Source organism: Triticum aestivum, chromosome 1B (genome assembly GCF_018294505.1).
Source record: "Triticum aestivum cultivar Chinese Spring chromosome 1B, IWGSC CS RefSeq v2.1, whole genome shotgun sequence".
Lineage (NCBI taxonomy): Eukaryota > Viridiplantae > Streptophyta > Magnoliopsida > Poales > Poaceae > Triticum > Triticum aestivum.
Window position 1 is genome coordinate 633,134,535 of NC_057795.1, and position 70,642 is coordinate 633,205,176.

General features: G+C 45.2%; 5 protein-coding genes and 1 long non-coding RNA gene across 16 annotated transcripts in view; 3 read left to right on the forward strand and 3 right to left on the reverse strand.

Moving 5' to 3' along the window:
* LOC123143731 (uncharacterized) overlaps positions 1-405 on the reverse strand; it is a 5,532-nt gene extending 5,127 nt beyond the window's left edge. The window contains exon 1 of one of the 2 annotated variants that reach the window (XR_006471007.1): positions 70-405. This is a non-coding gene — a long non-coding RNA (uncharacterized lncRNA). The remainder of the gene's footprint in view (positions 1-69) is intronic. The other variant, XR_006471008.1, reaches the window with a different exon arrangement.
* Positions 406-6,932: 6,527 nt separating this feature from the next.
* On the forward strand, positions 6,933-10,634 carry LOC123143746 (ankyrin repeat-containing protein NPR4). Of its 8 annotated transcripts, none has more exons than XM_044562744.1 (5): positions 6,933-7,139; positions 7,971-8,194; positions 8,363-8,998; positions 9,216-9,754; positions 9,870-10,634. In XM_044562744.1, the coding sequence occupies exons 3-5, from the start codon at positions 8,437-8,439 to the stop codon at positions 10,467-10,469; spliced, it is 1,701 nt and encodes a 566-aa protein (XP_044418679.1). In that variant the 5' UTR covers positions 6,933-7,139; positions 7,971-8,194; positions 8,363-8,436; the 3' UTR covers positions 10,470-10,634. The 8 variants fall into 8 exon arrangements, with proteins under 8 accessions (XP_044418679.1, XP_044418663.1, XP_044418699.1 ...); XM_044562728.1 differs by having other exon boundaries at positions 6,939-7,139; positions 7,998-8,194; XM_044562764.1 differs by having other exon boundaries at positions 6,977-7,139; positions 8,116-8,194; positions 8,360-8,998.
* A 2,483-nt stretch (positions 10,635-13,117) lies between these two features.
* On the forward strand, positions 13,118-18,337 carry LOC123143740 (putative disease resistance RPP13-like protein 1). The gene is made up of 2 exons (XM_044562708.1): positions 13,118-17,934; positions 18,037-18,337. Exon 1 carries the CDS (start codon positions 15,318-15,320, stop codon positions 17,304-17,306), a length of 1,989 nt encoding a protein of 662 aa, XP_044418643.1. The 5' UTR covers positions 13,118-15,317; the 3' UTR covers positions 17,307-17,934; positions 18,037-18,337.
* A 3,530-nt stretch (positions 18,338-21,867) lies between these two features.
* On the forward strand, positions 21,868-23,540 carry LOC123097617 (homeobox-leucine zipper protein HOX7). Its single transcript, XM_044519410.1, has 4 exons — positions 21,868-22,140; positions 22,281-22,525; positions 22,655-22,734; positions 22,836-23,540. Exons 1-4 carry the CDS (start codon positions 21,888-21,890, stop codon positions 23,176-23,178), a joined length of 921 nt encoding a protein of 306 aa, XP_044375345.1. The 5' UTR covers positions 21,868-21,887; the 3' UTR covers positions 23,179-23,540.
* A 4,333-nt stretch (positions 23,541-27,873) lies between these two features.
* On the reverse strand, positions 27,874-30,606 carry LOC123143788 (lipid phosphate phosphatase 2). 3 transcript variants are annotated; one of them, XM_044562790.1, is made up of 8 exons: positions 30,018-30,606; positions 29,581-29,885; positions 29,377-29,464; positions 29,146-29,255; positions 28,971-29,064; positions 28,622-28,810; positions 28,461-28,520; positions 27,874-28,239 (listed from the first exon to the last, which is right to left on the reverse strand). In XM_044562790.1, the coding sequence occupies exons 2-8, from the start codon at positions 29,818-29,820 to the stop codon at positions 28,061-28,063; spliced, it is 960 nt and encodes a 319-aa protein (XP_044418725.1). In that variant the 5' UTR covers positions 29,821-29,885; positions 30,018-30,606; the 3' UTR covers positions 27,874-28,060. The 3 variants fall into 3 exon arrangements, with proteins under 3 accessions (XP_044418725.1, XP_044418715.1, XP_044418712.1); XM_044562780.1 differs by having other exon boundaries at positions 29,983-30,606; XM_044562777.1 differs by lacking the exon at positions 30,018-30,606 and having other exon boundaries at positions 29,581-29,963.
* A 2,195-nt stretch (positions 30,607-32,801) lies between these two features.
* LOC123097627 (uncharacterized) lies at positions 32,802-35,263 on the reverse strand. The gene is made up of 2 exons (XM_044519420.1): positions 34,607-35,263; positions 32,802-34,386 (listed from the first exon to the last, which is right to left on the reverse strand). Exons 1-2 carry the CDS (start codon positions 35,001-35,003, stop codon positions 34,346-34,348), a joined length of 438 nt encoding a protein of 145 aa, XP_044375355.1. The 5' UTR covers positions 35,004-35,263; the 3' UTR covers positions 32,802-34,345.
* Positions 35,264-70,642: the final 35,379 nt, after the last annotated feature.

Below are 70,642 nucleotides of genomic sequence, written 5' to 3' on the forward strand. Positions count from 1 at the left end.
GACGGGCAGTCCACACGGCGGCGAGAGCGAACAACCAAAGGAAAAGGGGAAAGTGGAGAGGGCGCTCACCGCTGCCTTGTCGGCGTCCTCGTCGATGTCTTCCGCTACGGGGATTTGGCGGCGTCAAGGGGTGGAGCACTGGCCGCCCCCATCCGGTGGTGTCAGGCGCTAGTGGTTAGAAATCCTAGACGCTCGCGCCAAGCACGATGCAGACGGGGCTCAGTGAAGAAGAAGCGGCTGCCTACCTAGAGAACGACGGAGGCGGCGACCGGCTGGGCTAAGGAGATGGCGAAGGGGCTTGGCCGCCGGCGGCAAGAGAGCTCGGCGGATAGTGGCGGCTAGGGTTTTCATGGAAGGGAGGCGGGGAAGAGAGGAGAGTGGGCGGGAGGGGGAGGGGAACGGGCGGATCCTGCCCTCTCGCCCCTGTCGCTATTGGGCATTTTTTCAGCCATGTGAAATTTCCAAAATGCCCTCGGCGGGGCACTGGAATCACACGCGGTGGCACGGGATTTTGACACTGTTTCGATCTATAGTCCCTTGTTCTGATCCGACATCCCAGATCCCTCCATCTCGTGATCGAACGGCCAGAAACACATCAAGAAACGAATCCGACAGCCAAGAAGCGCTAATCTATGAGGGCGCTGGGTTCCTCCCACTGTGTATCTTACGCGATATGCACTAAAGGACGAAAAGTTGATGTCATCCTAAATTTCTTTTTTTTAAAATTTTAAGATGTTTTATAGCTCAAATAGTGGCCCCGATTGAAAAACCGTCTTCACAAAAATAATCGTTTCGATGAGATCTTCAAAACTAGATCTCATGTCGATATGTGCTAGTGGCTTTTTTTGGACCAAAAGTTATCACATCTAGGATATGTAAGTTATCATGTCTGTCATACATAATTTATCGTGTCATTTACACAAAAGTGTCTGGGGTATGTTTTGAACAAACTTTTATCCCAGGGTAAAAAAAGTGATTATGATGTTTGTAGTGAGTTATTAGCTTTGTGTATATTACCATGTTGCACAAAAATTATCGGGGTATGTTTTTTTTAACAATTTTCATTTCCTCGATCAAAAAATTACCGCGATAATTGTATATGAGTTATCAGCTCTCATGTGCATGTATTATCATGTTGTTTACACATGAGTTATTGGGAGGTATTTTTTAACAAAAAAAAACCTGGTCAAAATGTTACCACATATGGATCAAGTAAGTTATCAGCTCTGTTGCATGTGTATTACCATGTTATTTACACACAAGTTATCAGGGTATGTTTCCGAGAAACTTTTATCCCGGGTCAAAAGTTATCATGGGGTTTGTAGTGAGTTATCAACATAATTGTGTGTATAATATTGTGTTATTTGCACATAAAGTACCGGGAATATGTTTTTGGACAAATCCCCCCCCCCCCTCGGCGGTTCACGTAAGTGTCAGGTATGCAGTGCTTCTAGTACCATGATATTCACACAAACGTTATCAAGGTTAAATATTTTCAACAATTTTCCTCGGGTTTCAAGTTATCATGGTGTTTGTACCTAAGTTATCATGTATATTATGTGTTATTACCATGATGTTTATACAAAAGTTACCGGGGTACATTTTTGACAAGTTTTTTCCTTCAGGTCAAAGTTGATGTGGTGTTTGTGCCTAAGTTATCAGTGTTGCCATGCATAAATTACCGTGTTGTTTACACATAAATTATCAGGGAGATGTTTTAATAATTTTTTTCACCCCCGGTCGAAGTTACCATGACATTTATACATAAGTTATCGGGTCCCGGTGCACAAATTACCATGCCATTAGCACAGAAGATACCGGGGGTGAAAAAAACTATTGTCATCAGGTCAAAAGTTACTATGGACTTTAATTAAAGGATATTAATGCATAACTTTCATTCAAGAATTAATTCGAAGACACAATATAAGATTAAAATAGAGTGCTCCAGCATGCATGCATGCCTAGGAAAAGGTTAATGTCTAAATTAGTGGAACCAATTAATAGTGTCTTTAAAATGTGCGTTTTGGTCAGGAGACCTGTTAAGCTAGAGTAGAAAAAGAATTTAGCTTGCTTCTATGCATAGAAAAGAGCTACCTCAGCTGGTGGGCATTTGACATATTGAGTTGGAAGTTACTTATCTCGTTTTTTTTTTGCTGAAATCTCAATGAAAGCAATGTGTAGGTACTTTAATATAAGAAGAGTTCTCTGTCCTAATCGCTGATCCTGTTGATATTCTGGACAAAGAGGGTAAAAATGCTGGTGCGATAGAAGCATGGACGTCAGGTTCCTTGAATCGGAACTTCTTTATGGTGAGAAAACTTATCTAAGTGTCTTGTTTGAAAACTTGACCAATGTCTCCAAACCAAAATTGGTCGAGAGGGGGAGAGTAGTACGTAGCACATAAATGCAGATTATGCATCAGTCACCTTTAGGAACAGGCGGCTCAATAGTAACTTGTGTGGTTCCTGTGATAGAAGCATCGACTTCCATCGGTGATGTGCAGATTGGCACATCGACACTGGCTCAGATTGGTAGTCTGCCGACATGGAAAGTTGAGCAAGAGGAGCAAGGGATGATTTTGCTCGATGCTTGTATGATTTACAAACCCATTTGATGACAATTGGTTATTGTTCGGTGACTTTAATTTCATAAGGTATCTCGACAACAGAAATATTCCAGGTGGCTGTATTAATGATATTCTTTTGCTTAATGAAGTTATTGGCTATCTAGGCCTTGTTGAGCTCCCAATCAAAGGTCGACAGTTTACTTGGTCCAATATGAAAGATCAGCCCCTGTTGACACAGATTGATTGGTTTTTCACCACACCTTCTTGACTATCAATATCCCAACACCATGCTTTTTCTTGTCACGTACAGCTTCTGATCATGTACTGTGTGTAGTAACAATTGGCACATCCATTCCAAAAGCTAAAATATTCAGATTTGAGACTTATTGGGCTAATCTTCCTGGTTTTTGGAGTGTGTTTCTTCTGCTTGGAATAAGCCATCTAAGAGAAAATTATATGATGCTATAATCTCTGAGAAGCTCAAGAGTCTAAGGCATACTCTTAAAGTTTGGCACACTAGTTTATCAAAGGTCAAAGCTATCATTGTTGAGTGCAAATAGACTTATTCTGCATTTTGATACTTTGGAGGAGAAAATATCTCTTTATAGGCCTGAATCAAAGTTTCGATCAATCCTCAAACAACACTTCGAGGAGGCGCTGAGATTGTATTTATTGGAAACAAAGATGCACCATAAGGAATATTAAAATTGGTGAAGAAAATACTGTTTTTTCATGCAATGACAACACAAAAGAAATGCAATCGCTAATATTAAGCTGCATAATGGGGATATTAAACTGGTCATAGTCAAATTGCTGGCAAGTTTTGGCAAGACTTTAAGAATATGATGGGTTGCTCTGAGGGCCTATCCATGGGCTTTAACTTGCAGCAGCTTCTGAATAAAGTGGATGGCCTTCAGGTCCTTTCAAAGCCATTTACAGATGAGGAGATTGAAGCTGTCATTAAGCAGATGGCACCTGATAGGGCCCCTAGGCCTGATGGCTTCACTAGGCTTTTTCTAAAGAAGTGTTGGAGTATTTTAAAGGCTGACTTCTGGGCTCTGGTCAAAGATTTTTATGAGGGTAAAATATATCTGGAATATATAAACTCTTCTCTCATAACTTTGATACCTAAGAAGCTCAGCCCATAAATGATTGGAGATTATAGGCCAATTTCTTTGACTAATACTTTGCTTGAATTTCCTTACTAAACTTCTGGAAACATGCTTTAGGGTGTTATTTTAAATGTATTCATGCCAATCAGTATGGCTTTCTTAAAAGCATATCTATTCAAGACTGGCGGGCATGGTCTTTTGAATACATCCATCAGTGCCATGCCTCTAAGTTTCTCATCAGGAATGGAATTCGGTTTCCAATCTGGTCACACATGACTCTTGCCCTAAAGCAATTTCTTGATTAGGAGCAGTGTGTGGCCCATAGAAAGGAATGCCTGCCTATCCATAGTCGGGCAAATTGCTGCATATTCAAGTCACCCAATTCTCTTCTCTTGCACTATGTCTATTGGAATGGACCCTTGATTCTCCAGCAGATCCTCCTGGTATGGAAGGATATCATCCACAAAACAGATTGCGGAAAATGCCATCCAAGTTCGCAAAGGAGCGGTCTTGAGAATTGTAATTCTGCTAAAATTGGACTTCTCAAAGGCTTTTGATACTATCGCACATGAAGCTATCCTCAATATTCTTGAGCATAAAGGATTTGATGGAAGATGGATAAATTGGATTAAGATGTTATTGTTTTCTGGTTCCTCTTTCATTCGCTTAAATGGTGTTCTTGGTATTCCTTTTAAGTATAAACGTAGAGTCAGACAAGGGCCGCGGACCTGCTACAATCTGTCATGACGAATGATATGCTTGCTAGATGCATTCTTTCATAGCCTCTGTCATCAACAAACCCCAATTTTCCTGTTGTTCAGTATGTAGATGACACTCTCATGGTGCTACCTACTAAGGTATTGTCCTTACTTGAATAAATAATAACTACTTATGATTATACCCTCCATGCAAACATCGACAAATACATGAGAAGTAATGAAGATAAATCGGACCATAACATTAAACATTAGGATCTAAAATAGCCCCTCACAGAACATTCATAAACTGGAGTTTATGTTTCTATCACTCCCGCAACCCATCATCTACAAACTAATTCCACAATGTCTTTCCCTAGGTACAAAGATGGTGAAGTGTCATGTAGTCGACATTCACATACCACCACTAAAGAAAGAACAACACAACATATCATCAAAACATCAAACAGTAATCAACTTCACATGATTACTAGCAACAAGACTTCTCCCATGTCCTAAATATCCTAATGGATCTATTCACGAGACATCATATGGATCATGATCAGTGGGTATAAATATTTGATAAACAATGTGAACATAACAATTTTTCACCAATAAATCTCCTATCATCAACTACAAGGTGATATCAACACATAAAAGTACTCCCAACAACCAATTTGAGGTTTGACACAAAGATTGAGAAGATGAATGAACTAGGATTTGGAGATGAGATGGTGTTGGTGAAGATGTTGATGATAATCAAAATAAAACATTTGGTTCAGGTGCTATTATCATGGTAAGAAGATATTTATTTTACAGACCAGAGGGGCTATCTAAATCTAAAGTAAAGGCCAGTGATCAAAGAAGTAGAAGTACCAACGGCTCGGTGTCATGAACCTTCTCCATCTGATTCAATAAGGGGCATGAGCCTCTTAGATGATGATCGTGCCGAATGAACAGAGTGTTGGTGATGACGATGGCTTCGATTCCCCCCTCCAGGAAGGAAGTTTCCCCGGCACAATCGCTCTGTCGAAGAGCAAAAGTGCTCCGACTAGGTTCTGCAGTAGTCATCGCATCCGTCATGTGACCAAGTCTGCCGCAATCCTGTTGTCTGGAAAGCTGGAGGTGTTGCAAGGGTACAAGAACTTGAATGATACAACCAAACTTTTTGAGGATTGAAATTTGAACTCGCCAGCGTGGAACAACAGAAGATAGAAGTGGGACCATTATTTTGCAATTTTAGAGCTTCCTACCATGCTTCCCGGTGGAGCAGCTGCTATCATGGGTGTTGCTGGATGAGTGTGCGGGCTCCTCTTCATACATCTGTACATGCTATAGCTCGTGTATTCCTGGCCATGCATGCGATGTGCTCTGAGCTGAGAGGCTGCTCCCATGTCCTATTGAGGCATTGCCTATTTGTACTTTTGTGCAGACCCCTGTAGGAGGGACAAATGATGGCTGCAGAGAGGTCTTCGAGGGTGTCCTTCTCCCATGGCTTCATGTTGCTGCTGGCAATCCTGTAATGCGTTTGTATGTCGACGAGGGATGACAAATACAAGCCGGAGTTCATGAGTTCCTCGAAGTCAGAGGAGGTATCTACAGTAGCGAAAGTATAGCGCCGGTTCCCGGGGAACTCGGGTAGCTTGGTGTAATGCTTGTTCGCTCTGCAGAAGTGGTAGAGCGGGACGTGATCGCGCACACATAGCTGTGCGATGGCGACCTGTCGATTACCGTGACAGGCTATAGTGTACTCGAGGTCGAGCCCCAAGACCTTGTACCGCTCCTCTTGTAACCACCGCTCAAAATTGGTGATGCTCGGTCGGCCGCGCTGGGTTTGTTGGTGTATCTGATGTTCAGCTTCTTGCTCAGGCGGGCGAGGATGTACTCACGGTCGAACTCGGTGTGCTGGGCTTCCTTGGCGGCCAGAGGAAAGGTTGCCCGTACCTTTTTTTGCATGTCTATGTGTGTTTCTCCGTGGGTTTGTTCTTGGTGGGTTGGGGGAGGGGGAAAGACGACCGGTGAGAGCGGAGTTTTGGAGAGGGAGGGGTATTTACTGGGGTGCGTGTAGCTTTCATCTAAGACAAGAGTAAGCTATGTCTCATCCAAGTAATATTAGCATGGAAAAAGGGAGAGAGAGAGAGAGAGAGAGAGAGAGAGGAAAAGAAAAAAATTGACACAAATTTCCCCCGCAAAGTCAAATGTCAAAGAAGTTAGATAAGATTTTGTTAGATATACTCCCCTGTTCCTAAATAAGCGTCTTAGAGTGGCTGAGAGTAGCAAATTTGTATTTACAATTAGTGAAGGATTCCTTATGTCGGTTGGTCCCCTCCTCGGTACCGACACTTCCTGGTAGTTTCATGACATATAGTTAAATATGTAGTCAAACTTTATCTCAAAATAAATGGAGGCCTGAAGGGGTACTTAGTCAGTTTTAGAGAGGATACCACTCATTTGGCTTGTTGGTGAAGATGGCTTAGGGATAATCCCCAAAATTCTCATGAGGGCCAAAATAGAATAAAAGATATAGAAACCTACAAGGAATATTCCTTCAAAAGCTGCTCGAGGGGAGCCGTGAAATTTTAGCGGATGGTACTGACGCGTCGGTGACCTCCCGTCGCCTTCCTTTCTTTTCTCGCCCCTCCCGAACAGAGCACTCTATCCACACTTTCCTTCTCTCCTCACGGTCACGGACAAGGCAGCAGTAGCGGCGGCTACAGTTTGGATCGGCGGCGGCGCGTTTGAGCAAGCGGCGGCGACGCGGTCGAGGTGCAGCCGCTTTCTCCCCTCCTTTTCCCTTTCCTCCCTCGGTCCGAAGCTCTGCCCACGTGAGCAAGGGCGGCTAGGAGATGGCGAGCTTCGGCGGCGGGGAACGGCGGCGCGTGCTTTGCTTACAGACTGGAGATAACATTCTTCAGAGTAGTATGTTTGCATCTGGCTGTGACATACTATGAGATAGCAACATCGGCTTCGGTCTGGAGCTCATCTTTTAATCTGCTATAATGTGTGGCTTGTATGATGTAGTTTCAGACACTTCTTTTTGTCAGACTAGAGTGTAGGCATTTGGTTGTACGCATGGATATGTTTACAATCCAATGCATTTTTCGTATGGTGTTGTTGTCATATTCCATGATATAAATATTTTGTGTAATTAGTTGATTAAAAAAACAGAACTCAAATTACAAGTATAGGGGGAAATCTTACCATTTCATGGCAAAGATGTCATCACAAGAAAGATATTCGTCTCTAACCAAACATAAATTGGGCTATCCTTAAGGCCTTAACCACCTCTCAATTTAGAACCAAACACGAGGATGGGGATATCCCCAACCACACATGGCTAGGGATATCCTCAGCCAAACCAAACCAAACCAAATGCCCCCTGACCCTGAGTGCTAGGATGACGACTGTGTTTCATGGAGTCATGATCAGATTAAAGGTGTAGTCGAATGGCTAATCAAATGTCATGCGCCATGGAACATTAGTTTAGTGGGATGTTCTCTTCATCTTCCGACTACTTAATTACTGTTATGGCATTAGTTCAGCGGGCATCCAAATTTTGTCTAATTTTGCAGAACCTGTCTTGTATTAATTTTTTAGGGTAACTGTACTACCTCCTACTGGCAGATTCTCCATGTCGGTTGATCTTCACATGTGCGCGCATTTATGGTCAACGAATATAAAGAGGTTTATTGGTTGTTTTTCATCAACTGGTTGGTTGCTTGTCTGTCCACTATATGTATAGATATCCCACTGAAGAGAATTAAACAGCAGCATTTCTCTTTCTCCCGTGGAGTACTCCAGTGCCTTTCCTTTGAGATCAGGTGAGTTACTTACAGTTCCATCGAGTTAATTTAGGCTTACATTTGCTACAGTTACTTGTTTCCTCTAGTTATACTTTTGAATAATTTTGCGGAACTTTCTGAGTAGAATTCATGGAGCTCGGTTAATTTAGCAGATTTTCTAGTTGCTCAGTTTTTTCTCCTCAGCAGTTAAAATCAAGATATCAATGGCAGACAATACATCAGCAGCTAGTTCATCGTAAGGCGGACACAAAGAGCCACAGATGGACCGACGACTCCTGAAAGCAGCCGCATCTGGTGATTCCACATCAATGGAGGAGATGGCTTCGCAAGATCAAAGCATTCTTCATGGGAAAACTCCGCAAGGGAACACCTGCCTCCACATATCCTCCATCCATGGCCACCAGGTATTTTGCACGGATGCGGTGGCACTGGAGGAATCACTCCTTGCCACTGTAAATTTGGATGGGGAGACGCCTCTTCTCACTGCCATTACACGTGGCTGGGTCTCATTGGCTTCTGTCTTGCTCCGATGCTGCCGTTCACGGCGGTTGAGTGAGGCAATCCTGCAACAAGACACGCATGGATGCAATGCACTGCACTATGCCATTCGCAGCGGTCACAGGGAGCTTGCGCTGGAGTTGATAGCAGCAGAGCCTGATCTGTCGAAGCACGTGACCAAGTTCAATGACTCACCCATGTACATCGCGGCAAAGAGAAATTTTGCAGATGTTTTCGAGGAACTCTTGAATATTCCAGATTGTAGTCATGCGGGACGGTGTGACAACAATGCTTTGCATGCCGCAGCTACAAATGGGAATGGAGGTGAGACCTAGGTGCACAGCATAAGTTACAGTAATATAGTGTAGTATTTGTATCAAAGTAGCCATGGGATTGAAAATTTAGGATCATCTACAGCATAGTTGATGTTATGATTCCTCAGCTTTTGCATCTACAGTATCTATTATGCGCCAAAGGCAATCATCATCGCTTGGTCCATCAACCATCATTAACTAATTCATGCATCTTGACTATTTTTCAGACATCGCTACAAAAATCATGAGGATGCGACCTGAAATGGCCAGAGCAGCTAACAAGTACGGCAATACACCAGCAAGATTGGTTGTACTTTATAACAAGGTTGACATGCTACGAGTATTGCTAGAACATGATTGTTCTTTAGGGTATGAAGTGAGCACAAAAGGTTTTTCCCTGCTTCATGCTGCCGCATATCGAGGTCATATTGATGTTGCTAGAGAGATTCTTAAACATTGTCCTGATGCTCCTTATTGTCAAGTAGATAACCAAGATGGTTTGACACTCCTACATACAACTATAACCAACAATCATGCAGAGTTTGCTGACTTTATCCTGAGGACACCGCAACTTCGCAAAGTCATTAACATGCAAGACAACCAAGGAAAACCCCCTCTACATTATGCAGTCCAAAGTTGCAATCCTAAAATAGTCGCTGCCTTACTGTCTCATGAGGATATAGATGTAACAATGATCGACAACAATGGTGATCCAGCAACTTGGGAACTGTGGAAAGTCATACAGAATGCCAAGACATTAAACTGGGTACGTATGTTATTTTTTAATTCATGCAGAATGAAGTGTGCATGCTTATATGCTATAAGGTCATTTGTACCCAGAATGAGGTCATTTGTACCTTCCCTTTTATTACTTAATGCAGAATGAAGTGTGCATGCTTATGCTAAAAGCAAATCCTCAACATACTGGATCTATTTATAATCTTCATCGGAAAGCCAAGCAAGAGGCGACTAATGCATCAAGGAAGGATGCAAAATCACTAACTCAAATATACACAACCAACACTTCGTTAGTAGCAATCCTCATTACAACAATAGCCTTTGCTGCCGCTTTCACCCTACCTGGAGGATACAGCAATGGCGCTGGAAGCGAGGGACTTCCCGTCATGTCTCGCAAGGTTGCATTTCAGGCATTCTTGATCTCTGACACCTTAGCGATGTGCTCTTCATTTGCTGTCGCCTTCATATGCATCATGGCAAGGTGGGAGGATTATGAGTTCTTGGTTTACTATAGATCCTTTACTAAGAAGCTCATGTGGTTTGCATATGTGGCAACTACCACAGCCTTTTCAACTGGTTTATATACGGTGTTGCCCCCACATCTCCACTGGTTGGCCATTGCAATTTGCATTACAGTAGCTTTGTTGCCCATTCTCACGAAGCTGCTGGGCGAATGGCCTGTCTTGAGGCTTAGATTTCGGCTCGGAAAAACTTTCAACTCTGATCTCCTTGACATTGTGTGACCTCAGATATTTGTCTTCTGGTCCGTGTAACATTTTGCAATCTATCTGCAGTTGACACTGTTTGGCTACTCATAGAATTGTTCACTCATCATGAAAAAATATTGTACTATTATTCTTGTATTCAGCTCAATTTTTGGGACAGAATGTGGTCATGTTATTCTTGTATTCCACTTAAACTAAATGCGGTGATTCGGTCTCCAGAGATAATTCATGCCATCTGCAATGGCAGTCGCCATGGGTTATCAGCATCTGAAAGACGAGAGTTGTCATGAAACCATACAAAAAGATGCTGAAAGCACCACAGAAAAGTATATTATGAAGAAATTCAGGTACTGTTGAGCACTAGTAAGATTGAACGTGCAATGAATGTATCGACTGATGCACAAAAAAGCAGTCTGTTTAATACCGATGTGCACAAATAATTGGTATAAGCCAAATAATCACTTATTTGCAAATTTCTTGCAAGCAGAATCACAGTATTAGCTTGTAAAAATGCAATCCTTATAGATATATCACGGCAAAATATAACCTGTAGTACATTTTAAAGCACAATATGTAATCATTACACCATGGATAGCATGTAAGGACCACAAAATCACTAAATTATATACTTTTATTACAACAAATCAGGAGCCATGAATATTAATGATAGCAGATGACATAGTGTAATAAGTTGAAGCAACTTGTGCCACCAGTTCACCCGGATCAAGGACTTAGTGTTGGCTCTCATCTCCTTGGATACAACATATGGGACGGCGGGCAGATCACCCGGCAGTGCTGTCTGATGGCGATCCGAGGTATCTGTTGCTCCTTGGTTCTCAGTTTCTGGGTTTGAGATTGTGATGATGGAACGCATGAGGCCACAGCCCTGAAACAGAACAGGTAACATTTCACTTCAGTTATACTACTGCCTCTGTTCGGAAATAAGTGACGTGGTTTTAATCTGAACTAAAACCACTCCACTTATTTCCGAACAGAATTTGCTAAAAGGACTTCATTTGTAACGCCTGACACTGGCAGAACAAAGAGCAATGGTATTATGTACTCCTGAATTACATTATGTATCACCTGAATTGCTAGTAACACCTGACACCGTTGATCCTGAATTACATTATGTATCATTGTATCATATATGTATGCACTAGCAATTCAGGACCAACTACCATGTTGGCTAGCAGGATGTGTGAAGAACTGCAGGTAGCAGAACGAAGCAGCCATCAGCCCTGTACGGATAGACCCACACGATCGACAGCCTGTCAGCGCAATCTTCAGGAGATACAACTACTGTACTTGTCTTTTCGAGAAAAACAACAACTACTGTACTTGTAACAGCTAGTAGTTCTGATGGCATTGGAAACTTGCCTAAGATCCCACTGGTGAACACGCCCTGCCAGTGGTGCCAGTAGCGCGACACGCCCCATCGCAGCAAGGAGCGGGGATCAAAATGCTGAGCTTGCTGCTATGTCCTTGATCGATGATCTACAAGTTTTATCAGTCCCACGTCTTTGCATTTTCAGCACCACCGAGAAATAGCTGGGGAAAAAAGAGGAAATCTGGATTTTATGCACTGCAGAGATGGAGCTCAATCATGATGGTTTCATCTTTCTTCTGCCATTTTCAGATTCGCGCGATACGATGGGAGATGGAAGCTTTGTTGGGCATGAAGAAATGAGGAAAGCGAGGGATGCATATATCCATGTCTTTTTCACTTTTGCAATGCACGAGAAACCGCAATGCATGGTGTATTTCTTGTCTTATTTTTTCCTTGTCTTATAAACTGCACTAGGGTACTGAGTAGCGGTGTTATCAGTTAGTTATCTTGGCGCTTAATAGCAAGACAATGTTGGAAGTGTCGAGTGCGGACTACGTTGTAGATTTAGTTGAATGAATGAATATCTGTATGTGATGACCTCAAATAATACAATGGCTCTGAGGTGTGTCCTGGACGTGTGAAGAATTCTTGTAGCCAAACAAATACTGGTGTCTAGGCTTTTGCAGCATGTGCATCTCGCCGCGTGGATTGGTCATATGTGTCCTTGGGTGCAGCCAAATCGGTGGCGTTCGTTATACCTTGCTAAGCATTCGATCCCCTTGGCCTCGATCATCGAAAGGAATTGAGCGTGGCATTTTTGCTCATTTCTGTTGCTACTGGAGTGGCATCCTCTGATTCTTTTGCCACCCTTACCTGTGTTCTATACATGAACCACTCTTGTAGCACTGGCGAGGTTTCAGTAACTAAAGAAAACAGTTTGTTGGTATTCGGCTCGCTCTGTATTCAATTCATTTGTCTTCGTGACCGTGTCCAGCTTGGAAAAAATGAATAGGATATGCAACAAGGAGCAGCTAGCATGACAAACTTAAGATACGATGATATCTAGTATATGCATGGCATCTCACCTCATGGTTGTCGCAGGCGGACAAAGCTGTGAGGCCGGCCGTGACCATGGTTGGTTTCTCCGCCTAGAATTGGCTTTTTCAAGACATTGTTACTGTTAGGCTCACTCTTCCTCACACCCATCCAAGATTTCTCTCCTCTTTCTCCTCCTGCTGCTGCGCATCTGACAGTGAGTTGCTCGTTGACGGCAAGCAGCACGGGTCCAGGTGAGCCTTGAATCTTGCTTTCTTCTACGGCTTCATTTCTCCTTCTGCGTTCCATGTTTTGTTCAAAATAGTACCCAGCGGCATGTTTCAAAAGCTTGGCGCAAAAGACGTGGTTCGCGTAACGAAAGACTCGCTCCTCGGTCGCTCCCGCGGGCGGCCAGGGGCGAACCCTAGCCACCGCCGCCACCGCCGCAACCCGTCGCCCCCTCCCCTCTCGCCGCCGCCGGTGTGTGTCGCCGGGCAAAGCTCGTGCGGCTCAGCAGCGGCGAGCTCTCTCCTCCTCTCGCTTGGAGCAGCGCGGCGTGGGCCGGCCGCTTCGAAGGAGCTCGGCGCCATGGCGTTCGGGAAGGCGCAGCGAGGATGGGCTGATGGTAGGCACGCGCGGCGAGGCTCCACAGGTGGCTGGGCGGCGCGCCGGGGTGGCGTCGCGCGCGTGGAGTGGCGCGGATCTGACGCGAGGGGGCTCGGGCGAGGCTGCGTGGGCAGAGGGTCCCGGTGGCTGCAGGGGGAAGTGAGGCGCGGGCGCGCACAGGCTTGGCGCGGCCGCGATGGGCGCGGTGGCTGCGGGTGCCGCCCAGATCGGGCGTAGTGGTGCTCCTGTGGATCTAGTCTGGTGCTCGGGGGGCGTGGGCGCGGAGGGCGTGGAGGGCGTGGGCGGCGTAGTCGACGCGGCTCAGGGCCTATGGCGGCACAGGGGAGCTGCTTCAAGGTGCAGGTGTGGTAGATCTGGTCTCTGGCGGCCGCAGTGGCACGCATGGTGCGCGTGGCGCGCGTCTGTTGCTTGGCTGCGGCCGGCAGTCATGGTGGCTGACAGTCTCGGGCAGTGCACCTCTTTTCCTTGCCGACATGGTGCTCGGTAGGGTGCGGCGGTCTGTTGCGTCCGGTGGCTTTGCTCTCGATGGCCGTCCTTGGCTCTACCCGCTAGCTCTTGAGTTTTGGTCGTCGGTAGCTGCTGCGAGGTGCGGTTGGCTACGGCGGCGACCCCTTTGTCGGTGGGTTGGTGCGGTGGTGATTGCTTGGTGGGCTTGTCGGTGCCGATGCGGGTGGATGTGCGGCCGAGGTGGTCTGAGAGCTTGGGTGAAGACCCTGTCTCGGCCCTGTGCCATGACGAACGATGGCGGCAGCTGTGGCCGTTGTGACCTTCTTGGAGGCATCGCTGATTTGCTGTTGCACCCTTTTGCACGGATCCGACCATCTTGGGGGCTTCGTCTCGGAGCTCGGCATCGGCAAGCGGGGCCGGTGGTTGGCGGCAGTTGAGGCGTCCAGACTTTTGCGCACGGTGCTTCTGTGGCAATGATGACGACGGTGAGCAATGTCGGAGACGTGGCCTTTGGTTGTGGTAGTCGTCTCTTCTTCTCCGGCGTGTCCGTGGGAGTGCCTCGACTGTTCGTTGCTGTGAAGTCGAAGCCGCGGTGGGGGGCCGATGGTATATGATGATGCGTACCAGGTTGTTCGTTCGGTGATCCTCCGCGATGCCACCCCAGCCTAGTCTCCTTAGTAGTTTCACCGTTTGGAGTCGGAGTTGCGCTGCCTAGTATGGATTGTGTTGGAGTGTTGTGCTGCAGCTTCTAGGGCTGTTGTTTTCTTTTTTTCTTTGATCTTCGGATCCTCTGGTCCTAGAACCTTCACCACCTGTTTTCCGTTGCTTCCTACTATTATCAATGAATGCCAGTGATGCTGGATCTTTCAAAAAAAATAGTACCTGGCACTCTATTTTAGCTCTGAAATCGAAGAGAAGACATCACTTGCATAAATCATAATTAAAATGAGTTTCATGTGTGAATAAATCTCACTAGAACATCCTAGTGTATATTTTACTCAAGTGATTTCTGGTCAGGGTGTTAAAACTTAACAGTTGCAAAGAAGTATTTAAAATTTATCAACTAATTCTCATTTCATGACATTTCTATGACTTACCGTTGAAACTAACTTCATGGGAGTTCTTTATGGAAACATGTTTGAGAAAATAATCACTACAATAGTTGGCTTGTTGTATACCAATCAGCGTTTTAAATAGCGGGATATGCCAAATAGCGGCAGCCTCCAAATCAGCTATAGCGAGACTATAGCGGGCTATAGCCAGCTAATAGCAGACTATTGTACATGAGTACCATTTAGTGGCACCATGCTCAAACACTATAGCATTTAAAACTATGATACAGATAGTTATCTTGTTATATAATCTGACTAGAAAAATTACTTCCTTAATGCTAATTGCATCGCTGCTTGCTCGCAGGACGGATATAGATGTCTATTCCAGTCAGCATGAGCTTATCCGCTGTTGGGGTCGTTGGTGCCGTCAACGAATGTGTCACTTTGTTTCAATGGGCCAAATCTGCCGTTCCCTCTCTTTACTCCCGATGGAGTGGCTCACAGGAGCAAATTCTCCAGGACCATGTGTTGCAGTTGGAGAGTGGCCTACAACTCCTCAGGGACACCCTTCCTGCAATGTACGACCTCGTTAATAAAGCAGAGTGGAGAAGCCATGAACATGTTGTGGCCAAGCTCCTTCCTAATCTCAAGGATGCAGTAGCTGAGGCCGAGGACCTTCTTGATGAGTTTGGATGGTACGAGAAGAAGGTACAAGTGGAGGGCAATGCAAGCCAATCTTCTTTCATTGACTTCTTTCATACCGCCGTACAAGGCAGCTTCAACAAACTGAATGATGTCCAATTGAGGTTGAACCATCTTTCAAGTCAACTGGAGAATATGGGGCTCCGTGGAGTTACACGATGCTTTGATAAAATAGTCAGGCCGGAGACCACATCTTTTCCAAATGAAACAAAAATATTTGGTCGTGACAAGGAACTAAAGCGCTTATTGGGATTTCTCAATGTACCTACAATTTCAAAACGCAAGAGAGCAACTAGTTCGGCAAGCACATCAGCAAGCAATCATGTTGGTAATGAATCGAGAATATTGGGTGTCCATGTTTTGCCAATTGTTGGAATTGGTGGTGTTGGAAAGACAACTTTGGCCCAACATATTTGTAACCATCGACGAGTGAAATCTCACTTTGAGATGATAATTTGGATTTGTGTCTCAGATGACTTTGATGTGAAGAGGTTAACTAAAGAGGTGATACAATCATGTACTAGAAATGAGGCAACAACTGATAATTTGGATTCTCTTCAGCGTGATCTCTCTAACCATGTGAACAAGAAAAGGTTATTGATAGTCCTCGATGACATGTGGGATGATGCCTTAAAGGAAAATGGGCAGTGCTGGAAGAGGTTTTGTGCACCTTTTAGAAGTGCCCAAGATGGAAGTGTGATGTTGGTCACGACTAGATGTCCAAATGTTACTGAGGGGGTGCGGACAATGGAACCCATTATAGTTGAAGGTCTGAAGGACAACGTCTTTTGGAATTTCTTCAAATTGTGTGCGTTTGGATCTGAGGATTCTAATAATGATCCTGAGTTAGAGAGCATTGGTAGAAGCATACTTGCTAAACTAAAGGGTTCACCTCTGGCAGCCAAAACTCTAGGACGCATGTTAAGCATGGACCTTCAAGCATCGCATTGGAATTCTATACTCGAGAGTGAACTGTGGGAGTTGAAACAAGAGGAGACTGACATTTTGCCTGCACTTCGGTTGAGCTACATGTATTTACCATTCCACCTGAAGCAATGCTTTGCATTTTGTGCTGTGTACCCTAAAGATTACAGATTTCATAAGGCACGCTTAGCTGAAATTTGGGCGGCAGAAGGTTTTGTGGATCCTCAGTGTGGTGTTCCAATTCAAGATATTGGTTGTCAGTATTTTGAAGACCTTGTAACACGATCCTTCTTTCAAATAATTAGTAGTAGATATGTAATCCATGACTTGCTACACGACATGGCACAAATGGTTTCAGAGCAGGACTGCTGCATTTTAAGAAATAGAAGTGACTTGGATAAAGTTCCCCAGAATGTTCGTCATCTCTACATACTCCCTAGCAGTGAGTTTGATGATTCCAGCTTGTTAAAGCTATGCAAGTACACAAAGTTGCGTACCCTAATTTGCAAGAAGGATTTAAAGAGAAAAACATGCTTTGTTATGGGCGAATGGTGTACTAAACTTCTGCGTATGCGCGTGATTTCTTGTGACTCCACAAATGAGTTACCAGATAATATTGGCAATTGGAAGCATCTTCGGTACCTTGAAATCAACAAAGCTCGCCCTCTGAAGAAAATTCCTTCAACTTTTTGTTGGCTTTATCATCTTCAAATTTATATGCCAAGAATTGCAGGCTAGAAAGCTTGCCCGATGACTTTGGTAAACTGATTAGTTTGCAGAAGTTTGAATCAGTTGGATTAACATATTATGATGGGCGTCGCATGTATCTTGGTCCAAATAACAAGTGGAGAGATATTACGTTAATGAAGAATCTGAACCAATTCCGCGGGCACTTGGAGCTTATTGATGTTCACTTGCTAAGTAAGGATCATGCCGCAGAACTAAACCTGAAGAATAAGAAATATCTTGATGAGTTGAAACTGAATATGCGGGAGGATCGTCCCACAGGTTTCCCTGAGTCTGATATCCAGTTTGATATCGACAACAATGACATCGAAGTGCTTGAAGTTCTACAGCCTCCTATCAGTCTCAAGTCTTTGTTCCTCAAAAACTATGACGATATCTGGCTCCCAAGTTGGTTTCAACCACATAACCTACCAAGATTAAAATCACTTACTTTTGTACATTGTTTTCAACTCGAGAGCATATCACCTCCTGCATCACTTGACAAATTGGTGATCAAGGATTGTCCAAACCTAGTTTCAATTGGTGGAGCAAAGGCACTTGCAAAAATAAAGACCGTCGAGATATCCATGTGTCCAAAGTTAAAGGAAGCGGAGTAGATCAATACAATATCCCACCTAAGGTATTTGCCTAACACTCAGTTCATGTCCAGCTTTACTACCCTTTTGTTTGAAATTCCCAATAGTCCCAATTTGCTTTACTGATCATTTTTTTGTTCTTCAAGGGACTGGAGGCACGGGAGATAAAAGGCTGCATTACTTGGAAAATGAGGACAACAAGACTTTGTGCCTGCCTCGTCGTCTATATGGCTGTCCGTGGCTGATTACTGATTTCTACCCTTGCAGTTTCATACCATCAACAATTTCTCATATTTGTACTGATAACTATCAGTTCCCAGTTAGTAAACTCGTTGTAATCTATGAAACGACAGAGAATCACCGACTCACCGTAGTGTTTTGGTTCATCTTAACTCTGGAATATGTTCACCTTCCATTGATGAGCACCGCATTTGCCTGTTTGTGATATTTCCCTTCCTTCTGTAGTTTTCGTTCTTAGCTCTGCGGTTTGTGCTTGTGATGTCTTTCTTCTTTGGCTTCTCCGTTCTCTCTCGTTCTTGGGTTGTAAGAGGACACGTTTCGTGTTTCAGAAGTAAAAAAAGCATTGGCTAGTTTGCTATAGCAGTTTGTAGGGGCCAGAATTGGACTCCTCTGATGATTATTCCCAACCGCCTCAAAGTTAAACTAAATGCCCTTTCATAGCTCGTATGGCTGGCAGAAGGCTGCACTTTCAGATGGGGCGTATACATTGTGGATTTTGGGAGTAATTCAGGATCAGTTTGGAAAATGAGCAGGCAGCTCGGCCTCTTTCAAAAGGAATTTATTGCGGTGTGCAGCAGAGTAAAAGGTAGTGTACTTCAGCTCACCAATATACGCATGTGATGCTGATTGTTGGTGCTGATGATGATGCTTGGGTGACTTGAGAGCCTGAACTAGCTAGAGAAGCCTGCTTATTTTACGAGACATTGTCCGGGGTTTCTGAAGGGAAATAGATATGACACTTTTCAAGGCTAGGTACAGAATTTCCATTAAGGGCCTTGTTTCATTTTTCAAGTATCCCGGGCTAGTCGTCAGTAGAGCTTTCTTCTTGTTTTTCTGTTGTTTACCTCTTTGGGACTAGCCCGCCCTCTGTTTTAGGTTTTATTCTACTTCTTTGTTTTCCTTGTACATTTATGTTTGAAAAATAATATAAATATATGCATTAGAGTAGTGTCTTTCCGGTAAAGAAAACTTATGGAGATTTATTGTCTTCATTCGTTCACTCTACCTCTTGATTTATGAATAATGTTTCATGCTTTTGCTGTAGCTGTTCTTCGCTCCAATACATAATAAAATATCACAGGGTAGATGTCACCAACTTTGTCCTAATGATTCGTTGAATGACCCTTTTCTTACCGATAAATTGCTGTAATATGGAGCTTGTTTCATAATATGAACACGGAAGGTTTCTAGCACACAACGATGTGCCATCAAATCATTTATATTCTGATCCGTAGCTGTTTTCAAACCCCAAATGCAGTTTTATACACTTTGCTATCAGAGATTTACTTAACAGCAGCAAAATATCATCAGGAACTTCTCAACAAAAATTTAAAACCTAAAGATCCATTGACGTGCCCGGATTTTGAAAAGTAAGTTCTATTCCAGGGTTTAGTGTTGTTGCTTCAGTCCACGATTCCTTAAAAAGCAAGCTATTGGTTAGCGAGTTACAGATGATATATTAGTTGACTTCTGTTGCCAGAGAATATTTTAAATTAGTTAACCATAACAAGGATTTATTAAAGCTTATGTTCCACAAAGACATTATTTTGCATAAAACTCGTCCGCCCTTTCAACTGAGTCAAAGTGTTCCCCAAAATCAAACAGTCGTATCGTGTCTATCTGCAAAGAAATCTAATCAGTTTTGTAATTAAATATTTGGTGAGAACAAAAGGGTGACCTCAGCTCATTCACTTTTCCTGTACATTATTAGTTTCAAATCTACAGGTTGTCAAGAGGCAGTTTGCCCTTTGTATATATGTACCTTTGGCCATGCCGAACAGCCTTCCCTGTACTTTATCCGTCCAAATATATTTTCAAACAATATTTTACACATATTAGATATTACTGGTCTAGTTGTCAAAGTAGATTATGGCTGAAATTTTAGTGAAAGCAATGTTTAGGTGTATGTTAAGGTCTGCAAGAGAAAGTCCTCAACTTTTCTGTTGCAACTACGGCAAAGAACCGTTCTTTGTTTCTATAATAGCTGATCCTTGTCACTGGAGACGGGCACGCCCATGGATAAGAAATGAGAGTTCATGTGCATATGGGCAGCTTGATCATCATGATCACAGAGTCTTGTCCGACTGGAGTCAAAACTGGAAGATTCAGGCCCACGCTCAATATAATAATACTTATGCACGGGGCCAAATTCAAAGTATTGTAGCCGTTTTGATTAGACACTTCAGATGGAAATGGTTGCACTTGCACACAAAACCCTGGCAAGGTCTCCCTTTGCAGATTAATGAGATTGAAACGGATGCAGCTTCTGATCTTCACCTTGGAAGCAGTTGTAATCTTGCACGTGTGCCTCCGCAGCTCCCCATCTGCTACAATATGTACCTGTCAAGTTCAGAGGAATTCAACAAAGGGCGGATTTTATTAGCTCAAGATGGAGCATCAAGAGGATACAAACACAAGAAGCACACACACGGCCTCTGCATAGTAGGATGCACACAGCCAATAAGGATGGTCGCAGAATTCTTGGTAATTAAACGATTCACCCGATGACCGCCTTGCAAGGTGTAATCTGCCACACAATATAAAAATCAATGATGACTGCAAACACAACTTCTTGTTTCATCGCCCTCAGGTTGTAGGCGGCTGGAGTTTGCTTGTATCCTGTGTACTAACTTGTGTGTTCTCCTGCATGTCCTCAAAAAAAAAAAAATCCCAGTCTCTCATCCAAGCCACTCTAGAACATCTGCTACACAATTGGACTTGGTACCTAGTGTAATGGTTCTTACAACTTCTGAAAAAGTGCTTTGTTACGTGTTGTCCACACATTAGACTCCAGATTGTCACATCATGGGCTACTTATTTGTGGAGTATCTAGACCACCTCATCTTGAAGATGATCGCAGCTCAGATTTTGACATATGGACATCACCATACCAACTACTCCTATTTCCATAGGCAGCCGTAGCAGTCAGTGTGATAAATTCAGTGAGCATTCTGCCTTGCTGTACGGGTTTTGTTACAGTAAGAATTGTCTTACCGATAAGCTTATCATTTCTTAAGGAGAGATAACTTTCCAAGCAATCTTTTGACAAAGTATATTCTATATTATTTATGCAAAGCACAATTATCGATCAAATTAATGATAATCCTCTATTAGTTGGATAAATTATTTGGCTTTCAACCATGCCTTTTCTTGGAAGGGCAAAACTGGTAACTTTGTTAAGAAAAGACAAAGTGTTTTAGATTTCTATTGCACCAGTTGCAAAAATTATTTGGTTTTCAATCATGCCTTCTTTTTTTTGAAAATGCCTTTTCTTGGAATGACAAGAATGGTTGTTGCCTTAAGAAAAGAAAACGTGTTAAAGCTTCCTAATGCGTGCGTGGAGAAATGCAAATGTCATAATAGCTCATAATCATGCTCCTCTGAGAAACTCCTATTTTTTAATGAATGTCAAAGTGATAGTTTTGTGGACCTCGGTTGAAATATGAATCTCCAGTTAACCCTATCCATAAAAGTACTTTCAAAGTTCAAATAGATTGCACACTTAGCCTAGCATTATAAAAAATATTTTTCAAATTATTGGAATAGCAGGAGACATGATATAATATTGGAGGTTGATGGGACAAGCATTAGATAACAATCCAATCCAAACGTGTTCTCTGATACTTAATCATGTTTGAGTTTATTTTGTCAAAACCGATGATTACTTACTTGATTGGCCGACCACTACTATATATGTGGTACTTGCTATTTGTTTCCTCTTTGCCTCATCACTCCAAGACCCCTCCCTTTCCTTGACATGGAGCTTGAGCTTAGTCTAGGCGATCTTCCAGCTCCAGTGAAGGCCAACAACACCATGCCCGCGCCGGCAACATGCCAAGGAGAAGACCACGACGACCTTGCGCTAGGGCTACGAGTAATGGCTACCGAAAGAGCTGACCAAGATAACCAGAGGACAAGCATAGAAACTGCGGAGGGAGAAGATAGTGACGAAGCATGCCGGGAACTGCCTGTCAGAGCAAGCCCTCTTCGCCAAGCCTCTGCACAAACAGGTAACTTGAAGACAGTCCTGCAGAACAAGCTGTTGAATTGATCGGTTCCCATCCCAATAGGTCCATCCATATGTTGCTATGTGCTCGTAGCTTCTGTCTGTAAAATTCTTTGTATGCTGATGAGTCTTTTTTCTGTACAGCGGGTGCGAATTCACGGGGGTTTGATGTGAACGCTCCTGTTCCGGTGGATGACAGAGCGTTGATAGCGAGGTCCTTGTCACCGCCGTCCATGCATATGGAGGTTCCTGTGGCACAGGGAGTTGACGAGGAAGCTTCAGAGGAAGAAGACAATAGAGGTGGAAGGGTGAGGAAGAAACTGAGGCTGTCCAAGGAACAATCTGCGTTTCTAGAGGGTAGCTTCAAAGAGCACAGCACGCTAACCCTGGTATGCACCTTCTGCCTGCATATTTTCCTAATCCATCAAATGGAAACTTGCTTGCCTTGCCCTATCTTGTTCTAGTGCACCTAAAATAAGTATAGATGATATAGATGGATTCATTCGGCATATATACAGGAGCAAAAGAGCCGTTTAGCCAACCAGCTGAGCCTTCGACCACGCCAGGTTGAGGTCTGGTTCCAAAACAGAAGAGCCAGGTATGTAACAAAATTTATACACCAGTAGTTTTCCCTTTTGATGTCACCATTTTCCAAAACAGAAGAGCCAGGTAACAAATCTAACATCATGTCGTTCACAGGACGAAGCTGAAGCAGACGGAGGCGGACTGCGAGCAACTGAAGCGCTGCTGCGACGCGCTGGCACGGGAGAACCGTAAGCTCCAGCGGGAGGTGGCGGAGCTGCGCGCCTCCCGTGCCCCGTACCCGCTCTACAATCTGAATCACCACCTGTCTGGGTTCAGCACGGCGCTCCCAGCGTGCTCATCATGTGACGCCACCACCCGTTCCACCGTCTCTTCCGTGTCGTCATCTCCGGGACCGTCGCCGATGTCCACCTTGTTTCCCGGCAGGCCTCACTTTGGCCCCTTCACCGTCACCCACCCGGTGCTCCGCCTCCGCCGCCAGCCCTCGGCGACATTGTGACGTGGCTGGCTAGCCCTGCCGGCCCGTTCATGTTGCCTAAGTTATGTAAATAGTCTCTTGTTTTTTGTCACCAGTGATGTACACATGTATGCATCATACTTTGTAAACTCTATATAGTTTAGCTAGTTTTATAACGGTAGATGAGCTCGCTTATAGTAGGTGTGGAATTTGCTATTACGTGGCTGACTTTTAGAAGTCGATTTGGCTTTATGTAAAATATGATCGATCGATGATGTGGTTTGCAGAGTGTCATCCTGGCAATTGTCAGGAGACCTCTAATTTCCATTTGTGTACCAGTCACAGTGTAACACATGCCATTTTGTGGTTAAACATTAACTGTGACCCAATGACTTGGCTGAAAAGGACAATGAAATTGGTGATGTGGACCTCTGCAAACTACAATCATTGAGGCTGTATCACTGTCAGTAGTATGCGTATGTGTAGGGGAATTTGCCAATTATGAAACTTCTCTTGGTGGTTGCGTGATTGCCGGCAAAAAGAAACGAGAGGGAGCATGCAACGTGTACCAACACTGGCCAAATAATCAAACTGCTGTATGGAATTCTGGGTTCCGGACGGACGCCGTCAGCATCAAGTTGGAAATGCGCCGCACACCTGTCACCTAAGTGTGCACTACTACGTTAAAATTACGTCGATTATCTATATAGGGATATGGTTTGGACTTGGAATATGAAGAGGGTTAGGTGTTTAGGTCGAACATATGAAACTCAGAACTATTGTATAAATGCGCCGTCGCATGGCCAAAAGAGACTAAACCAAGCTGTTGGCTAGACAGGATATCATGAAGGGGATGGTCCGGGCGACTGTGCCAAGGGTGTCCGGACAGGCCATGGGGCTTTGAGATGTGCCGGATGGCCATGGCGAACTTGTCATCGATCCGTATTATGTGATTTAGTTCATGGGAAGGAGCATCCGTAGTCATGCTCCAGGGGTATAGCCATGTTGACATATTTGGTTAACATATACTTCCTCCGTCCCATAATGAAAGACGCTTTTTGACACTACACTAGTGTGAAAAAACGTCTTACATTATGGGACGGAGGAAGTACATATCATCTCTCGGTTCTTAGAACAAACATATCATCTCTCTCATCTATTTTTAGTAATGATCTATTTGCATATTTTGTAACACACTTTTCCATGTCAAGCATTGTAAGATAAGCTTGGCGATTACGCACGTCGAGACAAGGGAAGAGACACAAGAAGTTGACAGGGCCTGTTGAAGTGGACGACCAGCTACAACACTAGAGTAGCATATATTCGCACTCGAAGCTTTGATTGGGTGCTCACATATCCACAACGACGGCGACACGTGTGCGCGCTCACTGTCGCAAACAATTCATCCAACGTCGACGCAAACACTTACGTGATCTGAAATCTGAACATCCAATCAATGAGTAGTACTCCCTCCGTTCCTAAATATAAGTCTTTTTAGAGATTCTACTATAAATACTACATTCGGATGTATATAGACGCCTTTTAGAGTATAGGTTCACTCATTTTGCTCCGTATGTGGTCTATAGTGGAAACCTCTAAAAAGACTTATATTTAGGAACGGAGGCAGTAGATGTTCTCCAGAAAATTATTGAAGACTTTGCTTCCAGAGGTTTGCCACAACACCTTATTCTGAATAGCATGCCTTGTCCGGTGCTCCAGTATGCAGACCACACCCTGATTGTATTGAAAGGAGAATATCTTTTTGAAGCGTATTGAAATGAGAATTTAGCGAAGCCAGGCTTTTGATAGAGGTTTTGGATGCTTTTGCAAACACCAGAGGGCGGCTGCCCATCATTGATGATAATGATATACAGGTGTCAAGTGTCAACAGATCAAGTAAACAATTCTGAGTTTTAAGAGATCAAGTAAAAAACAATTCTACCCATAAGCAACGATGGTGCTGTGGTTAGCTTTACCAAATCACCATTGTGTTCATCTTCCAAAAAATATGGCCCACATCCTTCACTTGCAGTTTGTTCATATGGATCTTTGGAAATGATATTTGTTGCATCATATTGTAGCTTTCAGAAAACATCAAAGCAATCCAAAACCTCCTTGGAACTGAGTCAGATATGGGGGATCAGGTAATACATAACCAGATGGAGTCTCAAGGAGCCTATGGAACATTCTCCGTGGCGGGCCTAAACCAGAAATATTTTCTTGATTTTGCCACTAACACTAAGCAAGGCTTAACCATATAAAGTTGTCCTTTCTCTAGCTCGAGGTCGGACCTTCCTTTGATTGGACCTTCCATGGAAACCTACAGCCATTCATGCCTGGTATGTCTCCATATCGAGCAATTCATGTCTGGGTTATGCTTTGGTTTCCAGTTTGTTGTTGCTCTGAGCTGATAGTACTTACGCCCTCTATTCCAATTTGATTTAAACTGCCAAAACGTCTTATATTTAGGAACGGAGGTAGTACTACTTGAGAAAAAAAAAATCTGTACTGTAATACTTAGAGGGATTATTTCAGTCTTATAGCTCTGAACTAATGGTACTCTAGCAATTATTGCTCTCCTGCTACCTCAGTACTCCCTCTGTCCCACAATGTAAGACGTTTGTCAAAAAATGTCTTACATTATGCGACAGAGGGAGTACCTTAGTACTTCACACATTTTCTAATATACGCACTGTTTGTACTCACATGTAAGATTCATTGGCCTGAATTAGTGAATTGGTTATTGTTTATTGTTCATAAAATTGATTGCTCTGAATTGTTATTGTTTTATGACCTTCTGAAGGTGCCGTTCCAAGCTCCATTCATGCTGAATGTTCACCAATAAACCAACAGTTACAGTTTTATTTTGCTTCGAAAGTGGGCTAGCCTATTTGCAGTGGTCCAAAACAAATCTGCCTGACATATGGAGAATGATGTTCTCTGATTTGCAAAGTTAAATTCTATAGAAGGAGTCACATTCATACTCCCTCTGTTCCTAAATATAAGTCTTTGTAGAGATTTCATTAGGTGGACTACATACGGAGCAAAATAAATGAATCTAAACTTAAAATACATCTATATACATCCGTGTGCGCGGTTTATAGTGGAATCTCTACAAAGACTTACATTTAGGAACGGAGGGAGTATTATAGAATATTAGTTTAGCTTTAGCACATGGATGTCATTCTTTTTCTACCACATGTGTATATCAAATTTGAATGCGATTTGTTTACTAGTATAAGTAGCTGTCGCCCGCATTTCACATTTCCTTCAGAAAAAAAGAGGAGGAAATGACCAGCTGAGAATCACAAACCTGGGACCTCAGACACTGCAGTGTTTCATATATCAGGCAGTATATTTAGAATGGTGAAAAACTTTGAGTTGTTCATGAGATGAATCAGATAGGTTTTCATTTATGGTTTTCCAATTTCTGGTTGCACACTCCTTCCATTGATCTATTTGTAAACTTGATAGAGGTAATAACATGTACTTTCGAGTCCTTTTAGTTCTTCTAAACAGATTGCTGCCATATCTTTTTTTCCGAAAAGGGGGGACTCCCCGGCCTCTGCATCAGAACGATTGCTGCCATATCTGCAAGTTCTACCGGATTAGTGGTGCAAATTAGATGTCGGTGATCTGAACTGTCTTCACGGGTTAGAACTTCTACAAGAGTATTTGATTTTACTTCAGATGGGAAACAATTGAGTCTGAAAAGGCATAAGTACATGTAAACAAGGATGAGGCGTTTAGTTTTTTTTTTTTGAGTGCCCAGTTGTAACTGGTCAGCAGATCGAATTGTCAGGTGATGATCGTGTTTTTCCTTTTTTTTTCGTAAAACGATGGCTTTCTTCAACTTCATTGTTTCATCATCCACTCTGATGGTGTAATTTTCCGTTACCAGGGCCATTTGTGATAGGTCACAATTACTCAAGGTAGACCAAAGCCTCTGTGCGATCTGAACTTCTCCGAAGGCCCGATTCTTTTTGCTCCGCAACCGCTTTATAAACCCATTTTGATCCGTGACTTGCCACTGTCTGAGAAAAGAGTTGCCATTACTCAACTTCCAAGTCTGTAAATAACTACTGCCCTATATTTGCATTTCGTATGCTAATGTGCATATCAGTCCTTTGTTCTGTCTGCATCAGGTTAATGCCAATTATGAAGATACCCAGGAGAAAAACCACTCAAAGAGGGCTTTATTTAATCTTTTCGCCTAGATTCGAGGATTTTTACAGTAATGCCTTTAGACCATATATAAATATCCCTGCCGCTGTTTTTCTTTTTCATTGGCCAAATGCTCAAATATGTGTACATGTATTGTTTGTCAAACTTTGTCCACCTTAGCTCAAACATGTGGACCCCACCAGTCATAAAAGGCCGTCAAAACGCGGCAGTGATCAGAAAATGCCCTTAAATCAGACGTGTCTTTTTTTAGATATCCACAATAGCAGTGGCTATGTGATGTTTTTTAGGGTGGCTATGTGTTGTATTTTCCACAAAAATGCTTTTTTTATTTACTCATTGTATCCCCTCAATTGGTTCCATAAGCTGTTTCGAAAAGATACGAGCACTAGTTGACTCCCTCTTCGTTCCCTTTCGCCTTTCGGGTAGCTAGTCAATTCTAACATGTTAGGTTATGTACAAAATACTTATTTTATTTTGATGCAAGTGATAGCAAAAGTATATACTGCATTTGCATGAACAGAAAATGCACTTGTTTAGGACTAGATCAACGGATTGATTCTGAAAACTCAAGGACTAGATCTACTTCGGTCCAACAACGAACCAAATCGCGCAATTTCATTTGTCTTTACAAGAAACATATACTACAAAACAAGAGTTCTACTAGTACCTACCTACCTACAAGGTGATGTCTCTCATGGTGGTGCGTGCCTGGCCCCATCCCCATGGTGGTCGTATTCAGTTACCAGGCTCTGCCGCTGCCAGCCTCCATGTTATCCAACGCTCGGCCATTGGTTCTCATCTCCATGGAGGCAACATGTTGTACCATGGACGGCAGCACCGACTGATGGGGATCTGTTGTTCCTTGGTTCTCAGTTTCCGGGTTAGGATCCTGATGCCGGAATGCATGAGGCCACAGCCCTGAAACACAAGAGGTAACATTTCACTTCAGTTTATACTACTATAGTTGCGGAAAAAGGCCTTCATTTCTGTACATCTGACAATGGCGGAACAAAGAGCAGTGGCATTATGTATGCACTAACAATCCAGAACAAATGTACTCATGTGGATGTGGTGGTTGCTTTATATATAAAGCGGGGCGAAAACCTATTTCGTTAATCCAGAACAGATTATAAATGTACCGTGTTTGCTAGCCGGATGCGGGAAGAACTGCAGATAGCAGAACGAAGCAACAACCAGCCCTGCAGAGATACACCCACATGATCAGCAGTCTGTCAGTGCGATCTTCAAGAGATGGAGACACTACTGAACTTATAACGGCTCTGACGGAGTTGGAACGTACCGAGGATCCCACCGGCAAACACGTCCTGCCAGTGGTGCCAGTAGTCTGCGACCCGCGACACGCCGACCATCGCAGCGAAGAGCAGTGGCAGGATCACGACACAGAGCTTGGCAATGTGTCCGCCCCGGTCAAACACCCTGATCTTGCCGGCAAGGTACCACGACAGGAAGCCCAGCCCGGCAAAGGACCCTGCATTCCATACCAGATGAACACGAGAAAACTATCAGACTGAACTGTTTTTTTTCTTTCCCAAGGGAGAAGTGATCTAGAAAGATAACCAGTTCATGCTACAGTGCAACTCAAACAAGTTCAGATGGCCTTCAGAATTGCAGATGGTGGCCAAGCTTACATGAAGTGTGGCCACTGGGGAAGCTCTTGTGCCCTTCTTTGATGACTTTTGCGTCTCCGTGGCATATGACTTGTCGAGTGACCGCCTCATAGTTCTGAAAAGGCAACTGGATTCAGCATGGCGAATGTTGAAGAAATGGAAAGCTCTGAAGAAGCAATCGCGGAAGAGAGCTCACCGGCACTCCGTCAGGAAAGCATCGATAGTAGAAGTTGGGGCGAGGCCGGCCGACGCCGTCCTTGATCGCATCGGTGAGGACGCCGGTGATGAGCACGGAGAACAGCAGGCCTGTCAAATTTTTTCATGTTTCAGAACCGAGAATTGAGCAGAGCAGTGTTCTGAATAAACTGACGCAGTTGCAGTCTGCTGCAGCAGAACAATTAACAGCAGCACCGCAAGGGTAACCTGCCTAGTATGGCGTGATGCAGGTCGTAGGCATTCTTCTTCTTGACATAGATGGCGGCGAAGATGAGCATCGGCAGGATGACGGCGTATATCTGCATCCGTTCGTCCACAGTCAGACAACGAGCAAGGTTCGGTCAATCGAGGAAAAAGAAGAAATTTTGCAGAGACAAGGTCAGGAGGGCAGGTGGGGGTGGATGGGGTACCCTACCGGGACGGCCCAGACGGGGATGGTGTTGGGCTTCATGGGGTAGCGGAGGTCCTCCATCATGAACTCGGCGACGAAGCGGTGGAAGGGCGTGATGAGGTTGAGCGCGACCTCGATGGCGGCGAGGAGGAGCAGCACGATCCAGTCGTACATGTGCCGGCGCGCCATCTTGGCCCCGTGGGTCCTGAGGCACGGGGGCGGCGGCGGCGCCCCGAGCCGGACGGCCGGCACCGGTGGCGGCATCTTGGTCTCCGGCGCGGGCAGGAGCGGGGATTCGATGGATTCGCCGGGCGGATCCCCTGCCGGGCCTGCGTTTTCCATGCGGCGGGGTTAGCGGGGAGGGGAGGGGAATTCGTGGACAGGGCATGTGCGGGGAGGAGAGAGACGGAGACCGCAAGTACGTACTCTAGATGACAGGTGCAGTGACGACAGGTACTCACGGGAAGGGCGAAGAGCAGAGATTCCTCCTGCCGGAGCCGGCGGTCGGAAGTCAACGGCGGCTTCAGGGACGAGCACCACCACCTCCTACTCCTCCTCCTCCTTCGCTGCAGGGAAAGCGGCCGCGAGCTGAACGGGGCGAGCCGCGCGGTGTGTGTGGCGGCTCAATGTCCTGCCGGCCTCGGTGCCTCTGTTTCTTGGATTCCTGCGTTTCTCCGCCCTCCGGGGCTCCGGTGTCGTCCGCCGCGCCGCCGATTGGGAAGTTGGAGCCGGTCCGTTTCTCGGATTGATTTCGACGATGCTCCCTGGCGTCTCTGCGTGTGCTTTTCTGGCCTGAGAGAGAGGATGGGCAACTGGGAGCGGCTGACACGGGGGAGGTGTGCTAGGCGAGGCCAGGCGGCGGCTATAGCCCGCCCGCCCGTGGAGAATGGTTCAGGTGGTTGTTGGAATCGAGCGTGCCGTTGGGGACCGGCCAATCTTGCTGCCTTGACTTGCGCCCATGGTGAGCTGTGACGACGGCTGTTTCGCCGGTGGTTCGCCGGCCAGGCGCGACCCGTCAACGTAAAGAAAACAATATCTTCCGCCGGAGATCAATGCTCCCGTTGTCTAGGATTTATTATGCGTCGACAGACGCTTCAAAGCCAAGTACTGTAATAGCAAGCATGACAGGTTTGGCCGGTGAATGATCAACACAAGCAAGAGGGTCGACACGCCGCCTAGAAAATTCCAAGAGAGTATAAAATGCCATATTTAAATCTATATATAATCCAAAGTGTTGAAAATACGTCAACCTAATTGTTTTGACAGATTTATACAACACGCTTTGCTTTTCAACAACACGGTAGTTGCATTTGAAGACTACTAGGAAAAGAGCCCGTGCGTTGCAACGGAGAAAAAAATAACACACGCTCTTAACCCAATAATCATGATTCAAGACTTTAATAGGTCCATGTCCTTTATTTTCACATGGCATCACATTTGGGTTGGCGACGTGCTGACACAACAAAAACGTGTTTGAATGTGGTCAGTCCTAAGGCGTCTCTTTCTCGCGCGCAAGCACACTCGCTCAGAATAAGATGAGAAATACGTTGTTTTACCCGCGAGATTTTTCATAGGTGTCAAGGTGTGCATGCATGGTTATCAATGTTTTCTTTTCTCTTAATCTGGTTTTAATGGGTGTTTACTTGCAAGTCGGGTCATCGTTGGTACGAAAGAAAAACGGATCGTGCACTATATATTAAATTTACACTAAAAAATAATATTTTAAAAATATTTAACAGCTAAAATAATATCATATTTAGATTCTATGCATTTTTCTAGCAAAAAGGCACGTGCGTTGCAACGGGAGAAAATAAATGACATCCCAATCCAATATGCAAAGCGATGGGAATGTGTGTTCAGGAATAACATGAAGGAGAATTGTGATTTCAGCTAGCCAATCTTTGGAAAACGGCTTAGAAATGAATGTGTTCTTTGATTTGTCGATTAAGTTAAGATATAAGCATTTCTGATCAGATGTTCTTTTTAAATCAAGCATAAGAATAAAAATACATATAGAACATTAAAAAATAAAATCAAAACTGAAACATAATTTCTTCTGCCAAAGAAAGATGACATTCCTCACCTTCATTTCATTATCAGAAGAGTCAAATTTAGGATTTAATATAGCTTTCAATAGTAATAATGTGTGTTATAAACTTATAATCAAGCATGGGCTAGGTTTAGTACCTATAGTTAGGTTTATAGTGTACTTATATTTCAACAATCAAATGAAACCAAATATAAGAGCACAAAATATGGATTGTCAACCATTAGCCTTCTATGAAAATATGGCACGCGTTTCACGTGCTCTAAAAGAACATTACAGAACCCTGAAGATTGTAATTTTATTATACATTGAGGTTGAAGATATATAATTTTATTATACAATGAGAGTTACCCCGCAAAATAATTATACAGTGAGAGTTGAAGATTTATAATATATTATATACAATGAGGGTTGAAGATTTTTTGGATGTCTGTAAGACAGAAATCGTTTAGCTTGGAAGGCAGTTCCTTCTCCAAGTAATGTACGCATTATGAGTAGAAATGAGTTTAAATGTGTAAGTAACTAATAGCAGTTTTGTGGCCATGACAATACAAAGGAAAAATAGGAAACCTTAATCCATGAACCCATCCGTGTGAAAATAGCAAAGCTCGTAATAATTTTGTTCAAATCACGTTATTCGCTACATAACTGAGACATTCGTCGGAGCATGTGGCAGGCAATGTAGTAAGTGGCAACATTGCACATCAAAAAACATGTATAAAGTAGAGAAGCACAGCTTCCAGCAAGATATGAATGTTTTTGTATGTTAAGTATAACTGTAGCACCAATCATGATGTATGAAAGTAACACTCTCAATAATTTAAGTCTTGGAAAAGCTAGTCTCAATGGGTTTGAATTTGCTTTACAGTAAGATTCAGTCTTTGTTTGAATGGAGGCATGCACATCCACTTTTCTCACATACCAATAAAAAGGAAACAATGGACTTATATTCACTGAGAGTTATGACGCTAACAAAACCAGGATAACCCTACAGGGATGGAAAGAGAGAAACTTAGACTACAGAATCCTAGAGAATCGTCAATTGGAAGATTTACATTACTTGCCAAACCATCAACAAATTGTACAGATCCTTACATTCATGTGTACAGATAAAGCAAGATCTACTGAAATTAACTATGAAAAGAAGCCTACTTAAGGAAATTCATCAAAACCATTTGGGGGCAATTTCATCAAACAACTGAATCCCATATGCTTAAGGAAATTCAGCAAACACATAATTGACATGGATGTTTCCTGGTGATCAAGCCTTCATAATTACTCGCATAGCTTTAACCACATGAGACATGAGGTACTCAGGAAGCGAGCCAAATCTACAGCCTGAAGCACTCACCTACTATGCATTAATCTGCTACCAAGGATTGGAGAAGGCAGCGATGGCTACAGCGGTGCCGTTACAGCCTACATACCTATGTGAATTTGGAATTGCAAGGACTAATAAGTTGAACAGCTCGAGGAAATTGGTCGCGCTAGCCTCCCTCTTGCTGGTCGCCTCCACCTCGGTCACATCGGCGCCGGTGGCCTCAGACAGAGCAGAGATAGAATCAAGCACTAACAGATAAAGAAATAAGAAATGTTCCAAGCAAAAATTCATTTCAAAGGAGAGGGTAATGAATCTGTTTATCAAGTTGGTTGCCGGTTATAATGTATTTGGCCCAAAATCTACCACTCCCCGATCCATACACACATACTCGTGGTCTCCATATCATCTCTCTTTCTCTCCAATAATCATCCAAACAGAGGAGCACAGTTCAGTAAAAAAAACAGAGGAACACAGCTAGCAAAGAAGGCTAAACAGAAACATATTTCTCACCTTGGAGGTGTTGCTTCTGCACTGAATTGTCTGAACAACTCTTTCTCTACCTCTTCTGAAACCTGAAATATGCATATGTTAGAAAGCTTCTAAATTTTATGTGATGATATTAAGAAAAGGGAAAAGGAGTATCAAGAACAGATTCATATGTTTGGCCATTAGCCATTACAAACTTCAATATATCAATCTCTGTTCCATGGGTGGGTGGGTGGCTAATGGGTGCCTCCACAGCTCAACAAGTGTATGCGCTGCCACCACTCGTTTGTTGCAGCTTTCCGGCGTTGTTCAGTTTGTCGCTCGGCCATCTTGTTCTTTCTCCATCAAATGACACGACGGTCAAAGTTCTAGAGGGAACGGTCATGTGCTGGTGAGTGGTGACTTATGGTGTTTGCAGCAGATCATATCTGAATGGAAAATGCTGGATAATTTGCATAAGCTAGGTGAATAATTAGTATTGGCATGTGAAATTGACACTTTGTACTGCTTTCCACTAAAAGTAACACGAAGATGTCAGAGCACATAAATGCAATTTGCTTGTTTAGGGACCTTTGCTTTTGATGACAATCAGGATGATCTCATAAGACAAAGTGTATTTCTTCACGATCTGGAGTAAGACAACTGCAGTCAGTATTATTTTTGAACAACTTATAAATCAAAATCATCTAGATAAAGCTCATGTTAAGAATTTGATGTGTCGCTGAGCACATCCTTATACAAAAAGAAGTATAAAACACACATCTCTTTGAGGTGACTTAAGAAACAAAAGTTTTGACACCTTTTTTTTACCTAGCAGGAACTTGCTTGGCATCCCTCACGGCGCTCGCGCTTTTAATGCCAATACTGTGTACCAGTTACAATAAACTTCCAAATTAATTTGCCTTTCAGCACATACATGTTGAAGTATCCTCTCTTCAGTTCATGCTAAGCTCCAATCTAAAATCTGGCAAGTAAACTGATACAAAGTGAAATACATAAGACATATGTTGTAGCATAAGATTGCAGTGAAGAAATTGTAAGGCATGTGTTGTAGCACGACAATTGCAGAATTTCTATTGTTCCAAGACAAAAAGGACTAAATATTTTTCAGACAAAAAATGTATCAGCATGAAAGTGTTCTTGCTAGGTTGAGACTTGAAACTGTACGTCCAACCAATAATTCTGAAATAGCATACCTACTGTCAGGTAACCCAGCATCCTCAACAGCGACCCATAGTAGTCCTCCATTCCTATTTCAGAATTGATCAGAACAAGATCATCATGCAGCCATCCCCTTTCGCCGTTGGGCCGTCGCCGCCGCTGTAGACGATCTATACTGTCGCCATGCGCCGAGCTCTCGTGCTTTAGAACGGCGCCCTCCTCACTCCCCAGGCCACCGGACGGCAGCTGCTCACCCCCACCACCACAGCTGGAGCCTGCGGGAGAAGGGGTGGGAAGGAACAGGGAGGAAGAGGGGTACGGGGAGAGAAGAGGGCGGCTACAGCCCTGGCTGTAGTAGGAGGGATGGGAGGGAACAGGGAGGAAGAGGGCGGCCGGAGCGCCGGCGTGCTCCAACTCCACCAGCAGCAGCATGCATCCGGGGGGGCTCGAGGAAGTCCCGTTCCGGCCATGGGGATGTGGATCCAGGCGGAGGAGATCCTCCAGCGGTGGAGCTTCGCACGGGCGGCGGCTCTGGGAGGTGCAGCCGAATGGGAAGTTGAGGGGCGGCCAGATCCGCGGGTGCTGGCGACGAACGGCGGCTCAGTGGCGGTGGTGGCCGGCGGCGCCCGGTGAGGCGGGGCGGGGCAGGAGGTGGCAGCGCGCGGAGGAGATGTGATTGGGAGGCAGGGTCGTGCGGGTGGCCGGGCTAGTTTTTTTTCTCTCCGCCGTACCGGTTCGGGCTGAGTTATGATGAGGACTGCGGGTTGATTTCCTGTAAACCGAGGGGCTTTTTGCAAAACAACCATGACGGACGACAGAAACCCAATTCTCTTTATTATTAGGTAAAGATATATATTCATCTGAACGAGTCCCTTGGGATTTACACCCTCCGTTCCAAAATAGATAACTCAACTTTATACTCCCTCCGTCACAGTTTAGAAGGCACACTTCTGTCTACATGCATTTCCAAAATATGTGAGGTTTAAGGCGTGTTGGCATTTACTACTTAGAGTAGCTAATTAGACTAGTACTAGTACTCCATGCGTACCAGGCTGCATGCATAAAGCTGAGTCATTTATTTTAAAACAGGGGGAGTAGTTTAAAAGGTCACATGACGATAGTAAACATGTAAATGCAAGGAAACATCATGCGGGGTCCCATTTTTCTCGGAAAAGAAAGTCTCAACTTATTAGTTTGTGCTACAAAAGCATGTTCATACCATAGACTTACTTTCCATGGTAGAAAGTTGCTTCTCAACAAGAATTGTCGGAACGTGCTCATGTGGGATTTGGTGTTGAAGATCTCATTGCAAGGAACACATCGGTGAGAATGGACTTTGATTTGCATGCTCTACATATAAACAATGTGTTTTTAAGGTGTACTCCCTCCGTTTCTAAATATAAGCATTTTTTAGAGATTCCAATACAAACTACACACCAAGCAAAATAAATGAACCTACACTCTAAAATGCGACCTCCGTTCCTAAATATAAGCATTTTTACATATTCCAATACAAACAACATACCAAGCAAAATAAATGAACCTACACTCTAAAATGCGTCTATATATATCCTTATGTTATCCATATTAAAATCTTTAAAAGATCTTATATTTAGACTAGCGGGCGGAGGCGTGGCGGCATCCGCGCCAGTCGAGAAGCCCGTGTGTGTGCCTTTGTTGCTTGTTTTGCATGAGAAAAAAAGACATGGTGGCTTTAAAAGGAGCTAGTGGAGTGATACTTTTTGTTTTCCTAGCGGATTTATGCAGGTCATTGCATTTTTTGTGTGTGGTACATGCAGGTCCTTGTTGCCATTTTGGCTTTTTTTGGTATGTCTAGCTTATTGTCGTGTGTTCCAGTTTTGGCCGTCTTGGTGGTCGCGACGTTGCTACTACTGTGACGGGTTTGCCTCCCATGCTAGATCGAGAGATTATGGACACTGGCGGGAGCACTACAAGAAATATGCTATCTTGTGACCTTCACTATTGGTCACTGAAAGGTCATAGTTTTTCATTTGCGACCTTTTTGTGACAAAAAACAGAAGGTCAAAAGCTGAGGGTCGTTAACTGACTATAGCGACCTTCTCTGTGAGAAGGTCGTGGACATTTATGACCAAAACATTCCTACTGTGGCGTTTTGGTCACTAGCAGCCTCCCCAGTCCACGTAGGCATCCAGCGTGGCAAGCTGATGTGGCACAAGATTCAGCCCGATCCAATTCGATTTTCTACATGGGCCTAGCCCAACAATTCGGCCTATTTGTGTTTTTTCTCATATTAATTTTGGCTAGGTAGATGGGCCAAGCCCAACAATTAAGCCTTCTCATTTTGGGGCCGTGGCCTTTTCCGCTAGAAAGTTTTAGTTTTTTTGTAATATAAAAAAGGTCCACTAGTCAAATGGGTCCCAGATGTCAGGTTCAGGTACGTGGGTCCCAGCTAGCAAGTTCATATTCTTCATAATTCAATTTAACAGTAAATAAATAACCAGTATTTAAATTGGCACAAACAAAACACACACATAATACTCCAAATATTATCAGCCAGATTCAGTACAGAGCTCCTATTGTACAAATAACATATACTTTACAAGCTCCACACATAATAAGCTCTACAAGCTCTACACGTGATACATTTACAAGCTCTATACATATACAAGCTCTACAAGCTCTACAAGCTCTACAAGCTGCCCTGGTGTTAACCCTGGTGCTCTTCAATCTTCTTCAACATGGAGCTCCTTCGGTAGCGAGCACAAACTGGGCACCTGCATCATCACACGAAGGCAATTTTAGATCATAAAAATGAATGTTCCAAGCACAGTTTAGAGAAAAGAACCAAGTAAATTTGCCCTCAATCATACAAACAAAGTTTAGAGAAAAGAAAAAGCACTTATTATGCAGGACACATACGTACACATCTCAGGAAAAGCTCGGAAAGGGGGAGAGAGCAGCAGCAGCAGCAGGGGGTTCAGACTACAGAGAAGATCAGCAGCGAGGCTAGGAGAAGAAGAAGCAAGCGTGGGAATGGAGAGAGGAGTAGCAGCAAGCAACAATAAAGAGGTTCCGAGAAGAAGTGCAGCAGCAAGTTTAGTGGATTCAGAAATGGAATGCCATCATAAAAAAACAAATGATTTTCCATGGTGGTGGTGATGGTGAGAAGGAGCAGAGCGGAAAAACAAAGGGCATTTGATTAGGCGAAGGACAACCTGAAGAAGGGACGACCTATGCTCTCCTACAACTTTGACATCCGTGTTCATATGCTGAAGGAGCTTGACGAGGACACCGGGCACCAACAACGCCTTTGATGCAACTCCTTAAGCACATTACTCTGCAATGTTCAAAGAGATTCAGCAGTTAGATAAATCACATGAGTGTCTAAAGAATCACAACCAAGCTAAGTTAGTTATCAGTTCACTGCTAGCCTGTCACGCCCAATATGCGACTCTATCCAAAAGGAACTCGGAGGTCCCACCAAGGATAGACCCGCATATTGGAACGCTTTTGCAAGGTGGATATCATTACATCAACATTACATAATAGATGGGGATACATACAAGAGGCATACAATGCCACACGAATACAACATCATCCTACATAAGAACATCATCCGCCTACGGATGAAACACAAACAGAAGCTCAAACGATATCCACCCTGCTAGCCCAGGCTGCCGACCTGGAACCTATCCCCTGATCGAAGAAGCAGAAGAAGAACTCAACGCAAGCAAGCATCGCTCTCGCGTCATGATCATCGCATAAACCTGTACCTGCAACTGTTGTTGTAGTAATCTGTGAGCCACGAGGACTCAGCAATCCCATTACTATGGGTATCAAGACTAGCAAAGCTTAAAGGGAAAGGAAGGGGTAAAGTGGTGAGGCTGCAGTAGCGACTAAGCATATATGGTGGCTAATATACGCAAATAAGAGCGAGAAGAGAACAAGCGGAACGGTCGTCAACTAGTAATGATCAAGAAGTGATCCTGAACTCCTACTTACGTCAAACATAACCCAGAAACCGTGTTCACTTCCCGGACTCCGCCGAGAAGAGACCATCACGGCTACACACGCGGTTGATGCGTTTTAATTCGGATCTGGTGTCAAGTTATCTACATCCGGACATTAACAAATTCCCATCTGCCAATAACCGCAGGCACGGCTTTCGAAAGATTATACCCTGCAGGGGTGTCCCAACTTAACCCATGATAAGCTCTCGCGATCAACGAAGGATAAACCTTCTCCCAGGAAGACCCGATCAGACTCGGAATCCCGGTTTACAAGACATTTCGACAATGGTAAAACAAGACCAGCAAAGCCGCCCGATGCGCCGACAATCCCGATAGGAGCTGCACATATCTCGTTCTCAGGGCAACACCGGATGAGACATCCTACGAGTAAAACCAAACCTCGAGTATCCCCGAGGGGGCCCCGCAGTCTACTCGGTTCGGACCAACACTTAGACAAGCACTGGCCCGGGGGGGCTATAATAAAGATGACCCTTGGGTTAATTACTCCCAAGGGAAATGTAGGTGGTGGTGAGTCAAATGGTAAAACCAAGGTTGGGCCTTGCTGGAGGAGTTTTATTCAAAGCGAATTGTCAATGGGGTCCCATAAATCACCCGACCGCGTAAGGAACGCAAAATCCGGGAACATAACACCGATATGACGGAAACTAGGGCGGCAAGAGTGGAATAAAACACCAGGCAAAAGGCCGAGTCTTCCACCCTTTACCAAGTATATAGATGCATTAATAATATAAGAGATATTGTGATATCCCAACCAAAAATCCTGTCCACCATGGAGAAATCTTCAACTTCACCTACAACTAGCAACGCTATAAGAGGGGCTGAGCAAAGCGGTAACATAGCCAAACAACGGTTTGCATAGGAAAGGTGTCAAAGGTTAGAGGTTCATGGCAATATGGGAGGCTTGATGAGCAAAAGATAAAGATAGGTAACGCAGCAAAGCGATAGAACGAAGCAACTAGCATAGCAATGATAGTAGTGAGATCCAGGGTAGCGGTCATCTTGCCTGAAATCCCGCAAGGAAGAAGAACGAGTCCATGAAGAAGACGAACGGATGAAGCCGAACCAACCGTAGACGAACGAATCCTCACGATCGCAACGAAACGGGAACTATCGAGAGAAGCACACAACATAGTAAACACACCACACATGAACAAGGCATGATGCACAACAAGCATGATGCATGACAAGACTACATGAAGCTACTCATGGCAAGAGATGATGCAAACAAGAGCAACACATCAAGGCAAGTTTAAATGAGGCCGGGAACAACATATAACAATTCCGGTAAGTCCTCATATGCAAATTTCGAAATTGGTCCAGATCTGAATAAACCTTATGTTCAAGTTGTTAAACAGCAAGTTAAGATGCACCAAAATGATCTACACGAGATTCTAGTCAAGTTACATTTAAAGTTCATTTAGTTCGGAGCTACGGTCTAGAAGATATGAGCATAACAAGTTAAACATGGCATTGATGCAAAATGCACCCAAACATCAAGCAAACACCTCAAAACAAAGATGCAACATGGAAATATGAAGCTACATGCAAAAACAAGCAAGTTTCATATAGAGCACACTCAAAACGGAGCAACGGTTCAACATACACACACTATACAAGTTATAGCAACAATCTGTCCAAAATAGCAACTAGGCATATTGCAAGCATCAAAACAACATGCTACAACACTCCAACCTGATAAAAAAAGGAATGGACATGATGTACAGGTAAAGAACAACAAAACATGAACACTGAGCTATCTCCAGAAATCACTAGAACATACTCAAACACACATGGAAAGATTGCAAATAATAACAGTTCAGACTTTGCAGAAAATAACATCAGGTTGCAATGTTTAGAGCTATCAAACAACATGTTACAGGAACATATCATGGCAAACAAAGGCATGGCATGAATCTACTAAACCCATAGAACAGTAGTCCCTTACTGACCAAGAGCCAAAAAGGATCAGAAGATATGAAGACACCCATGTAAACATGGCAAGTTATATTACATATTCAAACATGGCAGGAACAACAATAAATAGGCATGTTGGTGAGCTTGAACCACTCACCACAGAGAAATACATGGCATGGCAAGGCAACCAACAGTAAGAAGACATGTTTATGAAGCTAAGCATGGCAAGAGCAAGTACATAGGGCACATGGATCACTAACCATAAGCATGGAAGCAACTGAACTTAATGTTAACAGGCTGACAGCAACATTATATAGCAACATTGGAGCAAGATTACAACAAGCTACAGCAAGCTATAAATGCAACCAGGGGCATGGATGGGTAGAGCATGACATGTAGAACAAAACATGTTTAGTGATCATCTCCAGATTATGCATAAAATGATTAGTAGCAACATGTTTATATAGCATCACGAAATAACAGATTCACCGAAGCAAAACTCCAAGGGGCGGCGAGGCTCTGCAAAGGCGGCGGCGCGGCTGCAACAGAGAGGGAGAGAGAGGGGAGGTTAGGGAGCGACGAGGAGGGCAGGAGAAGGATGGAGCAGGGGGCGGCGCGACCTGGCTGGGGTCGCCGGCGGGCGGGTTCGACGAGCCGGATGAGGAGGCGAAGAGGAGCGACGACGAGGCAGTGGCGATGGCGGCGGCGAGGACGGTCGACGGCGGCGGGATCTGGCGCCGAGGCGCGGGCGACGGGGCGGGCTCCTCGGCCCAGATCGGGGCCCAGGTGGGCCAATTGTGGGCCTGGAGGGCCCGATGCGGTGGGAACGCACGGGAGGGCAGGTGGCCTTCGCTGGTTGGCTGGAGGGGCGCTGGGAGGCGACGTGTCCCCTTCCGGTTGGTCCGGGGCGCTGGCTGCGGCGGCGGAGGCCAGTGGGGGCACGCCACTTGGCGGCGGTGGGCTTGGCCGGTGCGGAAAACGAGGCCAAGGTGGGAGGCTGCGGCAGGAGGTAGGTGGAGGTCTAGGATTAGGCTAGGGATGTCCAAAAATGGACTAGGGGGTCTATATATAGCAAATAGGGGGCTAGGGTTGGGGGTTTTCCATCCGTTTTCGGGCATCGGATCTTGATCCGACGGTCCAGAGCGGAGGGGGTTTTAGGTGGGCTGCAGGTGGGCTGTGACGAGAGGGTTGGGCTGAGAGGAGAGGGGAGAAATGCAGCCCGGCAACTGTTTCCGGAGACCGAAAACGTCTGACGAATATACCGGCTATATCGCGGTTATATATATAACGGTTGGGCGGTCAAACGAACTCCGAATGCGACGAAATTTGGCAGGCGGCCCGTCTACACTATAATAAGACCGCACGCCAACTCTCGCCCCATTCCGAGAACATTTTTATTCCACTTATAAAATAATATTTTGGAGGTGCCGCGGGCGCGTGCGTGTGTGGTCTTGACTCCGAACGGACAACGGAGAGAACCGGCGGGACCCGAACGGATGCAAGTTTTGAAAAACATGCAGATGAAATGCAGATGATGACATGATAAAATGCAACACGCAAGCAAATGATGTGGCAACGACGGCGAATAACTGGCAGACACCTGGCGCATCGGATCTGGGGCGTTGCAACACTCCTCCACTAACAAGAGATCTCGTCCCGAGATCTTAGGACCGAGACGGAAGGGAAAAGGGATGAGGTGAAACAAGATCTCAAGAGAAGAAGCAAAGGATCGAGAGCACTCGAGAAAAGAGAGGAAGGACGAGAATGACGAGAATCGAAAGCTCACGGAATCAGATAGACTATGAAAGCACTCGTTCTAACCGGAGTGGTTAGAATGAGAAAAGAAACGAATAAGACTGAAAGGATTTAGGCAGCACTCCGACTGAACATGGAAAGAATAGAACATGAACTAGAGAGGATGGAATGATACTTGATGAACTCTTGAAGAATGATTTAAATCATGAAGAACCACCATGAAGAACTCCGGTGACAAAAGGATGATGAGATAGGAATGAAGGATGAAAGAATAAGATGAGCCTTGAGATGATTTAGATGGAGGATCCGATGAAATGGCTGAGGAAATTTTGAACTCCGGGAAAGAAAAGATGAAAAGACCTGGAACTAGAATTTATTCATCAAGAACAAACTCCGAAGGATGGGATTAATCACTCTGATGAAATAAGAATAAGATTTATTGTATGCTTATCCTTCGTTGAATTAAATTGATGACAAGCAATGGATTTTGCATATTACTTATTCTTCTTGAAAAGGATTAAGAAGCGATAGCACAAAACTTGAGAAGGTCTTCATGAACCACCGGTATGATTGGAAGAACGAATGAATTAATATGGTAATCAAAGAAAAAGAATCTTGAACGAACCACCGTAAGAATTTGGAAATGACTGATGAAAGAGAATGAATCGCCGAGAAGAATTAGAAGAACAAATATGCTTGAGGGGATTTAGATGCAAAAGAACGAAGAGATAATGAGCTGATTAAAGAACACTTGAATGAAGCACCGGGATAATTGGATAATGGTAGCTGAAATGTGAGGACAAAGAATTCTTCTGGAACGATGAACTCCGGTGAAAAGAAATTGGAAACAACCCCTGAAATACTCCGGATGGATAAAAAAAATGACAAATGGAATAATTCGAGAGGATCGCATGAAGCTAGCACCACGAATCTTCAAGAGAATGGGCAAAATTTAGAGGAAAAACTCTTCTTCGGTCTTCAAAGATGAGAAAGACGACGAGAAACACCACCAAAATTACTGAGATACTCCGGAAGAATGAAAAACGAAGAGGTTGAGCTAGCAATGAAAAGAATTTGAAAGCGATCTTGGAGATGGCATCTGACTGATGAAATTCATTCTTACGTCAGACTTGAAAAGAATTTAGAATCACTCCGGGGGAATTAGAAGAGTCAGGTAAGATCCTGGGAAAAAACCTGTGGGTTAGGGCCCACTGAAAGAATACACCGTTGAAAGGATGATGAAGCACCGGAACAATTGAAATATTTGAATGAGTTGACAACCACGAATTAATTGGAACACAGACGAATCTCCTGAGATGTCTTGAGCACTCCGGAAGGATAAACTGGCGAGAGGAGAATGAGCAGGGAAATACTTGAGCTGAGGAAAAGAACATGATCAACCCAAAAAACTTGAATTGAGTCCACCGGAAAAAGAAAAGGGATGAAGCATGTCCACCGAGACGAGAATTCACCAGTTGAAATAATTGAGGGAAGACTGAAGAGACTCCACGCGAATGAAATTAATTTTCGAGAGAGATTCAAGCTCCGGGAAGAGAAAGGGTGGGAGGGCGGGAAAACAAAGGCAACTTGGAAGGGGAAATCGACGAATATCTTGAAGAGAAAACACCGGTTGAAAACATTGAGGAGAGAGAGAAAAACTTCGCACGAGTAGGATGGATACTCGATTACGGACTCCGATCCAAAGAAGAAAAGGGGAGGGCGGGTGGGAAAAGAAAACAACTGAAGATTGAACGCAAAGATGAAGAGGCTCGAGTTAACTTGACGAGAAATGCACCGGATAAAAAGAGCTGAGGAACAACTATCGGAAAACCAACTGCATGATCCTAAAGAAAATTTGAATGGGAAGAGGAGTAGTTCAAAACACCTACATCAAGATTCCTTACCAGAGCGACGAAGGGGCAGAGGAGTAAAAAGAATTCCTACTCTCCGATATAACTAGACTCCGAAAACAGTTTTCTTCTAGACTCAACAACAGCCAAACTACACGATCAAACAAGGGGGCTCCTAAGGTCGGTCGAGGCTCTGATACCAACTTGTCGCGTCCAATATGCGACTCTATCCAAAAGGAACTCGGAGGTCCCACCAAGGATAGACCCGCATATTGGAACGCTTTTGCAAGGTGGATATCATTACATCAACATTACATAATAGATGGGGATACATACAAGAGGCATACAATGCCACACGAATACAACATCATCCTACATAAGAACATCATCCGCCTACGGATGAAACACAAACAGAAGCTCAAACGACATCCACCCTGCTAGCCCAGGATGCCGACCTGGAACCTATCCCCTAATCGAAGAAGCAGAAGAAGAACTCAATGCAAGCAAGCATCGCTCTCGTGTCATGATCATCGCATAAACCTGTACCTACAACTGTTGTTGTAGTAATCTGTGAGCCACGAGGACTCAGCGATCCCATTACCATGGGTATCAAGACTAGCAAAGCTTAAAGGGAAAGGAAGGGGTAAAGTGGTGAGGCTGCAGCAGCGACTAAGCATATATGGTGGCTAACATACGCAAATAAGAGCGAGAAGAGAACAAGCGGAACGGTCGTCAACTAGTAATGATCAAGAAGTGATCCTGAACTCCTACTTACGTCAAACATAACCCAGAAACCGTGTTCACTTCCCGGACTCCGCCGAGAAGAGACCATCACGGCTACACACGCGGTTGATGCGTTTTAATTCGGATCTGGTGTCAAGTTATCTACAACCGGACATTAACAAATTCCCATCTGCCAATAACCGCAGGCACGGCTTTCGAAAGATTATACCCTGCAGGGGTGTCCCAACTTAGCCCATGATAAGCTCTCGCGATCAACGAAGGATAAACCTTCTCCCAGGAAGACCCGATCAGACTCGGAATCCCGGTTTACAAGATATTTCGACAATGGTAAAACAAGACCAGCAAAGCCGCCCGATGCGCCGGCAATCCTGATAGGAGCTGCACATATCTCGTTCTCAGGGCAACACCGGATGAGACATCCTACGAGTAAAACCAAACCTCGAGTTTCCCCGAGGGGGCCCCGCAGTCTACTCGGTTCGGACCAACACTAAGACAAGCACTGACCCGGGGGGGGCTATAATAAAGATGACCCTTGGGTTAATTACTCCCAAGGGAAATGTAGGTGGTGGTGAGGCAAATGGTAAAACCAAGGTTGGGCCTTGCTGGAGGAGTTTTATTCAAAGCGAACTGTCAAGGGGGTCCCATAAATCACCCGACCGCGTAAGGAACACAAAATCCGGGAACATAACACCGATATGACAGAAACTCGGGCGGCAAGAGTGGAACAAAACACCAGGCAAAAGGCCGAGTCTTCCACCCTTTACCAAGTATATAGATGCATTAATAATATGAGAGATATTGTGATATCCCAACCAAAAATCCTGTCCACCATGGAGAAATCTTCAACTTCACCTGCAACTAGCAACGCTATAAGAGGGGCTGAGCAAAGCGGCAACATAGCCAAACAACGGTTTGCATAGGAAAGGTGTCAAAGGTTAGAGGTTCATGGCAATATGGGAGGCTTGATGAGCAAAAGATAGGTAACGCAGCAAAGCGATAGAACGAAGCAACTAGCATAGCAATGATAGTAGTGAGATCCAGGGTAGCGGTCATCTTGCCTGAAATCCCGCAAGGAAGAAGAACGAGTCCATGAAGAAGACGAACGGATGAAGGCGAACCAACCGTAGACGAACGAATCCTCACGATCGCAACGAAACGGGAACTATCGAGAGAAGCACACAACATAGTAAACACACCACACATGAACAAGGCATGATGCACAACAAGCATGATGCATGACAAGACTACATGAAGCTACTCATGGCAAGAGATGATGCAAACAAGAGCAACACATCAAGGCAAGTTTAAATGAGGCCGGGAACAACATATAACAATTCCGGTAAGTCCTCATATGCAAATTTCGAAATTGGTCCAGATCTGAATAAACCTTATGTTCAAGTTGTTAAACAGCAAGTTAAGATGCACCAAAATGATCTACACGAGATTCTAGTCAAGTTACATTTAAAGTTCATTTAGTTCGGAGCTACGGTCTAGAAGATATGAGCATAACAAGTTAAACATGGCATTGATGCAAAATGCACCCAAACATCAAGCAAACACCTCAAAACAAAGATGCAACATGGAAATATGAAGCTACATGCAAAAACAAGCAAGTTTCATATAGAGCACACTCAAAACGGAGCAACGGTTCAACATACACACACTATACAAGTTATAGCAACAATCTGTCCAAAATAGCAACTAGGCATATTGCAAGCATCAAAACAACATGCTACAACACTCCAACCTGATAAAAAAAGGAATGGACATGATGTACAGGTAAAGAACAACAAAACATGAACACTGAGCTATCTCCAGAAATCACTAGAACATACTCAAACACACATGGAAAGATTGCAAATAATAACAGTTCAGACTTTGCAGAAAATAACATCAGGTTGCAATGTTTAGAGCTATCAAACAACATGTTACAGGAACATATCATGGCAAACAAAGGCATGGCATGAATCTACTAAACCCATAGAACAGTAGTCCCTTACTGACCAAGAGCCAAAAAGGATCAGAAGATATGAAGACACCCATGTAAACATGGCAAGTTATATTACAGATTCAAACATGGCAGGAACAACAATAAGTAGGCATGTTGGTGAGCTTGAACCACTCACCACAGAGCAATACATGGCATGGCAAGGCAACCAACAGTAAGAAGACATGTTTATGAAGCTAAGCATGGCAAGATCAAGTACATAGGGCACATGGATCACTAACCATAAGCATGGAAGCAACTGAACTTAATGTTAACAGGCTGACAGCAACATTATATAGCAACTTTGGAGCAAGATTACAACAAGATACAGCAAGCTATAAATGCAACCAGGGGCATGGATGGGTAGAGCATGACATGTAGAACAAAACATGTTTAGTGATCATCTCCAGATTATGCATAGAATGATTAGTAGCAACATGTTTATATAGCATCACGAAATAACAGATTCACACAAGCAAAACAGTAACATCATGAAGCCCACTTAACAAGCTCGATTCACTCACCACAAGTCATTGCATGACAATATAAGCATAACATCATCAAGAAGACATGTTTATGTGACCAACCAAGGCAAGAACAAGTCCATAGCATGCAAGGATCAACTATAGCACCCTTGGCTAAATTGAATAACAAGTAAACAATCTGCCAGGAAACATTTTGAAGCAAAAGTAGAGCACGAAAATGACATGCTAGACTACTCCATAATTACAACCAAGGGCAGGGATGGATAGAGCATAACCATAGGTTCAAAACACCCTTACTGAAGTATCTCAAAATATGCATGGATCTCTCTGTAGCATCAAGTTTACATGGCATCAAAATAACAGCAGAACATGGACTGAAATCAGCAACATCAAGTACCCTACTTAGCAAGCTCGATGCACTCAGCACACAAATCACAAAAATACATGTATAGCACCTCTGGAAAGATGGCATGTCATAGATCAAAACACATGTAGACATCAACCTCATAGGATGCACACATCAATCATGGCAAAAATGACAAATGAGCAAGTTATAACAGTTTCAGCAGATTAACATCACATAGCACTCTTCCAACAGCATTTCAGCCATCAATATGAGCTCAAATGAAAATGATGCAATGGAATGAAATGAAGTACTCGTCTAGACGAACAATTTGACATATTACACGCACGAAACGGAGCAGTATGCAGCAAGTTATGATGTGATGAACATGGCATGATTATGTCAAAATAATCGGGACTTGGCAGTTTTAAAAAAAAAACAGAACAAGCGCGATTTAGCTAAGTTGTGCACGGGGCGAGGGATAGAGGAGGTCTCACGTTGGGCTTGGCCCAGATTGGAGAGGAGGCTGTAGCAGGCCGGGGAAGCTGGGCTGGGCCGCGGGCCCACGTGGCCGAGCGGGGAGCTCGTCCCCGACCTTGCCCGAGGCCGAGGCGAGGCATGGCGGCGGCGGTGTGACGAGGGGCTCCGGCGAGGCCGTAGGAGGCTCTGGGGGTGGTGCTGCCGGCCGGATCCAGGTGGATTAGGCCCCGTGGAATCCTTTCCCGACGACGGCGAGGCCGAACCGCGAACTCCAAGGGGCGGCGAGGCTCTGCAAAGGCGGCGGCGCGGCTGCAACAGAGAGGGAGAGAGAGGGGAGGTTAGGGAGAGACGAGGAGGGCAGGAGAAGGATGGAGCAGGGGGCGGCACGACCTGGCTGGGGTCGCCGGCGGGCGGGTCCGACGAGCCGGATGAGGAGGCGAAGAGGAGCGACGACGAGGCAGTGGCGATGGCGGCGGCGAGGACGGTCGACGGCGGCGGGATCGGGCACCGAGGTGTGGGCGGCGGGGTGGGCTCCTCGGCCCAGATCGGGGCCCAGGCGGGCCGGCTGCGGGCCTGGAGGGCCCGACACGGTGGGAACGCATGGGAGGGCAGGTGGCCTTCGCGGGTTGGCTGGAGGAGTGCTGGGAGGCGACGTGTCGCCTTCCGGTTGGTCCGGGGCGGTGGCTGCGACGGCGGAGGCCAGTGGGGGCGCGCCACTTGGCGGCGGTGGGCTTGGCCGGCACGGAAAACGAGGCCGAGGTGGGAGGCTGTGGCAGGAGGTATGTGGAGGTCTAGGATTAGGCTAGGGATGTCCAAAAATGGACTAGGGGGTCTATATATAGCAAATAGGGGGCTAGGGTTGGGGGTTTTCCATCCGTTTTCGGGCATCGGATCTCGATCCGACGGTCCGGAGCGGAGTGGGTTTTAGGTGGGCTGCAGGTGGGCTATGACGAGAGGGTTGGGCTGAGAGGAGAGGGGAGAAATGCAGCCCGGCAACTGTTTCCGGAGACCGAAAACGTCCGACGAATATACCGGCTATATCGCGGTTATATATATAACGGTTGGGCAGTCAAACGAACTCCGAATGCGATGAAATTTGGCAGGCGGCCCGTCTACACTATAATAAGACCGCACGCCAACTCTCGCCCCATTCCGAGAACATTTTTATGCCACTTATAAAATAATATTTCGGAGGTGCCGCGGGCGCGTGCGTGTGTGGTCTGGACTCCGAACGGACAACGGAGAGAACCGGCGGGACCCGAACGGATGCAAGTTTTGAAAAACATGCAGATGAAATGCAGATGATGACATGATAAAATGCAACACACAAGCAAATGACGTGGCAATGACGGTGAATAACTGACAGACACCTGGCGCATCGGATCCGGGGCGTTACATAGCCAACCTGGTCGGCTAGCCCTGTTCAAAAGTGAAATCCATGAACCCGGTTACAGTAATGGCTGCAACTTTTCGTGAATGTATTTATAGGGAAACATGGGTCACAAGGAACTTAAAGCAGGAACCTCACAATAGCAAGACCAGCTGCATTTCCTAATATAACAGTTGAACAACAATAACAAGTGGATCAGGTATTGTTCCTTCCTGTTGGAAACCATCAGCTGTTTTGCTCCAGAGTGTTATGTCAGAACTATCAACAAGATGATGACTCGAGGAAAACAACATGATGATATTCTAGCGCACAAGTATATATACAAGTATATATATACAAGGATTCTAACACCACATCATTGACAGTAGGAAGCTAACTAGCATCTGATAATTTCTCGACAGATGATAATCTCATCTAGCATCTGAATCTAAACTCAAGCAGCATGTGTCGATTGTAGGAAGGGGCAAGCAATTAAAAGCTACAGATAGAACACAAGTTCTATGTACCTAGATAACAAAAGTAAGAAAGAAATTGATGAAATGTACAATGGAAATTTACTATTGTTACAGAGCAAACATTAAAAATCCATGCTCAGTTATAAACCAATTATTGCAACTGATGATGCTGCACCATTCATAGGCAATCAGAGATGAAGGAAACAAAGCAAAGAAATGATCATCACCTTAAGCTCCTCAAGGGTAAAGCCTCTGCCAGCCCTCGCCTTAATGTTGTACTTGCGGGTCTAGCATTGCACGATGGGGCGAAGAGGTCTAGAGGTAGGGCAGTGGAAGATCTTCACAGCCTTCTTCTGGCGAGCTGTATACAAAAAAGAACAGAATGTAAGATGGCAGTGAGTTAAGCAAGCACCACAATAACAGAAACATGTTGTCACTGGATTGGATGGTAACACAAACATCTACTCTGTCCTGCTGTAACAAACATGTACTTAACTCCTTACATACACCAGTGCAAGTGTTGTTCACATGTTACTACTTGATTCGACTTTATACATATAAATAGACATGACAATAAACTTGCATAAAGAGACGTCTAGTCTAGCATCAGACTAACTTACTGGTATAAAGAGACATGGATATTCATGACAATACAATGGCTCAATGGCTCAATGCCTGAAGCTTTTTCGCTTATGATAGGAGATTTTACAAAAAAGAATACAAGGTGCCTCTGAACAGGAGCAGAGCAGGTCTAGAGCACTTATGTCAATGCCTCCCATACAATTTATTTAACTCATAGGTTTACATTAATTGAAATATTCTGGGACAGTTCAACAAACAAAAATGTGAAGCAAATATCATTTTTCAGTTCAGCAACATGTTGTACATACAGTATGAGCAGCACAGGACGGTAAAAACAGTGAGCAACCTGCAACTCTATTTTGATGATGTGGGTGCATCCACATAATATAATTTATTTATCTGTGTGCATAGATCACTAGTCAATTCGTATCCATTGATGACCAGAATGTTGCTGCAGCAGGAAACATTCATTCAATGTTGCTGCAGTGTCCCATAACAAGATTCTTATGTATGGACTGATTTTTTGTGCATATGTAACTAGAATCAAACTGTATCCAATAATATATGGCGACATGTCACAGCAGGAAATTTGAGCAGGGGTTGGAGAAGAAGGGCGGGCAGTCAGTACCTTGTAAGAAGAGATGCTGCTGGGCCGGAAGCGCGCTGGCGCCCTGGCGAGGCGGGCGGGCGGGGAAGGCGGGTGGGGAGCGCGGGGCCGGCCTGGTCGAGCGCCTCGAGCTCCGGGTCGACCATGGGGGAGAGGAAGCCGATGAGGAGGTTGATGAGGTAGATGCCGAGGCCGTAGGAGACGACGTAGAAGCCCTGCACGTAGTAGACCCGCGGCGCGTAGACGGCGGGGGCCAGCAGTGTGCCCGCCCACCGCCTCACCGTGTGCGGCTCCGGCGGCGGCGGCGCAAGCGCCTGCACCGTCATGGTCACCGCAAGCTCGCACGAGGACGGCGCCGCCTTGGATTGGGCGCTGTGCCCTACGTCTGCACCTGCGCGAGTGAGAGGGAGGAAGGGTGGGGTGGGGGATTGGTTGTGGATCAAGGAGAGGTCAACGACGGGGTGGTGCGGCCGCCGTGGGCGAGGACGATGGCGGGGTGGGGGCGGCCGCCGTGGGCGAGATTGACGGCGGGCTGGGGGCGGCGGTTGTGGACAAGCACGGTGGATCCGGGCGGGGCTGGGGACGGGACCGGGGGAGGATGGGATCTACACGAGGCCGTGAGGAGGGAAGGAGGAGAGGGCGATGGAGGGAGGGCGCCGTCGCCGGCAACGGGAAGCTAGGGTTAGAGAGGGGTGGCGACATCGATCTGGATCGGATCAAGATCTGAGGGAGGGGGAGGGCGGCGGCTGTGGGTGCGAGAGGACGAGTGTGCGGGTAGTGCTAGGGCTTGTTAGGTGAGACAGGGGGGTCAAGTTTGCCGTTAGATCCGGGACGATCGGATGGTTCAGATCGCCTATGGTAGGGTGATCCGGGGAAACGTCCTGATTGGTTGGAGACTACGGCTGTAATTTAAAATATAGTCTCTAAGTGCTAAAAACAAAGGGGTTTATGAAGCAACTACCAATAATATTTTGTAAATTGGAACCAATAAAATTTTCACTCAAGTTATACCACATTTTATGGATGATGATAACCAACTTGTATGCATTTCCAATTGTTCTAGCCTTTTTTGGCCATTTAAGTTTTGTAAGATTCCACCCGCAGCTACGAACGGTTATGCCCATGGTTTTAATCGCGTTTTGAAATTGGCAAAAAGAATTAAAAAATCAAAAAATGGAAAGCCTTTGCATTGTGTGATCTAGTGTCTAGGAAAAAACAAACTTCTAATACGATAAATACCTTTAAAAAGTCTGCTCAAATGGCATAGTCTGCTCAAAAGGAGGTTTTTTTGTGAAGGACCTCCGAAATATTTGTTGCAAAATTGGATCAAATGGTTGGGTGTAAAAAGTTTTGACCCACCTCCGGTGAAAAAGACAAATTCCCGCCGATTCAGCTGGAAGCGGGTCAAATTTGAACTGCAGCTATCTCATAGTTTGCTCTTTATTTTTTTCAAAAATCATTTCTAGGTACATAAGTATCTATTTAATCAGAGAAATATCAAAAGTTTTCCAATATTGAACCACTAGCTAGGAACGGTCAAGCCCGCCGTTTTGACCGCATTTTGAATCGGGCATAAAAAATTCAAAAAAATCAAAAAATTGGAAAACCTTCGCATTGTGTCGTTATATGTGACCAAGTTTCCAGGAAAAATAATAAACTTGTAATATAGCAATTATTTTGAAAAAGTGTTCTCAGAAATGAGCTATCAAGCGTGAAGATTCATGGCTTTCAAGCCAAATGATCAATCTTATGGCCACATTCATGGAATAGTTTGTTCAAATGATCTCATACTGTGCACAAGGGTGCATATTGGAATTCCAAACAATGTTGCCTAAGGAAGTTTTCATTTTATTTGGACGAAAAAACCATTTTCCATTTTTCGAGTGGCAAAAATGTTTTTTTGTGAAGAACCAACCAAATAATTGTTGCAAAATTGCACCAAATCAATTTTCTAAAATATTAGGCCATATTTAATGTGAAGGAAATATGCCCTAGAGGCAATAATAAAGTTATTATTTATTTCCTTATATCATGATAAATGTTTATTATTCATGCTAGAATTATATTAACCGGAAATATAATACATGTGTGAATATATAGACAAACATAGTGTCACTAGTATGCCTCTACTTGACTAGCTCGTTGAATCAAAGATGGTTAAGTTTCCTAGCCATAGACATGAGTTGTCATTTGATTAACGGGATCACATCATTAGGAGAATGATGTGATTGACTTGACCCATTCCGTTAGCCTAGCACTTGATCGTTTAGTATGTTGCTATTGCTTTCTTCATGACTTATACATGTTCCTGTAACTATGAGATTATGCAACTCCCGTTTACCGGAGGAACACTTTGGGTGCTACCAAACGTCACAACGTAACTGGGTGATTATAAAGGAGTACTACAGGTGTCTCCAAAGGTACATGTTGGGTTGGCGTATTTCGAGATTAGGTTTTGTCACTCCGATTGTCGGAGAGGTATCTCTGGGCCCTCTCGGTAATGCACATCACTATAAGCCTTGCAAGCATTACAACTAATGAGTTAGTTGTGAGATGATGTATTACGGAACGAGTAAAGAGACTTGCCAGTAACGAGATTGAACTAGGTATTGGATACCGACGATCGAATCTCGGGCAAGTAACATACCGATGACAAAGGGAACAACGTATGTTGTTATGCGGTTTAACCGATAAACATCTTCGTAGAATATGTAGGAGCCAATATGAGCATCCAGGTTCCGCTATTGGTTATTGACCGAGAATAGTTCTAGGTCATGTCTACATTGTTCTCGAACCCGTAGGGTCCGCACGCTTAAGGTTTCGATGACAATTATATTATGAGTTTACATGTTTTGATGTACCGAAGGAGTTCGGAGTCCTGGATGAGATCGGGGACATGACGAGGAGTATCGAAATGGTCGAGACGTAAAGATTCATATATTGGATGATATGGTTAGGCCAAGGGGTCAAGCCCATGAGGCTTTAGGTCGGTGCAAAAGGAGTTTTGCGGAGGCCAAGGGGCCAAACGCCGGAGACCCTGGCGTCTGGCCCTGGGCCAGACGCCGAGGCCCATGGCGTCTGGGCCAGACGCCAAGGATTGTGGCGTTTGGTCCTGGAGTCCAAGTGGGACTCTTGCCTTTTGGGGCAAAACCGACTTTGAGGAGGCTTTTGCTCTAAGTTTCGACCCCGGGGCTCAACATATAAATAGAGGGGCAGGGCTAGCACCAAAGACACAACAATTGATCCCTTGGATCTCTTAGCCGTGTGCGGTGCCCCCCTCCACCATAGTCCACCTCGATAATATTGTAGCGGTGCTTAGGCGAAGCCCTGCGACGGTAGAACATCAAGATCGTCACCACACCGTCGTGCTGACGGAACTCTCCCTTGACACTCGGCTGGATCGGAGTTCGAGGGACGTCATCGAGCTGAACGTGTGCTAGAACTCGGAGGTGCCGTAGTTTTGGTGCTTGATCGGTCGGGCCGTGAAGACGTACCACTACATTAACTGCGTTGTGCAAATGCTTCCGCTTACGGTCTACAAGGGTATGTAAACAATACTCTCCCCTCTCGTTGCTATACATCACCATGATCTTGCGTGTGTGTAGGAATTTTTTTGAAATTACTACGTTCCCCAACATAATGCACAATTGACAAAATGGTTGGGTGAAAAAAGTTTTGATCTACCTCTGGTGAAAAAGACAAATTGCCGTCGATTCAGCTGGAAACGGGTCAAATTTGAACTGCAGCTGCCTCATAGTTTGCTCTTTATTTTTTCCAAAAATCATTTCTAGGTACATAAGTATCTATTTAATCATAAATACATGGTTTGATGGCGAGACATCGAGGTTTGGACGATGGCCGAGGGCCCTAACTCTACAGTGCGTAAGCTCGCATGTCCGCCGCGTGGTCACCGCGTGACCGTGGCGTTACCATGTGTTCTGGGCGGCCTAGGCATGTCTAGTGGGTTGGGCACTCCCCGGGTAGGTGATAGGAAGAAAATCACAACATAAGATTCTCACGAGGAGACCGATCGATGCTCAAACATGAATAAGCAGCCAAGTGTTTGATTTGCGGTACGGGAAATGCACATGGCTAAGGGCATCTCCAGCCATTGGCCCCCCAGGAGGGGCAAAAAATCGCCCCCTGGGGGCGCACCGGCGCTAAACCGCACACTGGGGGCGTGATGCCCCCCAGTCGCGGCGCCCACGGTTAGTCAAAAAAGTCAAATACGGCGCAAAAACGACTCAAATTTAACGCAAACATCGACGAGTTCGTTCAAACTTAAACATATTTTACAAAAAAAAGAAAAAAAAAACTACCGCGGGCTACCCCTGCCGTCTCCCTCGCCGCCCGCCTCGCCGCCCGCCCACGCGGTTCTACATGCCGAGGAGGCTGTAGAACCGCGTGTAGTCACCGCCGTCGTCGTCATCGTCATCGTCGTCCCCACCCCCGCCTACGCCTCCGCCGTCCCTGCTGCATCCCTCTCCCGGTTGGCGCGGCGGATTGGACGGTCCGGGGGCGTCGTCATCGTCGTCGTCGTCGCTGTCAAGGACCACGACGCCGTGCTCGTCCTCGCGCCCACGCTTGCGGGCGGCGATCTCCTCCAGGGCCCGGCGCTGCCAGACCGTCTCGTCACGGAGGTAGTCGTCCCGCGCCCACCGCATGGCGTCCTCGTCGGAGAAGCCGCGCCGGGCTATCTCCTCGTACTCCGCGGGGAGGCCGGGCTCCGGCTTGAGCTCGACGAGGACGAAGCGACCGGTGGGTGGAGAGGCGTTGGTGCCGATGCGGACGCCGGAGCTGCGGGTGCGTGCGCTGACCGGCGTGCCATGGGGCTCCGGCTTGACGGGGCGGAGGCAGGGCGAGCCGCCGGACGAGGAGGAGGACCCCCCGGTCTCCATGCGCCTCGGGGTCCAGGAGCTTCCGCGGCGGCGTGAGAAGGAAGGGGGAGCGGGGTACTCGAGGCGCGGTGTGTTGCCGCCCTCGATGTACTCGAGGACGGCCTCCAACGTGCGCCCGGGCACGCCCCACCACCGACGCCGGCCGGCGGCGTTGAGCCTGCCGGAGGGCACAACGCCGTTGGTGGCCTCGAGCTGCTGGGCGTGACGGCGATGGAAGTAAGGGTCCCAGAGCGGGCTGTTGGGGAGGTACCGTGGCCCCTCCCTCGCCGCACGCGGTAGGTTCGAGCGGATGCGTGCGATCTCCGCACGCTACGCCGCGCCGGTGGGTACCGGGGGCACCGGCACGCCGCCCGCGCTGATCCTCCATGCCCCGAGCACCCGCATGTCCGGCGGGACCGGGTACTCGGCCTCGTAAAGGAGACGAGCCTCGTCTTCATGAAGATGGCGGTGGCCGAAGCCATTCGCCGCCGCACCGTCGCCTGGGAAGCGCTCGGTCATGGGTGTGAACTCGAGACGGGCCTGGGAAACGAGGCGATGAGGACGACGAAGGGCCGAGAAGAGAGCCGTGTCGCTGACGCGGCGGGCCCGCGGCTTTTTCGCGCCAAAACAGTTCGCTCGGCGCCCCTAGGCGCCCCCCAACGCGCCGGGTTCGGGCTGGGTCCGTCGGTGCTGTTTTCAGCCCAAGCCGGCGAAAATCGGGCTCCTGGGGGCGCGACTGGACCGTTTTTTCGGCGCCGGCGCGAAAAAAACGCTTGGGGAGGCCTTCCTGGGGGCACGGCTGGAGATGCCCTAATGGGCGTGAGTTTTGGATGAGGATGATCAGTTACTAAGAAGACCGTCTTCACAAATTTTCACGTCAAAAGGAGGAGTCTAGGTGGTACTTGCTTTACAAACTACCACACTGGACATAAATACAAATGTTGAAGCTGGGCTCAAAATAATGAATGGATTGAGTTGGCATTTGGCGGAGGATGGTTATTTGGGCATTGGAAAGCACTGTAGAAAATGGATATCATTTGGACATGCCAAAGTGATACTTCCTTCACAAAGTGCTGATCTGAACAGAATAGGAAAATGAATATTTTCTAATTATTTTTGAACTAGGCAAGAAATGTTTTTACATATTTGACGAAGATATGACCCAAAGAATTTATGAGATTTTTTTGGGAATTTTGGGAATGACAGAAATATAGGTTGCTTCACAACCTAGGGCAAAAACTGCCACATGGACATGACACATAGGCAAAACTGATGAGGTGGCGCCTAGTCATCACAACCCACCACAATCTATAAGGTTATGACCATCTATATTGGTCGTTAACAACTGGAAATAAGACAGCGGACTAGCGTTGTTTGCTTTGTGACCTTTTCGTGTAAGAAAATTATAACCTTTCTGACCAAAATGGTCGCAATGGTTTAGGGTTTGGAGCCCCTTGAACAGCTTTTGACTAATTGGTCTGAAATTGTCATAGATCCATGACCAATTCTTTCAGGGTCACTGACAGAAGGTCACTAGTTGACATATTTCTTGTAGTGGAGGAAATCAGGAGAGAGAAGGGTGCCGCCTGTAGGGATTAAGAAGGGGACACCTGGCTTCATCAACCCTAGTAGGAGATATTTTAACATGTGAGCTACATTAAAAAAGACAAAATTAGCACTATTATGTCTTTTGAACACCACATGTGGTCATAATGTTTAATAAAGACTCGTAGTTGTCCTTAGTACGAACTAAGCATGGCTTAGACGGTTAACTTTCATTCTTTTTTTAGATGGTTAGGTACTTACAGTAGATTTGTTCATGAAACCAGCCTCGATGAGGCAGGATATGCGTGTTCATAGGGTGAGTATGTGTTGTGTGCATTTGCGTCTGTACTACGTTTGTGAGGGGGGGAAACCTTTATATCTTCTCATGAAAATAAGTTTACATTTTTTTTCAAGTATTTGCATGAATCATGAGTACTACCTCCGTCTCGGTGAATAAGTCATTCGCGTAGTTCTAGGTCGACGATTTAACTATCTAAATATGTATTATATGTGACAAAAAATATATATTTAGAAACTACATCCGTGTACAAATCTAGTGATATAATTTTCATAACATATAACACATATTTAATTTCTCAAATCGATGACCTAGAACTACGCGAATGACTTATTCACCTAGACGGAGATAGTAATGTAAGGACACCGATAAGTGCCACACGTGTGGCACAATAGACATCCGCCCACACACCCCTGTGTGACATATCTAGCAGGCAGCCCACGCGACTCTGTGTGGGCGAATATTAAAACTGCCCACACGTGTGGCACGAAGAGCACCCTACCACACACACGTTCAGCACGAGGGGATCGATCCCTCACATGAATTCGTTCGCTAGGGGGCCACACAGCCCGCATGCCTTTATCACACGAGGCCCTTTTTCCTGTGAAAAAAGAACAAAAAGCCCACTGACAACAAATTAAATGAAAAGGCCTAGATTTTGTTTTCTTTCTTTGACAAATAAAAGCCTAGATTTTGCTCAGCTACAAAAAAATGCCATCAGCTTTGGAAAATAGCAGAAAAATTGCCATCCGAGTTTTTTAACAATGGCAAAGGTTTATAAACACATATTTAATCCCCCAATGAAATATGGCAAATCTGCCATGACAAAAAAAATCAATATTGCCATGTGAGAAAACACAAAATAGTCAAAAATTTCATGTGAACACAAAAAATTTGACAGGACAAATAAAAGAAAAAAATGCAAATGGCATTTTTAATTAAATTGCCATGAAAGTTTAATTAAAATTGTAGTGTTTTGAAGGATAATTTTGCCGTGTGTTAGAAAAAACACGGAAAGTTGAAAATCAAGTATGAACAAAGAGATCTGCCATGGCAGATTAGTATCAAAGAATTGCCGTGTTTTGTATGATGAATTTATCGCGTGTGAAAAACACAAAAAGTTGGAAATTCAAGTATGAACAAGAAACTTGCCATGGCAGATTCGTATCAAAACTTGCCATGGGAAAATTCACGTAAACTAAATTTGCAAGGTTGTAAAAGAAGAAAGAAAATTGGCCATGCTCCATAAACTACCGTTGCCATGAAAGATGCAATGAGATCGCCATGGTCCCGTTGAAAAAAGAAAACTTGCCATGTTGCAAAAAAATAAATAAAATTTTTCATGCCCCGTAAACTACATTTGCCATGATACAAACACTAAGTTTTTTTCGCACACGGCAAATTCATCATAGAAAACACGACAGATTTGTATCAAAGAGTTGCCGTGTTTTGTATGTTGAATTTGCCGTGTGCGAAAAGACACAAAAAGTTGAAGATCAAAGTATGAATAAAAAAAATTACCATGGCAGATTCACATCCAAACTTACCATGGCAGATTCGTATCAAAACTTGCCACGGCGAATTCATGTAAACTAAATTTGCCATGATTTGTAAACTAAATTTTCATGAACCAATAAACTAATTTTACCATGATTATTAAACTAAATTTGCCATGAACCAATAAAATAAAATTTGCCATGATCAATAAACCAAATTTGTATCAAAACTTGGCATGGCAGATTTGTATCAAGAATTACCGTGTTTTGGTATGATGAATTTGCCGTGTGTGTAAAACACCAAAAGTTGAAAAACAAAAAATATGAACGAGGAAATTGCCATGGCAAATTCGTATCAGGAATTGCCATGTGTTTGTATGATGAATTTGCCGTGTGTGGAAAAACACAAAAAGTTGAAAGTCAAGTATGAACAAGAAAAATGCCATGCCAGATTCATATCAAAACTTGCCACCGCGAAATTCATGTAAACTAAAACTTGCCATGATTTGAAAACTTGCCATGCGAATGCTGTGCTAGAGGTGACGGGTTTGTTCCCCTTTCGTTGCTTATTTTTACTCTATCATTCTGTTCCATGCACCACACATGGGTCTAGACCAGATTGTTTAATGTTTGGAGTATAAAGGGCTGGGTCAGGTACGCAACAATTATATTGATTGTAAGCAGGAAGATCTTTAACCGATCTACCCTTGTATGTATTTTGTTCAGATCAACGCGGACTCCGCAAAGGGCTACAAGACTCATGGGATGGCCAATGCTATGCTCGGCATGTGGGAGGAAGCTGCTCGTGACCTGAACACCGCGTCAAACATCGACCATGATGCTGAGATCAATGTTGTGCTCAAGAAGGTAGGATATTGCTACATGGATTGTGTTCTCCATGTATGTTATGCAATGCACATGCTCATGTGTTCCTGATGTTGGCGATCTTGTGAGTGGAGTCTGAAATTTATTATGCGTCATTGTCTGGGATTTATTATGCGTCGACAGACGCTTCAAAGCCAAGTACTCTGGCAGGCGAATGATCAACACAAGTAGAGGGTCGACACGCCGCGTAGAAAAAGCCAAGAACAATACAAAATGTCATATACTTCCTCCGTCTCAAAATAAATGTCTCAACTTTATACTAACTTTAGTAGCACAAAGTTAAGACATTTAGGGCCTGTTCGGAGTCTCGCCACTCCGCACACTCCGCTCCCAGAGCGGCCCGAGCTTCTGTTGAAAACAGGGAGTGAAGAAAGAGATGCTTCGCAAATTCTCGTATTTCTCGAAGCGGTGGATTACCGAACATATGCCTTTATTGTGTTACTGAGAGGGTATAAATCTATATGTAATCCAAAGTGTTGAAAATACGTCAACCTGGTCAACCTACTGGTTTTGATAGATTTATACAACACGGTAGTTGCTTTTGAAGAGTATATATATTCATCTGAACGAGTCCCGTCCGGATTCAGTTTAAAACGTCTCGTGACGATAGTAAACATGTAGATGCAAGGGAAAATCATGTGGGGCCCTGTTCTTTTCAAAAAGAAAGTCTCAACTTATTAGTTTGTGCTACAAAAGCATGTTCATACCATAGACTTACTTTCCATGATAGAAAGTTGCTTCTCAACAAGAATTGTCGGAACGTGCTCATGTGGGATCTGGTGTTGAAGATCTCATTGCAAGGAACACATCAGTGAGAATGGATTTTGATTTGCATGCTCTACATATAAACATTTAAGGTGTACTCCCTCCGTTTGTAAATATAAGTATTTTTTAAAGATTTTAATACAAACTACATACGAAGAAAAATAAATAAATCTACACAATGTGTCTATATACATCATTATGTAATCCATATTGAAATCTTTAAAAGATCTTATATTTAAACTAGCGGGCGGAGGCGCGGCGGCACGCCACGCCAATCGAGAAGCCCGTGTGTGTGCCTTGGTTGCTTGTTTTGCATGAGAGAAAAAAGGGACATGGTGGCTTTAAAAGGAGCTAGTGGAGTGATACTTTTGTTTTCCTAACGGATTCATGCAAGTCATTGCATTTTTTGTGTGTGTGGTACATACAGGTTCTTGTTGCCATTTTGGTTTTTCTTTTGGTATGTCTAGCTTATTGTCGTGTGTTCCACTTTTGGCCGTCTTGTGGTCGCGATGTTGCTACTACTGTGACGGGTTTGCCTCCCATGCCTTCTTTCTTGCCTCGTCTCACCACAGAAGCAACTCTCCCCCCTCTTCCCCGCCGATGAGCAATGGCTAAGCGGTACCTGGCGACGCCGCGGCAGCGAACGGCTCCAGCCGCCGCCATCTCCACGAGGATGAGGCGCGCCTCCTTTATGAGGCCGACTATCCGGCGCCCCCGTCAAGCCGGAGCCGCGGGAGACGCTGCTTGGGCGGCGCACCCGCAACGGTGCCCTCGTCATCAACGAGGGCGGCCGTCCCTCCCCACGTTCCCTCCGCCTAGTCCGGTCGAAGACCGAGCCGGGGTTGCTCCCCATCAAGAAGTAGCACGCGGCGATGGTCGCCGACGACGAGACCGCCCTCAAGTGATTGAAGGCAGACTACGTCCGCGAGCAGGTGTCGCGCCAGCGCTGGGCCTACGAGGAGATCAAGGCCCGGCGCCGCGGTTGCGAGGAGGGTGGCATCGTCGTCCTTGACAGCGACGAGGAGGACGCGCCCGGGACGTCCAAGCCCCCTCGCGTCGGCGACCCTGGTCAGGGGTGCAGCGGGGATGGCGGTGGCTCCGGCGGGACGCAGGGCGGCGGCGGCGACGACGACGGCGACAGCGACGGCCACGACGTAGTAGGGCTAGACGTAGTTTGTTTGTTTTCTGTTTTTGTACAAATTTGAATGAAAAATCGCCGAGTTTGTGCCATATTCAAATCAAAATCACCGAGTTTGCGTCGAGTTGGGGGCGACGCCTGGGAACACAATCACCCCCATGCTAAAAATAAGCGTCAGTTTAACCCCAAATGGCGCTTTTTCGGCATCCTGGAAAGGCAAACGGCTGGAGATGCTCTAATCAAACAATATCTTCTCTCTTCTACCGGAGATAAATGCTTTCGTTTTCTGGGATTTATTATGCGTCGACAGGCACTTCCAGGCCAAGTAAGCTTCAGAAATTACGCCGGTGAACGATCAAGTAGAGGGTCGAGACGCCGTCCAGAGAAAACAAGAGAATATAAAATGCCAAGTTAGCGCAGACAAACGGTCAACCTGCTGCGTTTTGACAGGTTTATTAATTATACTATACACACTTGCTTTTCAACACGGTAGTTGTTTTTGAAGAGTATATTCATATGAACGAGTCGCTTTAGGATCTGCTAGTTTAAAAGAGTAAAATGTATAGAATCATCACTTTCATGTCACGAAAAAACATCGCTTTACAAAAAGTGACATTTTGGACAGAACCGAAAAATTAACAGTGGCAAAAACACAGATGATAAATACTAATTGGGAGGTTCGAGCACTTTTTTTTTTGCTAAGTCAGCCCGACGAGTGGGTCCGGCCGATTAGTGACGTCGTCAAACCACTTAGCATTTACTATTGGTGTTTTTTTGCCACTGCCAATTCTTTTGTTCGGTGCAAAGAGTCACCTTTTGTAAAGTGGTGGTTTTCTGAGAGTTGTGACACGAAAGTTGTGACGGGTATCTACACATTCCACTATGGTTAATTAGTTTTACTCTTTTCATAGGGTGGTCAATAATTTCTGCCTTAATTTCTTGAGATATCAAGGGAATATCTGTCATGCCTTCTCGATTTTATTGGTAGGCACTACACTATAAATAACACATGTTCCCTGCCAATGTGACATGGGGTGATCCACACTGATGTTGACTAGTAGAGTGCCCGTGCGTTGCTACGGGCTTAAGAAAAAATTACCATCTTGTAATCTTCAAAATTACGACGAACATATTATAACCTAAAAAAAGGGAGGATGAAAATACCATATTGCAATGATCAATATCTTTTATCATTGATCAGCGAGTTATAACAATAATTGTTCTGTACATGCAAGATACTCCTTCCGTTCCTAAATATTTGTCTTTCTAGACATTTCAAATGACTACCACATATGGATGTATGCAGACATATTTTAGAGTGTAGACTCACTCATTTTGCTTCGTATGTAGTCACGTGTTGAAATGTCTAGAAAGACAAATATTTAGGAACAGAGGGAGTAGTAAAGAACTTCTCTGATACGTTTGTTCTTTTACTTCACTGCATGAAATGTATTCGGTACATCGGCATATATCATGCTTGCTCTTTGCGCCTATAGTTTTGTTCTACTCACCTATTCCATTCTCTGAAGAATGGTATATGGCTATATCGACTCGTTGGAGAGAATACACTATGGAATCCCTATGTAAATGTAAAATAATCATGTAAAAAGGAAAGAGAATAAAAGTAAAAGTGAGTCTAATGATCAGGTAGTATTATGGCAACTACCTCGCTGATCAGGTAGAAGCTTTCCAGACAGCTTATCCTTGAAGGTATCAAGTCGTGCATCAAGCATTACTATGTTGCCTTATAAGTTGAAGTGAAGAAATTATAAGCAACAGTACTAACGACCAACAGTGGCGAGCCTCTTGCTCTTGCAAGAATGTTTATTGAACAATTAGTTGCATATGCGGCTCAGGTGGAAGATGAATGCCCCTCACGCAACGTTGCCGTTGCGCGAAGTGGTAAATTCCCCTCTCCTCCACACCCTTCCCTTCCTCCGTTTTATCCGTGGCTATGGCATGTTGCTCGGCCTCCAGAAAACTTGGTTGCACAGGTGCAGGCTACGGCGACAAAGCGCGAGTCTTGGGCACTTTTTGACCCGGGACCCACCAATCCGCCACATCTTATAGTGATGCTGCTCCACTATCATGGCGACGGCAGTGACTTCACTATTTGTAAGACAATAATAACTCTGTTTCATGAGCAACTAAATTTCAAGACATTTAGGAGCTCTGCTCGACCTTTGTAAGAAATGTACCACAATATTTGCTATAATGATATTACTACATCTATGTTTTTCAGAAGTACAATCAAAATCAAAATTAACAAACAACAGCTTGGTCATTAGACAATCAATGCTCTTGTAAGATTGCAGGTTCAGTTAAGCCACTACTTAACTCACCATGAAACAGTCATGTTTTCCTTTCCTCTTTGAAGTACCAAAGTTGCAGCCTCTATTTTACGCATTGGTTGTCGCTGCAGTAGCAGCACCACCACCAACACATTAGAAGAGGTGCGGTGGCATTACTGAACTGAAGTCAAACAGTACACGACATACACATTAGATGGGTCAGTGCAAATTCACCTCCCACCATACATGCTTCTTTTTCTATTCCAGACACAGTAGCGGTGGCAAGCACATACACATACACCAACAGCGGCAGCAAATACGCACATGTATCTATAGTGATGTCCCTTCTGGTTTCCTTTTCTCTTCCAGACACAGCAGTGGTAGCAAGCACATATGCACGCATCAGCAGATAACGAATGTTTCTACTACACAATATCTAATATGACTTGTTGCTCTTTGTCTCTCCTATAACATTGAAAGTTTTTAAAATCAAAGCTTATGCAAGAAAACAATGTAAAGATCATTTCGAAAATCAAAGCCATACACTGAATATATATATTTAAGCCGATCCTTCAAACCAGGTAGTAGGGGTGTAAATCCGAAGGGCAAATAAAAGAGTTCTACCATCGGCAATTCATGCACCTCTAAAAAATATATTCAAATGTACATGCTCTACATGATATTGCACTGAGAATATAGGAAGATAGAGGGCAGACATGAGAGCATTATCACCCATTATTTCAAGCCCACCCTTTGTCTAATTAAGTTGCTACGTGTCTGCATAAATATTCATCGTTTATAAAACTATAGAAAAGCTAACCTTTGATTTACCAATGTAAATGCCGCAATGTGAGCTAGCACTTTATAAATTTGTTTGCCGAGATCCAAAATGCCCTACTCATTAAACAATATGTCTAAAATCCTTCGAATATATACCCACTTTATCAAAATAATAATAATGATATGGCAGCGACCAAACATCGGTCGTTTTGACGCGTGTTTGCACCGGCTGAATATTACATGCACCATATTGTGCTCCCCACTTTGTCCTCTCCTCCGACTCTTGTGACCCCCTCCAACGCCAACCTATCCTCCACCCCGCGCACCGCCACACGCGTCGCCCCACCCCACCCTCCCCATGCATGTTAGATATTTAATCTCGCAATCTTAAATACTACTCCATTGCGAGATTAAATACTACGGTGGCCTAAAAGGACTTCATTATGACCATTTCTTGTTTAAAAAGTCATATATCCACCATCTAAGAAGATCAACACATAATACTGTATGCATCTGTTTGAGCTAGTGATGCAGCTCAGCAAATAGATTGCATATGTCTGCTGCTTTTGTTTCACTGTGCATATTTTTTATGTGCAAAACCAATTTATCTGTATCTCAAAGACCGATTTTCATTGTACATTTCGGAACTTACCACAAAACCAATTTATCCGCTCCCCAACGCTTCATCCTCTCTCCCCGTCCCGCCCCACCGCCGGCGCCGCCCTATTCTCTGGCCACCTCCTCCCCGCGCAGCCCCCCCCCCCGCCGTCCATACCAAACCACGTCTGGACATGCCCGCCACCACGCCCGCGCTTTCGCCGTAGTTTTGGTCGTCGCCGTCCTTGCCGGTGCCGGAGGGGACACGACTGCCGGCGACGGACCACGGCGGCCGAGGCAGATTCCGACGAGATCTCTAGAGCGGCCAGTAGCCGGCCGGCAACCACCCCTGCTGCGTCCAGGTGATCATCGCGGCCGCTTCGCCACCGCGACCGCAAGGTGTTCGACCTTTTGCCAACAAAGGTATGGACAGTGGAGACGAGTTTTTCTTCAATCACTTCCTTTGTTCATCGGACGATTCGTCGTCGGATGATGAAGATCTTGTGGTGGCTGCACTGGTCGTTCACGACCATATTCAACGGCAGCTTCCTCGGTACAGGGGGTCACTCCCTGGCCGTGCTCCCAACCTGAACCGCAACAGGGAGAGAGGCCACGCCCTGCTCTATGCCGATTACTTTGCCAACACCCTGCTCTTCAAGCCGAATAAATTTCGTCGCCGTTTTCGTATGGCAAGGCATGTGTTCAATCGTATCTGAGAGGGACTGGTTGCTCATGACCCATACTTCGAGTGCAAGACGGATGCCCTTGGCAAGCTTGGATTCTCCTCTTACCAGAAATGCACCACGGCCATCCGCATGCTTGCATATGGTATTCCAGGCGATCTGGTGGACGAGTATGTGCGTATGAGTGAGACAACATGTCTGATGTCAATGTACAAGTTTTGCCAGGCTGTGATCGAGGTGTTTGGCCCAGAGTACTTGAGGCTGCCAACTGTCGCTGATACAGAGAGATTGTTGGCGACCAATGCAGCTAGAGGCTTTTCAGGCATGCTTGGCAGCATTGATTGTATGCATTGGGAGTGGAAGAACTGTCCATTTGCTTGGCAGGGCCAGTACAAGGGGCATGTTAACGAGTGCACTGTCATATTAGAAGCGGTGGCATCGCAAGATCTTTGGATATGGCATTCTTTCTTCGGTATGGCAGGTTCTCACAATGATATCAATGTGCTGCAACGTTCTCCAGTCTTCGCGAGGCTTGCAGAAGGAAACTCCCCACCTGTCAACTTTGAGATCAACGGCCACCAGTACAACAAAGGATACTATCTAGCAGATGGTATATATCCTCAGTGGTCAACTTTTGTGAAGACAATCTCGAAACCCCAAGGTGAGAAGAGAAAGAGGTTTGCCCAAATGCAAGAGAGTGTTAGAAAGGATGTGGAACGTTCTTTTGGTGTGCTTCAATCTCGGTGGGGTATCGTTCGAAACCCTGCACTGTCATGGGATGAAAGGAAGCTTTGGGAGGTGATGACTGCTTGTGTGATCATGCATAACATGATCGTCGAGGACGAGCGTGATGAGAGTATCTTCGACCAAGGATTTGATTATCAAGGTGAAAATATTGAGCCCCTGCACCAAGACCCGGCCACATTTGAACAGTTTGTCCAATTTCACCGTGAGATGCGTGATTGGCACGCTCATTTGAATCTTCAAAATGACTTGGTTGAGCACGTCTGGGATCACATTGGCAACCAATAGATGTATTGGTCCAATTTATGTTCAGTCAAGACAATTTCGATTTGGTTGTAAAACTATTTTATTAAAGACAATTTCAATTGGGTTGTAAAACTATTTTAATTTTCAGACAAATATTTGGGTTGGAAACTAGTTTGATGCAAATTTGAGCATTTTTGGCCCTCACGGATAGGATGGGGCAAATGGAAGCGGCCGCGCGCTGGGCGCACGGCCACCGCATCCCAGGACACGCCCAGACACGACCCCAAACCCTTACCCAAACGGACAGAATCCGGACAAAACGGACGTCCGTTTGGGGTCGAGCGGTGGAGTTGGCCTTAGACTTAACTAAAACCAAATATAAACCGACTGAAATCTATCCGCAATTTTAGAAAAATATACCACATACATATAAGGAAAATGGTTGGGTTGTCGAGATGAGCTTTTAATAATTTTCTGAGCTGGATCATTGTGTTCACTGACGCCCTAAGACGGCACGACAGCTATGTCGTGCAAGAGCTCCAATTCAGCCGTCGTCCGCTCCCCCCCCCTCCCCCGCGTCGTCCGCTCCCGGGCGACTCGGGGGCGAATCCCGCCGTCAGCGCTAGGCCACCCCGCCTCGTTCCTCCTCCCTCCGCCGTCGCCAGCGGCCGCCGTGGGTCTCACCCGTGTGGTGGTTGGCGGCGGCGGGGCGTCCCTGCGTGTTCCCCCGACCGGTCGCGCGCCCCCTCCATCCCATCCTTGCCGGCAACCACTCCTCCCCGTCAACCCATTCTGGCGCGGCGCTCACCCCCGGATCTGGCTGCTGCGGCGCCGACCATGGTGGTCGTCGTCCTTGCCGTGCTTTGGGGGCAGCCTAGGATCCAGCCCCTGCCTGGCCGCCATGCTAGCCTCCCTCCCAGATCTGTGCTGGTGGCGGCCGGTGGCCCTTGCCTTGGCCGGCGGGAGGCTGGCAAGGGGTTGTGGCCCCTCTACTCGGCCTGGGTGTGCTGCCCCTGCTCCCGCTGCCGCGTTGGTTGGGGATTTGGGGTTCACTCCTGGCTGGATCTGGATCTGGCGTGTTCGTCCGCTGCAGGCCCCTTCCCTGGTGGTTGTCATGGTGGTGTTGGTCCGTCGTTAGGGTGGTGTAGGGGCTGTTCGCGATGTTGGTGGAGATGCTCGTGGTGGGTGGATGCCGGGGCGGCGGCCTCGGGTGCGTGGGCGGTGCCGGCTCTACGGCGAGCGGCGGCCGCGAGTGCTGTACCACAACTTTGGTCGTGCGGGCGACGAGGTTGTGGCACGTGTGCAGGCTCCGATGAAGATCGAGGTCCTTTGCCAGTGGATGCACCCACCGGTCTGATCCGGCCATGGCAGCTTCGCCGCGATGGCTCGTGCTCTCGGGTCCGGGTGGTTGGGCGTGGAGTGTGGGACCGGGGGAAACCCTTGGCCTTTGGCGGCCACGGCGAGGCCGACTCCAATTTTTGCAGCCGGTCCCCTTCTTGGAGGCCTCGTCGAGATCCCCTTCCGCCTCCTTCTTCCTCACTCCTGCTTGGGCGAAAGCCCTGGTTCCTCTTGTGGGCGGCGGCGGCATGTCAATGGCGTTACCTCCCTGGAGGCGTTGTCTGGGGTTCGCGGGGGTGTGCATGGTGCTTCTCTGCTTGCTGAGGACCAGGTGGCGGCGATCTTCTCATTGTTCTTCATCTTCTCCACGCGGTCTTCGTCTTGTGCCGGCATTCTTCAGCTTGCGTCTGGACATGTGGTTATCATCAGGTGGTGGTGAGGTTGTGCCAATCCAGCAGAGGTGGTGCTCTGCTCCCTCATGCCTGGGCTGCCAGCCGGCTGTGTCCATTCGGCTCTATGGCGAGCACTCTGCCTTCCGACGGTGCGGCGCCCTTCGAGCCAGGGCGAGAAGATAGGGGTCTTCTTCGGAGGTAGAAGCATTTGGCTTGTCGATCTTGGCATGTTCTGCGGGAGAAGGCGAGGAGATGTTGCGTGTCGATGCTGGTTCGTGCTAACCCTCACCCTGCTGTTGGTGTGGCTGCTCTCTTGGCGTATGACCTTGGTGATCCTGGCTAGGCTCCTTTTAATATCTTGTGTTTGCAAGTATCACTACTTGGTTGTAAGCTGTTACAGCTCTCTGTATCTTTGCCGTTTTCTGTTTCTTTACTTTGTACTACTCCGTGTAATCCTGGCCGGTTGATGGCTTTGTTAATTAAAAGCCGGGTTAGGTTCGAGCCTTTTCTCGGGCTCGGCCGACACCTTTTCTCTAAAAAGAGCTCCAATTCAGCGACCTATGCGTTGAACAGGGAGGGAACACGCACCACCTGCTCCTCCCGCACGCGTGTTTGGGCCCGCTCATGAGCGTGGAGAGACACCCCCATTTTCCGATTTCGTCTTTTTTTGGCTTTTTTGCTTTTCCTTGTTTAAATTAATTCAGGATTTCCAAAAAGTTTTAGATTGAGGAAAAATTGCAATAAAGAAAATGTCTTTGAAAAAATATTAGGGAAATCATAAAAGGTTTGCAGATTAAAATACTGTTCATGATTTCAAAAAACTGTTCGCGTGTTTTGGAAAAAATGTTTGGGAAATCAGAAAATGTTCATGTTTTTTTTGGAAAGTGTTGGTGTATTCAAAAAAAGATCGCGTATTCAATAAATGTTCATGAATTTGAAAACTTCCTGTAATTTCATAAAATGTGCATGAATAGTTTAAATTGTTCACAAAATTAAAAAAATCATTAATTAAAAAATGTTCATTAACTCGAAAAACTCTCATACATCTAAAATATATTTTCTTAAATATTTTTTTGTGAATTTAAAAAATTGCACTAATTTTTTGAAAATGATTGCATATTCAGAAAAATAGTAATAATTTCAAAGTATGTTCAAAATTTTGTAAAAAATGTTTGCAAATTCTAAAAATGTTTACAATTGCAAAAAATGTTCTTGAATTTGCACCAAAGTTCACGAATATGAAAGATTTTCACAAAATGAAAATAAAAAGGAAAAACTAAAATGTCCTAGAATGAAAGTAAAAACTAAAAATAAACATGGAAAACTAAAAATATAAAAATACAAAAGAAGAACAAAAAAAAAATTGATCAGGAAAGGTTGTAAAACCTGCT

Coding starts and splice junctions, on each gene's coding strand:
- LOC123143788 (XM_044562777.1), bottom strand. CDS start 29,898: ATGGAAAACGCAGGCCCGGCAGGGGATCCGCCCGGCGAATCCATCGAA. Junction 29,256..29,376: donor CCTGCATCACGCCATACTAG/GCAGGTTACCCT, acceptor AAAATTTGACAG/GCCTGCTGTTCTCCGTGCTC. Junction 29,065..29,145: donor GCTTTCCTGACGGAGTGCCG/GTGAGCTCTCTT, acceptor TTGCCTTTTCAG/AACTATGAGGCGGTCACTCG.
- LOC123097617 (XM_044519410.1), top strand. CDS start 21,888: ATGGAGCTTGAGCTTAGTCTAGGCGATCTTCCAGCTCCAGTGAAGGCC. Junction 22,526..22,654: donor AGCACAGCACGCTAACCCTG/GTATGCACCTTC, acceptor GCATATATACAG/GAGCAAAAGAGCCGTTTAGC. Junction 22,735..22,835: donor TTCCAAAACAGAAGAGCCAG/GTATGTAACAAA, acceptor TGTCGTTCACAG/GACGAAGCTGAAGCAGACGG.
- LOC123143740 (XM_044562708.1), top strand. CDS start 15,318: ATGTCTATTCCAGTCAGCATGAGCTTATCCGCTGTTGGGGTCGTTGGT.
- LOC123143746 (XM_044562744.1), top strand. CDS start 8,437: ATGGACCGACGACTCCTGAAAGCAGCCGCATCTGGTGATTCCACATCA. Junction 8,999..9,215: donor AGCTACAAATGGGAATGGAG/GTGAGACCTAGG, acceptor ACTATTTTTCAG/ACATCGCTACAAAAATCATG. Junction 9,755..9,869: donor ATGCCAAGACATTAAACTGG/GTACGTATGTTA, acceptor TACTTAATGCAG/AATGAAGTGTGCATGCTTAT.
- LOC123097627 (XM_044519420.1), bottom strand. CDS start 35,003: ATGCTGCTGCTGGTGGAGTTGGAGCACGCCGGCGCTCCGGCCGCCCTC. Junction 34,387..34,606: donor GCTGGGTTACCTGACAGTAG/GTATGCTATTTC, acceptor ACTTTGTATCAG/TTTACTTGCCAGATTTTAGA.